The sequence below is a fragment of the Asparagus officinalis genome, chromosome 5, assembly GCF_001876935.1.
Source record: "Asparagus officinalis chromosome 5, Aspof.V1, whole genome shotgun sequence".
NCBI classification, from domain to species: Eukaryota; Viridiplantae; Streptophyta; class Magnoliopsida; order Asparagales; family Asparagaceae; genus Asparagus; species Asparagus officinalis.
In genome coordinates, this window is record NC_033798.1 from 98,217,801 (window position 1) to 98,271,134 (window position 53,334).

Here is a 53,334-nt window from a genome sequence, read left to right on the forward strand (position 1 = left end):
ATAACACATTTACTCCCACACGTAGACAATTTTGCAATTATTATTCTGGCTGTTAATGCCGATTATCAGAATTTCCAATAGTTCAGGGAGGTTTAGTACAAAGCCCCCGAAGTTCAGGAGTTTTGCGAAATTTACCACCTGAATCAACACAAAGTTCTGAAAGATAGTACCTGAACAAACTTGCCAAAGCTGCGACCTAGAGGAGAGCCGTGAAAGAGAGCCAAAGTAGAACCATTTAGAAAGCAAGAATACAACAAAATTGGGCCCATCACCCACCCCAGATTCGTAGGCCAGCAGGTAACATCTCCTGCTTGGATATCAATATGTGCCCATGAATCAGCTGCACATCTTATTGGAGAGAGCTGCGTCCAAGGAATAGCTTTCGGATCTCCTGTAACGAGCATAAAAATAGAGATGAATTTGTCAAACTATGTATGAGGCATTGAAGGTGAAAGTTTTTCCTACCTGTGGTTCCTGAAGAGAAGAGTATATTAGTCACAGCGTCCGTCTGTTGATAAACAGGAGAATAGTTGCATGGCCTGCCATCAGAAGCCTTTAAAGTTCATGTGTTTAGAATAACACTGTAAATTGATACTCTTAAACAAAATCCGTCCGAGAAAATGTACAGAATACAGGAAAAACTACAATATTAGTGGCTCTAGAACATAATATCTCATAAACAATCTAAAAGAATATTTTTTTTTTCCTTTAGGAAATAGGTGCATTCTGTTGGAACTTTATTCCAGGATTCGATCCTACATCCTTCCCTCCCCGTGTTTGACCTAGTTGCATGCAATAAAAGTTGTTTACAGTGTATGCCATTTGTGCCAGGACATATGTACAGTTACACTAAAATGGTATATGGCATAGATCAAAGTTAGTTGGTTGTCTTTCAGCTAATCAAGCTCCTAGTTTGAAAGAACATGCACCTGGAAACTTGAAGATGTTGGCACTTTACTCCACATTGAAAAGATAGTGGAATTGCAAAGATTCGTACATGGAAGTATTTGCAAAAATTTACATACGCAAATACTATTGTGGGGCCATTTGCTATGACGGTATCTACCCTTGTAAAATGTCAGATTTATTATAGCTGAGTTAAATTGCCATATTGACACTAAAGATTGAAGTGCCATATTGGCATACCTTGGAATGCCGTCTGCACATGATATGAAGTCTTTCCACGACATATCATGATTCCTTAGAGTAACTCCCACACTACTGCCCAGGACAGGAACAACAATAGCTTTGCACTGACATCCCTCTATAACTCGACTGCAATGAACAAATAATATAAGAAAAACATAAGACAATAAATGCAATGATTGGATTGCTTCCAATCCATATAAATGAACATAAATTTGAAATTATTATCAGGTAATTTGCAGCATTAGAAGAGGTGAACATTGTAAGCTGAGGATACCAAGACCACTGAGTATTCACAGATAGATGCATTTGTAAAGGTAAAAATAATCATCCTTGATTCTGGATGCATGCTGACCATCAGGAATTCCCCCATAAATTTGGTGTATAGTGCTTAACTGCTTAAACTAAATGATGATGATATGCATGCGAGCATCTTCATGTAGATTAGATATATATAGATGTGCACCATATGTCACTATATCTGAATTCTGAAAATTGTTCATTTTAAGCACCCGTTTTATTATGATGAAATAGAATGCAGAGAACTTAGAAGGCTAACTACTTGATATTAATTGATACGAGTCGCCGTGCGAGCACCCTTTGGTCGCGGAATTACCAAAAGGTGGGTTGAGAAGAGGATGACCAAAACACAAGAACAATTCAGTATAAGGCGAAGGAAAATACCTTCTCTAGATTATGAAGAACAAAAGATTACAATCTCTCCCTCACAATCTCAACTAGAATCGAGAACAACCTCTCAACTCTCTCTAAAACCCTAATACAATTATTAGAATTTCTCTTGATCACTTCTCTCTGAGATCTCATTGTTTAGAACCCTAAAACAATCCTATTTATAGATGTGCAAACGTGGATGGCAATCTTGTAAATAAACAAGCCCAAAAGAATCAGGAATCCCTGTCAAAACAGAATCCAAAACGAAACAGGAAACCCAGAAATCGCGATCCGGTCGACCGCCAGACTTGGTCCGGTCGACCGGCCAGAGAGTTTTCTCAAACCCTGCATCGTGCAGGTTTTCCGGTCGACCGGCATGTGTGCTGCGGTCGACCGGCCAGAGATCTGCCAGTTTACCCTGTTCTTTTACGTTTCGTTCCTGTTGACTTCTTTCACCGTCTTCTTTGGCTCCATCCATGCTCCTATTCCCAAGATATGAGAATCTCCTATCCTCAAGCTCCCATGAGGATCGCTAAGCTCCTGAAGAGAAGATACACCCGTATCATGGGTCCCCCCTTTAGGAACTTGAAGTCCCGTTCAAGTTAGAACTGAAACTGAGGGAACTCGCGAGCCCCTCCCCCTTTTCTGAACCACCTGGCCTTGCTAGGAATCTGATCTCGACGTCCGATCGGAAATAACTCATTCATCCCGCGTCTCGTCGTAGTCACTTCTCACTCCAAGTTGCAATCCTCAATCGATGGCTTTTCTGAAAGTCTAATGCACAGCGAGACAAATTTCTTGCTTGCATTCACTAACCTCTTCGCTCGCGTCACCGTTCCCAAGCTTGTCTCCCTCGGAAGAGATGCCGAACGAAATATGAACTTTTCACCACCCTTGGTGAATGTATATTTCTGAGCCCGCCTCTCGTAGATCGCATATCTATCTCATAAGTACGGATTGCCCAGTATAATCTGACAAACATCCAATGGAACTACGTCGCATGTGACATCGTCAATATACGACTCATGGAACGCAAATCTTACAGTGCATTGATCAACTACACTTAGCTTCTCCTCCTTCTGAATCCATCCTAATGGATAGGGCTTCGGATGCTTGACCATCTTCAGATCCAGCTTCTGAACCAAGGCTTCGGATATCAAATTCTTCTCGCTGCCCGGATCAACTATGGCATCAACCAAACTGGTCTTCACTTGCAACTTAAGAACAAAGAGCTGCTCTCTCGGGTCGTCGTCCTCTTTTGTGGCCTGTTTCCCCGTCATAAGATTGAGACTGCTATTAGGCTCTGTCATCCCCGGGACTTCTTTCGGACCTTGAGCTATCATGTATGCCTTTTTCTCCTTCTTCTTCTTTAACCCTCTTGACTTGAGATGAGGATACTTCTCCCAGCATCGATCAACTTCGTGTCCTGTCTTCTCGCAGTGACTACAAATCAGCCCTGCTTTTCCTGGATCACCCTTCTTCTTCTCCTCCTTAAACTGAGAACCACTAGACTTGCCTCCAACTTGCTTTGCATCCCCCTTTGCTTCGTTGCTCTTCTTTTGCTTGCCCTTAATGGCAATGGCCTTCACGCTCGCATCTGCAATAGTCTCGACCGTGAATAACCTCATCTCCTTTCGGATGTAATCGCTCAATCCCGTCATATACTTCATAAACACGGAATATTCCTCTGTCGCAATGTTAAGGACCATCGCCTGCTGCTGGAACTCCGTAATGTATTCTTGAACGGTTTGATTGACCCTTTGGCGCAAGCCATACCACTTATACCAACGCTCCTCAAGGAATCCCACCAGATAGAACTGTTTCCTAAGTAGCTCCTTGAACTTGTTCCACGACGCCGCTTTCTTCTCCTGTTTGCAATAGGATTTCCACCACGTCAACGCGTGTCCTGAAAGCTTCAAAGTCGCGAACACAATCTTCTCTTTTGACGAATAGCCATAAAGAGTAAAATACGTCTCCATCCGCTCGATCCAGTCATCAAGCCTCTCGACATCAACACTCCCATCATAAATAGGAATCTCCACTCTGAAATCAATCTTCAGATTCTGGTAAGAATTCTTACCCCCTTGATGCGGTGCAGCCTTGACGGTCTCGTCCTCCTCGTCGGAGCCTGAAAGCTCGCTCTCTCCACCGGACTCTATAGGTTTCTTCTTAGACCTAGAAGAAGATTCCCCCTTTTCGTTCCCTCCTTGGATGAGACCGACGAGTTTTGTGAGCGTCGACCCTATCGTCTCGATCTGCTTCTCTAATGCATCAATTCTCGCTGAATTATCTCCTTCAGCCATCTTCTCATTCCTTAAATCCTGGACTCCTTCCAATGAAACAAGGATCCCGCCAAGCTTCTTGTATGAGGAACGAATAAGGACCATACACAGGATGCCCCTTCACCGGATCTAGTGCTCTGATACCAACTTGATACGAGTCGCCGTGCGAGCACCCTTTGGTCGCGGAATTACCAAAAGGTGGGTTGAGAAGAGGATGACCAAAACACAAGAACAATTCAGTATAAGGCGAAGGAAAATACCTTCTCTAGATTATGAAGAACAAAAGATTACAATCTCTCCCTCACAATCTCACTAGAATCGAGAACAACCTCTCAACTCTCTCTCTAAAACCCTAATACTATTATTAGAATTTCTCTTGATCACTTCTCTCTGAGATCTCATTGTTTAGAACCCTAAAACAATCCTATTTATAGATGTGCGAACGTGGATGGCAATCTTGTAAATAAACAAGCCTAAAAGAATCAGGAATCTCTGTCAAAACAGAATCCAAAACGAAACAGGAAACCCAGAAATCGCGATCCGGTCGACCGTCAGACTTGGTCCGGTCGACCGGCCAGAGAGTTTTCTCAAACCCTGCATCGTGCAGATTTTCCGGTCGACCGGCATGTGTGCTGCGGTTGACCGGCCAGAGATCTGCCAGTTTACCCTGTTCTTTTGCGTTTCGCTCCTGTTGACTTCTTTCACCGTCTTCTTTGGCTCCATCCATGCTCCTATTCCCAAGATATGAGAATCTCCTATCCTCAAGCTCCCATGAGGATCGCTAAGCTCCTGAAGAGAAGATACACCCGTATCATTAATGCCTTGCTAGTTATATGATTATTCATGCTGAAGCTAGACCTTTACGATAGATGAATCATATGAATGGACAATGCTTAGCATTGTATTCGGTTTACATATAGAATCATGTAAAATAGATGATGTATATTCAAGTTCATATATATGTCATTTGAATAGTTTTTCATGAGGGAATGTTCTTTGGCAATGATTAGTCATTATTTGGTACATGTGCACTTTGAGCATGATAATTAGTCTAGTGAATCTTGGATGAAAGAACATACAAGCGTACAGTATCAAGGAATCTTACCTATACAAAGGAAACTTTCTCCCTCCTCTGCTAATAAAATCCTGAAGCATAAAACAAAATCTAATTACATCTGGACTTTTCTGGTAGGCATGAAATTGCATGAAGAATATTTGCATTTAGTTTCAGCCATATCTCTTGCATCATGGTTCCTGAATTCTGTGGTCTTTATTATATAACAGTTCTGTAGAATGTATTTCAAGTGCGATTTTCTTTCGGTAACATACAGTAAGATATTTGTCCTCTTGGCTAATAAAACAGTACTGGATAAATACCTAGATCCCAAAGAGTGGGAAGATCATGTATTTCCTCAATAGAATAGTTCTAATAATTAATTGCTGATTTTGTAGATACCACATAGTCTTGGAGATAATATATTTGCTCAGTCTACTGTATATTCTTACTGTACATAGAAAAACTTATATGATCTGTCTGCTCATCTTAACATTCTTCCTAACTATCTCACTTCTATTTCACATGACAGAGCCGTGTGCCATTAAATCTATATGAAATTTGTGCACCGAACGTGCACTATAAAAAAAAATCTTTATCAAATGATATTTCCAGGATTTTCCCGAGATGTAGATCCATTAGCTTAACGGATGCGTCTTTAGTCATTTTTTAGCAATAAGACTGTAGCAGAAGCATCATCTTCAATCCATATTTGACTAATAGAGGTTAAATACATTTGCATAAGGTTTTGAAGTGCTCTTATTTTTATTAGAATATCATAGCCTGAAGAGCCGTGTTTATTATTTTGCATCAAATAAGAAGATTTTCTGGAATTGTTTATCTTGTCCTATTTCCTACCCGCTCTTTATGCAATAACAAAAAGAAAATAAAATATGACCTGTGAGGAACATCACCTGAGTAAATATTCCTTTTGCATCAGATATTCTCATACGACTGGCAATTTCCTTTGCAGCAAAGCTGTCAGCTATTGAGACAACAACATATCCGGCAAGAATAAGGGCTAAGTATATGATAACTGCAGTATATGTCATCGGCATATCTATAGCAATTGCATCTCCCTTTGTAAATGTAGCATCAAGAGCATTTGCAACCATCCTGAGCAACATTTTAGAGGAAAGTCTTGGTTAGTCTTCAATAAAGAAATTATCTGCCATTTAGAAGGACAAAGCTTTCTGCGAGCATGTCACTGATTTATAGCATAAAATATATAGTTCCTAATATAAGTATGGAGAATAGGCAAAGCAATTGCAAAAGGCCACATACATCACTTGCTCACGGAGTTCCCTTAGTGTCAAATAGTTAACAGGGGAATCATCAAAACCTTCATCCCTCCAAACAATGGCGACGCTCTCATCAGTCCTTTTTGGTGAATGGCTCGGTAGCAGACAACACTCAGCTATATTCAGGACTGCTCCTGGAAACCAAGTTCCCCCGCTCTTAGATTCATCTGAAGTATCTAAAATAGTTTTTGGAGGATCATGAAATGTAACTGCGAGCTCTTTAACGACAATTGACCAATAGACCTGAAACCAGTAGCAAGTCTCAGTTTCAATGAACATGCATGCCATTTAAGTTTTAAGAAGATAGCGAGGCACCTCAGGATGCTGAACTGAGAATTTCTGGAAGAGAGCAAAGCTTTCAATGGGATCGTGATATAGTGATCCCAAAACCTTTGGACCATGAACTTCCATTATTCGCCCAAGATTTGTATCTTTGCAGTGCACCCTGGAAAACAAATTAGATTACTTTCGAGGAAAGATTTACAAAAGATAATTTGGCCTGCATTTATATTTTTCCAAAGGAGAAATTTTTAAAAGAGACCTTTTTTTCGATTTTATTGGGCAAAATCGACCCCATGAGAAAAAAAATCAGCAAAACCGACTGAAAAGGGTCGGTTTTGCAACCAACTCTATTATCGAGCTACACGGGACTACTAGTGCGCGTGCAGTTTGCTACCCCCGTGACTCATCTCCTTTCTTTCATTCGCTCTCGTGACCACCCCCGCAACTCCTCGTGACCACCCTCCCCGCAAAAAAACCTGTAGCCCCGCAAAAAAACCCTAGCCCCGTCCTCGCCTACCCAGCCCGCCGACCCCGTCGAGCCCACCATTTTGCAGTCGCCCCGACCCCGTCGACCCCCGCCGACGCTCTCGTGACCGAAGCCCCCCAAAAAAAAAACCCCTTTCCCTCCCTCGTGGTTACCACTGCCCTACCCCGCTGCCCCCCTAGCCCGCCGACCTCGTCGAGCCGCCGACCCTGTCGCCGCCGACCCCATCGATCCCCACCGACCCCACATCCTCAGGTGTGATTTTTTTTTAATTTTGCAGTTAATTTTTGAGAGGGATATTCATCAAATTTTGCTAGAATTTGGTGAATAATGTGATTTGGGAGTTAGGGTTTAGCAATTATTTACATATGAGAGGGTTTATCAATTATTTTTGAGAGGGATATTCATCAAATTTTGCTAGAATTGGGTGAATAATGTTTTGGCTGTTAATTTTGCTGTTAGTTTTGCTAGAATTGGGTAGGATTAGTTTTTATTTTGTGTAATAGGATGAATAATATGATTTGGGAGTTAGGATTTAGCAATTATTTACATATGATGAATAATAATTAGGGTTTAGCCATTATTTGGGATTGATTAAGGTAATAAATTTGATGAATAATATTTTCAGTTATTAATAGATTATTTGCGTATGATGGACGGTTGATTTTCAGTTTCGATGACGAACTCCATACCCATTATTTGTTTCTTCAATTGGAGTCTCGGCGTCGGAGTGAATAATTTGCCTATGTATGATGGAGGTTCTAGGAAAATGTTCATGCTATCTAAGTCGTGTAATTTTGATGGAATGACTAAGGAAATAGATGGAGGTTCTAGGAAAATGTTCATGCTATCTAAGTCGTGTAATTTTGATGGAATGACTAAGGAAATATACAGAGTTACTAAAATTAAGAAAGAAGAATATGCAATTAGGGTGTTCTTCAACTGTCCAATAAATGAGAGTAGAACTATTGTTGTGGAGATTACCGACGATGAGGAATTAAATGACATGAAACAATTAGTCGAGAAGCAAGCGTCAATTGAGTTGTTTATTGAGAAGTATCCGATTCAGGAATTTACCCAAGTTTTACGATCTCAAGGAGAGTTTTCTCGGATGCTTGACTTAGACAACGAGTCGAGTGGTTTTATGACATCTCCAAGTCAAGAGCCGTGGTTTCAACCATAATATTTAAGTGGGTATTCTATCGGTGGGACATCAACTAATATATTTAACGACGCTTTAGGTCATGTTACGGGTTACCCACCAGTCGGAGCAATTATAGAAGATGAAACAGATGATGATTCAGATCATATTGAAGAAGATAGCGTGTAAATTGATAGCATGCATGTGGCAGCTGGAATCGATGATGACGCCCGTTGGATGGAGCAATTTAATGTTAAACAATAATTATGTGGAAGCTGAAGATCCGTTGCCCGACGAGTTTCATAATGAGGATTGGATAAATACTTCTTAAGCTGGATTTGTTGATGTTGGTCCAAATTTACAACGATATGAGGATTTTACTTTTAAAAAAGGGGATCTATTTGAGAGTAAGGAGCTACTGATCTTTGCAATCCGAGAATGATCCATCAAGAATCGGGTCAAATTCAAGCCGGTAAAAACTAATACAACAAACTACAATGTGAAATGCTTCTTTAACGAGAAGATTGAAATAGAGAACGCAAATGAGTAAGATGACAGAAATAGAAAATGTCATTGGTTGCTAAATGCCGCCGTGAAGAAATCATCAAATGGGCAATTTGTAATATGTAATATCTAGATATTGCGGACTTCATACATGTTGTAACCCGTCGGTGGATGTCGATGATTATTCTGCATCTTCTTCTTATATATATAAGCTAATTATGCCTGAAGAACCCGTCGGTGGATGTCGATGATTATTCTGCATCTTCTTCTTATATATATAAGCTAATTATGCCTGAAGTTAGAGCTGAACTTGATCTGAATGCATTCTGCATCTTCTTCTTATATATATAAGCTAATTATGCCTGAAGTTAGAGCTGAACTTGATCTGAATGCATGTCAGATATTTCAGAGGGTATATGACATGCGGAGGATTAAGATATCTAAATATAAGGCATATGATGTAAGGAGAAAAGCGTTGTCTAAAATTTTTGGTGATTGGGAAAAATCATATGAATTACTTCCACAGTATCTTGAAGCTATCAAGCGAAATAATCCAGGTACTGAATACGAAATATTATCCGAAGAGATTGCACCGGGTATGAAGAGGTTCACTCAAGTGTTTTGGGCATTTGGTCCTGTTATTAAGGGCTTCACTTTTTGTTGTCCGCTATTGAGCATTGATGGTACACATTTATATGGAAAGTATAAAGGCGTGCTTCTTGTAGCGACCGGTGCAGATGCAAATGTCGGGTTATTTCCTCTAGCATTTTCAACTGTGGAGGTGGAGGATACGTCTAGTTGGAAGTGGTTTTTTAAACTTATATACAAGTGGATTCCAAGTGTCCGAGTGGTTTTTTAAACTTATATACAAGTGGATTCCAAGTGTCCGTGCGCCAAGAATAATTACTTTTATCTCGGATAGGATGAAAGGAATTATAAGGACGTTACATGAGGGTTTTAGTGCACCACATCACCATCGATATTGTTTAAGTCATATAAGAGATAATTTTAAGAAAAAACACAGTGAGATTAGTTTGCAAAATCTTGTGGCAAGCCGGGTGTGCAACCGACACATTAGTGTATGAACATTGCAGGAAGAAAATCAAGTCTTTGTCATTAGATTCACATAATTGGATTGAAAATAACTTGAAGCCTCAATGCGAGCATCGGTGGGCATTATGTAAGAATGAGGGTGTGCGGTTTTGCATGATGACGACTAATTGCTCTGAGAGCTTTAAGGACGTTCTTAAAGGAGCACGAGCTATGCCAATACAATCTTTGGTTGCGAGAACGTTCTATAGACTAAACACATACTTCAACAAAAGGCGTGGTGATGGCATAGACTGGACAACACGTTACACACCAAAAAATGAGTATTTTGCATAGAAGAATTGAGGCAACAAGATCATGTCAAATTACCGTATTCAACGACAACGAATGGCAGGTACAAGATTGTGACGGTATCTACACCGTTAAACTATTTGATGTTTCAACGACAACGAATGGCAGGTACAAGATTGTGACGGTATCTACACCGTTAAACTATTTGATGTTGATTCCGCCTGATGATAGTCGGTATTGGCCTGAATATAATGGACCACGTATAATTCCACCTTAGTACCGGAGACAAGCAGGTCGACCACGATCTGTGCTAATTAGGGGAACCATGGATCAAGGGCGAGAAGGAGTTGTCAAGCATAAAAAATATAGTCTTTGCAAATAACCAGGACATACTCGACCTCGTTGTCCATCTAGACACAATAGATAGTAACTAATTGGTAATTTATATACTTTTTTTTATTTTTATATACTTCAATAAAGAAACTTAATTACTATTTGATTGATTATTGACATGTGTATAATTGTATGTACAAAATACTAAGTTGTATGGAGAGCTAGAGTTCCTCTTATATGTTTGGAGATAGTAGAAATGCATGTACCGGACCGCGTGCTTCGACAATTTGGTCGTGCACAACATGTTCCGCAATTTGTTGAAAAGATAGAGAGGAAGGCAAAGAAAGGAGGCCAACAAATAAACTGGATGATCGTGCATCAAGCTTTTATACACAGATGGAATGATAGACATTTTTGTATTGTCAACCAAATTGAACCAACTCCTCGGGAATCAGATTACTACACTTGGTATTGGGGGATAACCCAAAAATGGATATTTCATTCGACCATAATACCGGTTGAGTCACAAAGAGGATATGTGTCCCGGGGTATAGATGAAAGAGAATTAGTAAGTATTTTTATATTTTGATTTAAGTCCATTTTTATTGGTATTGCTCAATATTGCTAATATGTGTTAAAAAATGGGCAGATATCAGCAATAGATGAAGTTTAAACTCTTGCAAACCGTGGCTTGGAATTGGCTCGAGCAGGTACGATAGAATTAAATCTCAAATTTACATTCTTTAATATCAAATTTAATATCAAATTTTGTTTTTGAACTATCTATCGTAGGTAGAAATCCCGAAGCACATGAACATGTATCAATATATCAGGCCATAATGTAGAGGCTTCACCAAGCCTTACACCGAACTCACGAAGATCGTCATGATGGACGGGAGGTAACACCATTCATATACACATGACAACAGCGACAAAGTCGAGGACGACACAGAAATGACGATGAAGCTGGACCTTCCCAATGTGTTGATGATGGAACTGGACCGTCACAACCACAAACGCAACCGGATCACGAACTCGTCGAAGGGCGGTATGGAGGACGACGAAGACAAAGGAGGAGGATGAGAGTTCTTGGATGTATGTAAACTACAGGCTATGTACATTACAAAACTATTTAGGGATGTGACATGGTTTTTGGATTTGTAGTCGATACTATGGTGTGATTTGTTGGATTTCTCAGTGGGTTTGTAGTGTTATTATGTTGGATTTGTTAGTGGGAGTTTGTGGTGTGATGTGATTTGTTTGATTTGAAATGAGTATGTGGTGAAATGAGTATGTAATTTGTTTGTGGGAGTTTGTGTGGATATATGCACAGGGACTACATGAAATGCAGTGGTGAAATGAGTATGTGATTTGTTAGAGGAAGTTTGTGTGGATGTATGCACAGGGACTACCTGAAATGCAGCTAAAAAGTGCACAAAAACGTGCACATGAAGTGCACGGGACTAGCAGTCCCGTGCATTTCGTGTTCAGTAAACGAAGTGTACGCTAGTCCCGACTTTTAGGCAGAGAGGGAGTGGGCTGTTGAAGACCAAGTGCACGGGACTAGCAGTCCCGTGCACTTCGTGTACTGAACACGAAATGCACGGGACTGCTAGTCCCGTGCACTTCGTAAAATCCCCTCCGCTGCATAACCGACCATTTTCTTCTGAAAAGGGTCGGTTTCGGTAATATTTTTTCGTATAGGTCGAATTTGCCCATTAAATTTAAAAAATGGTTGGTTTTAAAAATTTCTCCTTTTCCAAATAAAACGTGGAGTAAAGAATAAAGAATAAACTTTAACTCGATTCCATGGGGATTGGAAAAAAAGAAGTAAAATAAAAATTTAAAAGTATAGGAAGACTGGAAATTCCAAGTAATAATTTTTGGGATGTTATAGTAACCATAAGTTGAGTCAGGAAGGGAATTAAATTCACAGTTTATCAAGCAAATAATGGCATCATGAAATAGGAAATTTCGATCAATCATAAGCCAAAGAATTTCATGAGAGAATTTTTTGTGAAGTGTTCCACAGCAAACTGTCATTTTTCTTATTGTGAAGTAGACCCTAACATTAAAATTAAAAAAAAAAGATTTTTTTTTTACTTGGAAGGGAACCAATACGGAGGTGGGCCTCGAGCTGAGACATCCCATTTGGCGTACGCAGAGTAGTAAACCAGCTGATGAAGCTGGTGAGGGTGGCTAGGCTTCAGCAGCCCCCTCTCCACTACGCCCCTCCACATCTCAGCCTCCGATCCCTCTCTCTGGTGGGACCCGCATATCCGACGCAGCTCCTCGCAGAGCGCCGCGGCGTCCGCGGGCCCAGACTGCACCGCCCGCGGCGGCGATGTCTCGCCTCGACTTCCACAGCTGGCTCAATCTTGAAGCGGCAGGCCATCGGTGAAACTGACAACTGACAAGAGTACACGTAGCAGGAAGAGAGAGAGAGAGGGAGAGAGTTGAATGTTGGTTGGTTTTATATTCAGACCGAAGGCGACGAGGTAGTTGGCAGTTTGTGGATGTTTTGAGCACGAGTTAGGTAGCTGCAACGGTCGTGGCCTTTCCCCGTCGCTTTTCTTTTTCTAGACCTCATTTTATTTTATTTTTAGGAAAAGGACAGTCTAGTTTTAGGTTTTTATTTTTCTTGTTTGAGCAGAACATAGGAAAAATATTCTCCATTCAAGCCTTTCGTTTGGGCTTTTTCACTTGAAGATGTGCTGTCTGTGTTCAGAATTCAAACGCGATAAATTACTTTGGTCTGAATCCGATCTAGGTTTAGTAAAGTTCGGTATTTTAATTTTTGTTTAGACTAATTTTGATTTGATTTGATTAGTTGAGGCATTGCCTTCAATCTTGGATGTTGAAAATTTGTGCCGAAAGCATTGCCACAGAGGTGTAATTGTATGAAAGAACTTATCTTTAAATATAATTCTCCCGTTCCTTTGCGGTGAGCATATGCTTTGATAACGGTTAGAAGTTTCAAAAACGGTGATCTAAGAGGGTATTTGAGGCGGCTTATTTTTTGGTCAAACTAGTTTTTAAGCTAGTCTTCTCATTTGTTTGGTAAAATACGCAATAAGTTAGCTTATAAGTCACATTTTAAAAAAGCTAGTATACCTAGCTTTTGAAAAACTAACTTATAAGATCACCAAAATAAGCTAGGTTTGACCAAACAAATTACTATACTAACCAGACAACTTTTATAATATTTTTATCATAAAAGTAAAAAACGACTAAAAGCTAACATAACTAATAATAAGCTTCAAAAAGCATTTCCAAACACCATCTAAGTCCCATATTTGCCACGCAAAAACTTAAGAGCATGTTTGGCAAATGGTAAAAGTGGCTTATAATCCACAGATTATGATTCAATTTTGTCGCTTATAAGCCACTTTGACATGTTTCGCAAATGGACCAGTCCAGTTCAGAACAGAATGTTAGCCACCGTCGTGCATTCTTGCAAATTACGTTTTGAAACTGTAATATGAAGATCCAACACAAACACATAGGCTTTGTGACCAGTTTCAATAATTCCGCATCTTGTAGAATGTTTCGGAGCTTTCAGTCGATATTTGAACCCGCAGATTGCGAGCCAACATCCATCAGTCACTAGGTATTATCAACTAAACAAAATATGCTAATGCTAGTATCATAGTTACGGTGTTGTCTATGTTTTGCAGACCTCTTGAACACTACAGTGAGCAAAATTACATGTGATCTTGCAATGTGACATGAGATCGGATGAATTCAATCAACAGCCTCAGACCAATACTGTATATATATCAGTTGCAGTAATGAAAGTTTAGCCCAGATAAAAAATTTACAGATAAAGCTTAATAAAATGTCACAAAATTGATACTAGACTATAAAACTGATCCAAAAGGTTTATTATTATTATTATTATGGGCGTTAGTTCAGTAAAATCCCATAGAAGCACTCAGGTAGCATATCCCAACATTTTCACCAGTATATGATCTTCTGAGCGAAGAAATCCCACCAAAGATCTAAATGAAATTTACATTATACTAGATAATACCCAACTTGTATGCTGCTCTTTTATGGCTTCAATAGCCGGATCCCTGTTTTTTTCTTTGAATGCTTCGCCTTGATAAAATGGCTCAAAACTTTTACGTATCTACTCATCATTCCACCTCTTTTGACTCCGCCCTCTCCTTGTATTGGCACAAGAGCAAGACCGTTCTTATCCTCTGAAATTGCTGCTGTCATCTCACCACCAATTTCATCCCCTTGATTAGTTTCAGTATTGGCAACTTCCTCTCGTCCATTTCCATGATTCATCAACTCCTTCAGCGATGATCGTGGAATTCCATTGTCGTCCTTCTGCAGCTCATCATCTTGGTCGAGAGAGATTAGAGACAGTTGATGAAAGATGTTCTTTTCCTTGAGCAGGTCGTCTTCTTGATTCAGAGAGCTATCTGATGAGTTATTGATGCTGTTGCTTTCCTTGGGCAGCTCATCATCTCGATTCAGAGAGACTTTTGTAGCCAGTTGAGGTTTCCTTGTTCTCTTGGACATGCTTGGATCATAGTGCCGATGCTTGATAAGTTCAGGTTTGCTTGCCATGACTGTGATCTGACAAGAAAACAAGAACCATGAATGTATTTATGTATCCCAGTGGGTTCTTCTTTTGGTGAAAGACGGGTATAAGAGTGATGGTTGGAGTGTAAATTCAGCTTCTGGAAAGGGAGAGACAAGTCACTTAACAGGTGGTACGTCATTTGCAAAGTTAATTGAAAGATCAACTCTTTCTTTGATTTGCCTTTTGTTAGACCTGAAAGTGATGTTCCAACAAAAAGCATGTACATATGAGACTTTGTGATGAAGCACTGACTTGTGATGATTATTAAAAAGAAATAAAATAAAGAGTTTCTTCATATAATTTGAAGATGGCAATTCCCATTACGGTCATGCATGCTGATTTCCAATTTTTTCAATGAAACCAGCTCCTATGGTAGAGTGGACATTTAGAATGCAAATAAATGGTAAGCAGTAACCTTGATATAATCAGATAGTACCTGGACATTATTTGAAGAAAAGTGTGATCCTAGTGAACTTTTCAGCTAGCTTTCATATTCCTCAGTTTCTTTAAGCCATAAACCTGGGCCAGACATGGATCTAAAACCTGTTAACAGGATCCTGAGAAAGATCTCAACTCATGGCAATTATTTTGGTGATAATTATTCTGATACGGTAGATGTTACCTCTAAAAACCCTGAAGGGTTTTAAGACTTTCATATTTAGGAGCATACCACAGACAACCTATTATCAATCTCCATTCCTGCATCACAAAATTCACAATGAACACACCATAGACCCTCATTTTGTACCTTGCTCGGGAACTTGACTGGGATTGTGGCCTTCATCTTGCACCTGACATGTTGATTGGTTTCAGTATTGATAACATTCTACTGTCTAATGCTTTGCTTCATAATCCCTTCAGCAATGAGCAGGAAGCTGCTGCTGTCTTTCTGCAGCTCATTATCTCGAACAGGAGATTTTTGGATACAAGTGTACATACCGTTTCTCTTCTTAGCAGCTGACTCATGATTTAAAGAACCAATGGATGAAGGATAGCTTCTTTGACTTTCATGGCAACTCATTTTCTTCGCTTCACAGGTTGTCTGCCCACTTGAGGCTTTTTTTTGGTTGGAAATCCACGGATTAGAAGAATGTTTGATCAGTTCAGATTTCCTTGCCATGGTCGACAATTAAGAGGAAAGCTAGCACCAAGGCGGCTGAGGATAGCTTCTCCCTAATAAAATATTTTTAGAGTGCTGGTTTACAGGTTAAGTTAATTAAAAGATCAATTACCTCCATAGTTGCTTTTGGTTAGTGTCTGAGATAGACTGCTATAAAAAATACAAAAAACGTAACTTGGTGATGAAGCATTGAATATAGAAGTTTCATGTACTAAGTTCATTAGGGCAGACAGGAAGATGGTAGGTGGACACACTCCCGACACTTACTGATAAAAAAATAGAAGTTCCATGTACTTAAGTTCATCATAGTAGACAGGAAGATGGTAGCACACACCCTTTTTTCTCTTTGGCCTTCCTTCCTATCCTTCTTTTTAATTTCTTTTCAATATGATATCAACCAAAAACATGTATATACATCTAGGTGCCTACGCATATGATTATTGAACAAACCCCTGTGACCCACAACAAATTTGGTAATAGACAAGTTACCAAGTTGCCAGAAAACAGGTATCAATTCAGGCAACAACTATGCTGATTGTTCGGACTATAAGACATGAAAAAGCATCACAAATATCCAATGTGCTTTCCTTATTACTACAGGAAAGTTATGAATCTAGGAAAACACCTGCAGATTGATTAATTTATACAAATTCATAGGCTACATCTATTCACTAAATTTGAAATTTGACAAATTTATGTACACGGATGTCGTATTTCACACGCAAAATAGACACTACGCACAGTATTAGTACATCTTCAAATAAAATCTGAAATGCGAGTAGTGCAACAAGGGTGCAGCTCCCAGAAAAGGTTTTACATGCAGAACGAATATCTGAACTTCCATACCAGATCACAAACTAATACAAATCTCTAGTATCTGAAGGCCAAATGCTACCTGAGTGACAATCTAGTAGCTCACAGCTCAACGAGCAAAAAGCATAGTGAACTGTGAAGGTATCTCATGATGAGCTCTATCAGTCAAGTAAGCAATGCTTGAAACAAGTGGGTTATCTGCATAAAGGAGTCCGAATAAGCAGCGGCAAAAAATCTTGAAATAAGCCTCGCAAAAGGATAATTCAATAAAGAATTCCATGGAAAGACATGGTAGCTATGCACTTTCATGGATCAGGATTGATGAAGATGGCTTTGATAGCTATTAGCACTCTTGAAATTGTTAAGGTGGGACTCCAACTGTCCTTCAAGATGTCCAGGCTTAAATTGCAAGAAGAATAAACATTACAGTGATATATTCGAGTTCTAAATATCACCTGCAGTACAACAAGTACTGGCACTATAAAGATATAACAGCATTAGCAATAGTGGCATGATAGATGCTGGATATCGTGCAAATACTCAAACTATCACGCCCCAGGCCTGCGAGCTCGTTGACACGATGCATGCTATGAGATCCAAATGAGTGCAACACATGGTTTGGCTCAATCCACTGTCAAAGTTGACTAGTGGATAGTGCACTTGACTCCTTGGACATACATTATAAACCACTTAAACTTTCAATCAATATCCGATGTGGGACTATCTTTTGGGATACAATCACCCCACCTTATACAAGCGCATCCTCGCCGCGAAATAAGCACATCCCAATATCACCACTAGGCAATGTAAACTCTAGAGATAGCTTCTACGGGTTCTAGAGGTGGCTCCCATCATGCTCACACGAGGTAACACATAGTCCTATATAACACTTAGCTTCACACTTCCGGTTGGCTAAATGCTATAATATCATTTGTCACGCCCCAGCCGCGAGCCCGTTGACGCGATGTAAGCATTGGAGCCACTGAGTGCAACACATGGTTTGACTCAATCAATTGCGAAAATTGACTAGTTAATGTTGCACTTGACTCCTTGGACTTACATTGTAAACCATTCAAACTCTCAAATCAATATCCGATGTGGGACTATGTTTTGGGGTATTACAAAATTAATGACATCAGTACTTGAGCAGTTGGATTCTTTTTTTCTTCGTTCTTTCTTGGAAATTTATTGAAATGAGATCATTTCACTTCATCTGAATAATTGGACCATTGAAAAGAATTCTAATGTGCTCAGAGTCTCTTAAGCATATGTAATAACCAAATCTATAATCAAAATCTTGTGGTATATCTTTTGTCAAAAAAACAAAGATAAAACAATAGTCTATAACAATCTACTACATTGAAGATTCTCCAAACCTAAAACCCAATGCCACATCACTATATATTACAGTCTTAAAAGGCTAAACTTCACTTAAACACCTTATATTTTCACTCACTATGCACTTATATAACCTCGATTGTTTTTGTCGCATTTATATACTCTTAAAGTTGTTTAAAACTAGCACGTTAGTATCCTCTATTATGAAAAAATGAAATTTTCTCCCAAATGTTCCAATATAACATTCACTTGTTAATTCTAGAGCTTTCTAACCATTAATATTTGTTAAGTTTACTGTTAACACTATCTAATCTAATTCAAACGTTTCTCAGTTCTATTTTAAAAATAGAATTTGGATAGGTTTAACACTAAATTCAACAAACATTAACAGTTACAAAGCTACAAAATTAGCATATGAGTGTTATATGAGAACATTCTGATGAAGATTTTTCATGTTTGCATAATCGAAAGTACTATTTTTAAAAATGTCCACCTTCTGTTCCCATTTTCCCTTGATTTGGTTGGATCCAAGGTGGACATTTTCAGTTAAATAAATCTAGATGCAAGTCTCAGAAAAACAGGTTTGCTTGCAATAAAAGATGATACAGCATGAAGAATATTATATCTAATAATCATTTCAAGTCTAGATGATCATGGATAATGCTAAATGTGAATCGCGTGATGATGATGTTACTACATAATGCCAAGGAAAAATATGCCACCTTAATATGGTGATCCTACAAATAGAAGAAGGGAAAAAAAAGTAAAGTAAAAGAAAACCAGTCAACATACCTGCTGCTTTCAACTACTAGTATTCGACTGTTTTCATGGATAACACCAAAACAAATCAACACAAGTATGGATGTGGCTTATGGCTTAACCTTCGGAACATGAATGAACAAGAACTCATAGTTTATTTTGACCTCACAAGAAGATAAGAAACCGATACCACCATCTCCTTGGGAAAAGAAAACCAGGATTGCAAAAGGATGGGTCAGGCATATTACACATATGATAACATCAATTTAACGAATGAGCTTTGCTACAGTGACCCAAAATATGAGACCAACATGGGGGACAAGTGAGGTATCCCCTCCTATTGCATAATGAGTTAGTCATCAAGGACAGTTGAGATGTCCCCCTCCTATTACATAATGAGCTGGCCATCAATTATAAGGTGTCCCCCTCCTATTGCATAATGAGCTGATCATCAATTATGCAATAAAAGGGGGCCAGCTCATTATGCAATAGGAGGGGGACACCTCAACTGTCCATCTTGTTGGTCCCACATTTTGGGTCATTGGAAAATTTTTCTTAACGAATCCGTATCTAGTTGCGATAGCAGACGAAGATTGCTCGTAAAGAACATCCATGTGTTCATTTGTAATAGTCACCCTTCTATAATCAACCCCAAGTATCATATACTAAATTCTAGGCTGCAAACACGATTACCACAAAATATCGACACCACCCAAGCTTTTCTAGGATAATCATCCACCTGAACAATACCTCAAGATTCTCCAGCCTACTACCTTACTTTCTCATCGCAGGAATGAGGAAACGATTAGACAATACCTACCTGCTTACAATTTAGCAAACTACCTTACTTTCTCATCGCAGGAATGAGGAAACGATTAGACAATACCTACCTGCTTACAATTTAGCAAACATCAAATATAAGAGTACAGTTTTTTTTGGAAACGATTAGACAATACCTACCTGCTTACAATTTAGCAAACATCAAATATAAGAGTACAGTTTTTTTTGCGCAAATATTCAAACCCTAGAGCCATTTCAATCACTCTTATCCAAAGAAATGGAATTTATGGCTAGGATTAGAGAAGGACGGCAAGATCGAGGCTCTAATCTGTTGATACCTTGAGGGCCGATGATGGAAGAGACACAATTGTAGAGGTCGTCGCCTTTGGGCCCCGCAGAGCTCTGCCATCCCCTTCGGTATCCTCTCGCTCGACGCCGACGCCGACGAGACGCCGAAGACCACGAACGGACTCACTCTGCCTTTTTAGGCTAAATAAGTAGGATGCACAATGGGATAGAAATTTAAGGTGTTTATTCAATCAGAACCGGTACCACTGTAATAATTATAAACAATTATCCCGTTGTTTATCCATCCTCCATAGAAAATTATCCTAATTTTCAGAGTGGAGCTAATCTAGAATAATTTTGTTCTCTTATATGTTACAAAGCTATGCTTATTTATAATTATTTGTTAAACGCATGCTTATTTTTAGTTTTTACTAATCTTTAATTTAAATCTAGACGACATAAATTGTATTACTGTATGAACTATTGAACTAGCGACGTAGTGGATGTGATTTTTAATGTGATCACACATCAACATGCTTTCTCAATTTTCTCTACATAGTAATGCGCTTCTTACGTTCCCATACTATATCCTTCAGACTTGAGTTTGTTAGTCTTTCTTTTTTGTGAATAAGAAATAGATAAATTAAGGTATTATATCACAAAAAAATAGATTACAACATTTTATTTCTATCAATTTATCCCAAGTTTATCCCGCCTTAAATCATTATCCCGCAAAAATATCTCACTTTCATAGCCCACTTCAAAAACTATTCTAACTCTATTTGAAAAGTCCCAATTGACTAACGTCCCAGAAAAGGTTTTACATGCAGAACGAATATCTGAACTTCCATACCAGATCACAAACTAATACAAATCTCTAGTATCTGAAGGCCAAATGCTACCTGAGTGACAATCTAGTAGCTCACAGCTCAACGAGCAAAAAGCATAGTGAACTGTGAAGGTATCTCATGATGAGCTCTATCAGTCAAGTATAAGTAAGCAATGCTTGAAACAAGTGGGTTATCTGCATAAAGCAGTCCGAATAAGCAGCGGCAAAAAATCTTGAAATAAGCCTTGCAAAAGGAGAATTCAATAAAGAATTCCATGGAAAGACATGGTAGCTATGCACTTTCATGGATCAGGATTGATGAAGATGGCTTTGATAGCTATTAGCACTCTTGAAATTGTTAAGGTGGGACTCCAACTGTCCTTCAAGATGTCCAGGCTTAAATTGCAAGAAGAATAAACATTACAGTGATATATTCGAGTTCTAAATATCACCTGCAGTACAACAAGTACTGGCACTATAAAGATATAACAACATTAGCAATAGTGGCATGATAGATGCTGGATATTGTGCAAATACTCAAACTATCACGCCCCAGGCCTGCGAGCTCGTTGACACGATGCACGCTATGAGATCCAAATGAGTGCAACACATGGTTTGGCTCAATCCACTGTCAAAGTTGACTAGTCGATAATGCACTTGACTCCTTGGACTAACATTATAAACCACTTAAACTTTCAATCAATATCCGATGTGGGGCTATCTTTTGTGATACAATCACCTCACCTTATACAAGCGCATCCTCGCCACGAAATAAGCACATCCCAATATCACCACTAGGCAATATAGACTCTAGAGATAGCTTCTACGGGTTCTAGAGGTGGCTTCCATCATGCTCACACGAGGTAACTCGTAGTCCTACATAACACTTAGCTTTACACTTCCGGTTGGCTAAATGCTCTAATATCATTTGTCACGCCCCAGCCACGAGCCCGTTGACGCGATGTAAGCATTAGAGCCACTGAGTGCAACACATGGTTTGACTCAAATCAATTGCGAAAATTGACTAGTTAATGTTGTACTTGACTCTTTGGACTTACATTGTAAACCATTCAAACTCTCAAATTAATATCCGATGTGGGACTATGTTTTGGGGTATTACAAAATTAATGACATCAGTACTTGAGCAGTTGAATTCTTTTTTTCTTCGTTCTTTCTTGGAAATTTATTGAAATGAGATCATTTCACTTCATCTGAATAATTGGACCATTGAAAAGAATTCTAATGTGCTCAGAGTCTCTTAAGCATATGTAATAACCAAATCTATAATCAAAATCTTGTGGTATATCTTTTGTCAAAAAACAAAGATACAACAATAGTCTATAACAATCTACTACATTGAAGATTCTCCAAACCTAAAACCCAACGCCACATCACTATATATTACGGTTTTAAAAGGCTAAATTTTACTTAAACACCTTATATTTTCACTCACTATGCACTTATATAGCCTCGATTGTTTTTTTATCGCATTTATATACTCTTAAAGTTGTTTAAAACTAGCACGTTAGTATCCTCTATTATGAAAAAATGAAATTTTCTCCCAAATGTTCCAATATAACATTCACATGTTAATTCTAGAGCTTTCTAACCATTAATATTTGTTAAGTTTACTGTTAACGCTATCTAATCTAATTCAGACGTTTCTCAGTTCTATTTTAAAAATAGAATTTGGATAGGTTTAACACTAAATTCAACAAACATTAACAGTTACAAAGCTACAAAATTAGCATATGAGTGTTATATGAGAACATCCTGATGAAGATTTTTCATGTTTGCATAATAGAAAGTATTATTGTTACAATTTAAAAATTTTAAGGTATATAAATTCTATGAAAAACAATTGAGGGTATATAAGTGCAAAGTGAGTGAAACTATAAGGTATCTAAGTGCTATTTAGCCATTAAAAAGCAGATAGGATTTTTTTCTGGTCAACACATAATGCCACATGACTATCACGGTGTTAAAAGATTTTTGAAGGCTGAAGCCCGCAAAAATATTAGTTCAGAGTATAATCACCAACGTCAGTCAACAAAAAATGACAGCCATCGCCTAGCTTTTGTCCAGGGTCTCCAGACACTCCTAGACTACACGTCATGAATTGACAATCGAACATGTATATCTCTAAGCACCTAGCGGCTTGTGTTTACATATTGTTGAATGGACAACTATGGCATCACAAAAGGGAAAATGGGAACATAAGGTGGGCATTTTCAGTTATATAAATCTAGATACAAGTTTTAGAAAAACAGGTTTACTGCAATAAAAGATGATACAGCATGAAGAATATTATATCTAATAATCATTTCAAGTCTAGATGGTCATGGATAATGCTAAATGTGAATCGCGTGATGATGATGTTACTACATAATGTCACGGAAAAATATGCCACCTTCATATGGTGATCCTACAAATAGAAGAAGGAAAAAAAAAGTAAAGTAAAAGGAAACCAGTCAACATACCTGCTGCTTGCGACTACTAGTATTTGACTGTTTTCATGGATAACACCGAAACAAATCAACACAAGTATGGATGTGGCTTATGGCTTAACCTTCGAAACATGAATGAACAAGAACTCATAGTTTATTTTGACCTCACAAGAAGATAAGAAACCGATACCACCATCTCCTTCGGAAAAGAAAACCAGGATTGCAAAAGGATGGGTCAGGCATATTGCACATATGATAACATCAATTTAACGAATGAGCTTTGCTACATGGACCCAAAATATGGGACCAACATGAGGGACATGTGAGGTGTCCCCCTCCTATTGCATAATGAGCTGGCCATCAAGGACAGTTGAGGTGTCCCCCTCCTATTGCATAATGAGCTAGTCATCAATTGTGAGGTGTCCCCCTCCTATTGCATAATGAGCTGGCCATCAAGATGGACAGCTCATTATGCAATAGGAGGGGGACACCTCAATTGTCCACCCTGGTCCCATATTTTGAGAATTTTTCTTAACGAATTTGTATCTAGTTGCGACAGCAGACGAAGATTGCTCGTAAAGAACATCCATGTGTTCATTTGTAATAGTCACCCTTCTATAATCAACCCAAAGTATCATATACCAAATTCTAGACTGCAAACACGATTACCACAGAATATCGACACCACCCAAGCTTTTCTAGGATAATCATACACCTGAACAATACCTCAAGATCCTCCAGCCTGCTACCTTACTTTCTCATCGCAGGAATGAGGAAACGATTAGACAATACCTACCTGCTTACAATTTAGCAAACTACCTTACTTTCTCATCGCAGGAATGAGGAAACGATTAGACAATACCTACCTGCTTACAATTTAGCAAACATCAAATATAAGAGTACAGTTTTTTTTTGAAACGATTAGACAATACCTACCTGCTTACAATTTAGCAAACATCAAATATAAGAGTACAGTTTTTTTTTTTTTTTGGGTGCAAATATTCAAACCCTAGAACCATTTCAATCACGCTTATCCAAAGAAATGAAATTTATGGCAGGGATTAGAGAAGGACGGCAAGATCGAGGCTCTAATCTGTCGATACCTTGAGGGCCGATGATGGAAGAGACACAATTGTAGAGGTTGTCGCCTTTGGGGCCCGCAGAGCTCTGCCATCTCCTTCGGTATCCTCTCGCTCGACGACGACGACGACGCCGACGAGACACCGAAGACCACGGACCCTTTTAGGCTAATAAGTAGGATGCAAACTGGGATAGAAATTTAAGGTGTTTACTCAAACAGAACCGGTACCATTGTAATAATTATAAACAAAGACAAATTTTCAAAACCAACCCATTTGGGTTTTTAATTGCAAAAAACGACCTATTTTAATTTTAATTATAAAAACCGACCCAGTTGGTTGAAACTGGGTCGGTTTTTAAAAATTTTTTTCCCAAACTTCACGGGAGTTCAACTCCCGTGAAGTTTTGTTATGAGAAAAAACTTCACGTTCCCAAACTTCACGGGAGTTCAACTCCCGTGAAGTTTTGTTATGAGAAAAAACTTCACGGGAGTTCAATTCCCGTGAAGTTTCCCGAAAAAATTTAAAAAAACCGACCTGTTTTCAGCCCCTCGCTGAAAACAGGTTGGTTTTTGTAAATATTTTCAAAACCGGTCGTTTTTTGCAATTAAAAACCCAAATGGGTCGGTTTTGAAAATTTGTCCTTATAAACAATTATCCCGTTGTTTGTTTATCCATCCTCCATAGAAAATTATCCTAATTTTCAGAGTGGAGCTAATCTAGAATAATTTTGTTCTCTTGTGTGTTACAAAGCTATGCTTATTTATAATTATTTGTTAAACGCGTGTTTATTTTTAGATTTTACTAATCTTTAATTTAAATCTAAACGACATAAATTACATTTTCTGTATGAACTATTGAACTAGCGACGCAGTGGATGTGATTTTTAACGGATCACACACCAACATGCTTTCTCAATTTTCTCTACATAGTAATGCACTTCTTACGTTCCCATACTATATCCTTCAGACTTGAGTTTGTTAGTCTTTCTTTTTTGTGAATAAAAAAATAGATAAATTAAGGTATTATATCACAAAATAAATAGATTATAACATTTTATTTCTATCAATTTATCCTAAGTTTATCCCGCCTTAAAACATTATCCTGCAAAAATATCTCACTTTCATAGCCCACTTCAATCACTATATTCTAACTCTATTTGAAAAGTCCCAATTGACTAACATCCCGAAAGATTTCTTTTGCTTGTTATAGCTACTAAATGAAAAACAAAAGTAGTTTGGCTCTAAAATTCTCCCCGAAATGAAAATTTTGGAATAGTGATGTAACTACGAGTTGAATAGGAAGTTAACATGAGCACTGTATACTTCGTGATTTATTAATTTCCTTATGCATCATGCTTGGTGTAGAGCGGCGAATGATGACATGAATATCGATCGCATTAACTCAAATACTTTTCATACGGATTAAACTTAGATGGTAAACAAAAATTACTAGAAATAATGTTTAACTATATATCTTCACATGCAAACATGTGAAAAGTTCCATGTGGAGTGAACCTACCAACTATACATTTAATTTCCTAAGATATACTTGGAGCTCGAAAGCTTTTTGCTAGATTCCCAAAACTTCGATGAAGTATGAAGAAAAGGCTAGTGCTGCTGTAATCTCAAGCAAAGGCTGACGGCCCAGTGAAGTCTCCAGTTGGTCTTGATTATTATACAAAAGTTTGCTCTCTTATATTTTCATCAAAGGTTAGGTTTAGATTTTAAATCTCTGCATAAGAGCTAAATATTATTTACGTGCTTATACATTGAATGTGGTGAAAACTATAACTTGGGGAGGTAATGACTCATTTAGACGAGTATTATACGTGCGGTTGCGTAGGTATGGAGGATACTCAATATGTAGTCCTAGTATTGGGCCTGAGGGATAAATCGGAATCACGCTAAACGAACTCTTACGACTTTGGGCTTTATGGAATTGAGGTCCATTGAGCTTATCTGCAGTTAGGGGGTAACAATATTCTTTTTCTTTCCAATATTCAAAAGGCCGGCCCATCATATTCCAACAAACATTCTTTATAGAGTCTTATAAAACAAAAATATACGAGATCCAGCGAGAACAGTGTCATTATCGTATAAATCCCCTCAAGCCCATAAGTAACATCCGCAGAAATATCTCTTATGCTAATCCAGATAAACAACTTACTAGCATTTGCATGATATCAAGACCCTGATTAATAGAAGGGAAAAATGCTTTCAGCCCCCAGAAACCAAGTGAACATGCTTCCCACCCCCAAGACTTGGTCAATGGGTGTTTTACCCCTAAAAATAAAGATTGTGTTCTCTGAGCCCCCAAAACACAAAACCCAAGACATTAAAACATGTGAAGACCATAATACCCTTCTCTCTCTCTTTCTTTTTTTATTAAAATATGATGATGATTATTTTATTATTATTTTTCTATCTCTCTTTATCATGATGTACCAAGAGGATAGTTGAAATGATTGATGATGATTATTTTATTATTTTCGTTTTTTATTATTTTCGTTGTTTGTATTGGGAGGTTGTTAAAGTTACGGGTTGATTGTTAAGGTTACGGGTTGGTTGTTAAGGTTAAGGGTTTGTTGTTAAGGTTATGAATTCTCTCTCTCTCTCTTTCTTTTTTTATTAAAATATGATGGAGGATTATTTTATTATTTTTGTTTTTTCTCTCTCTTTATCATGATGTACCAAGAGGATAGTTGAAATGATTGATGATGATTATTTTATTATTTTCGTTTTTTATTATTTTGGTTGTTTGTATTGGGAGGTTGTTAAAGTTACGGGTTGATTGTTAAGGTTACGGGTTGGTTGTTAAGGTTAAGGGTTTGTTGTTAAGGTTGTGAATCCTCTCTCTCTCTATTTCTCTTTTTATTAAAATATGATGGGGATTATTTTATTATTTTTGTTTTCTCTCTCTCTCTTTATCATGATGTACCAAGAGGATAGTTGAAATGATTGATGAGGATTATTTTATTATTTTTGTTTTTTATTATTTTGGTTGTTTGTATTGGGAGGTTGTTAAAGTTACGGGTTGATTGTTAAGGTTACGGGTTGGTTGTTAAGGTTAAGGGTTTGTTGTTAAGGTTATGAATCCTCTCTCTCTCTCTTTCTTTTTTTATTAAAATATGATGGGGATTATTTTATTATTTTTGTTTTCTCTCTCTCTTTATCATGATGTACCAAGAGGATAGTTGAAATGATTGATGAGGATTATTTTATTATTTTTGTTTTTTATTATTTTGGTTGTTTGTATTGGGAGGTTGTTAAAGTTACGGGTTGATTGTTAAGGTTACGGGTTGGTTGTTAAGGTTAAGGGTTTGTTGTTAAGGTTATGAATCCTCAGTTTAATTGTTAAGGTTAATAAAAAACAAAAATAATAAAATAATCATCATCAATCATTTCAACTATCCTCTTGGTACATCATGATAAAGAGAGAGAGAAAACAAAAATAATAAAATAATCCCCATCATATTTTAATAAAAAAAGAGAGAGAGAGAGAGAGAGAGAGAGAGAGAGGATTCATAACCTTAACAACAAACCCTTAACCTTAACAACCAACCCGTTGTAGGCGTATAAAACTGCTTATAGGTCCCTTAACACAGCTCGGCATGGTAATTCAACAAACCAACGAACCATCGGGCGACATATCCAAACACGAGCGTCAGTCCACAACGCCGAAGCCAAGTGACACGCAACGAAGCGGATTAACGAGGCGACGAGGTTAACGAATCGCACGCGAGCAACGGAATGCATCCATTCGCGTGCGGAATCAAGCCAATGGTTCGGGGAGTCAACGAGTCATCCAACCATAGAACAGATTCGAACTCGAACACCGAAGCGGATTTACTGCCAAATCAGGATTCAGATCAACAAATCGGAGTCCAAATCAACAGCAAAACCGGAAGACGACAAAACGACAAACACCTGAAGGGCTCGGTCAAAACCGAGCCACTCCCAGGTGGCTCGGCCAAATAAGGAAAGTTGTAATTTTCATTTTTTTTTTGATCTCATTGTAACCGGATCTTATAAAAAGACCGAATCTTTGTGTAATCGATAAACAATTGCCAAAGAGCATAATGACATCAATGAAAGCTACGATTTTTCCCGCGAACAATCTGGTGACCACAGTGGGAGCCACCGATCTCGCTGCCGAGATCGTTGCGTCGCAGCCGTGGATCTCAATCCCGGTCGAGGAGGAGGTCGAGTATGAATTCGACCAACAAAAGTTCAAGGAATATCTGTCATCCTCGTCCGGATCCACCTCCCCCCGCAAGTCCAAGAAGTTCTCCTCCAGGAGAAAAGTCCGTTGGTATGAAGAAGTTAAGAATACCAACGAAGATCCCACCCCAACTGATGCCATGGTTGCATCAGGTGAGGCTCCACCAACCTCCAACCAGGTTAAGCCTGTTCCCGCCAATTCCTCCGTTACTCTTTCCAAGAGAGCCCATCAGAGGCGACGCCAACGTTTGGCCAAAGAACTCGCGAAGGCAATGGAGTCCACTGACGGAATCCGCTATAACGCGGATCTGAAGAACAGGAGAGGCAAACAGCCTCAACAACCAATGAATGGTAGCTCCTCCAAGCCGCCAACGAACGAATGGATCCGTGTCACACGGAATCGTTTGACACTTGAGGAGCACATTCGCAAGCGCCGCGCACTGTCAGCGCAGGCACGGGTTCGAGTCCAAGAAGCCCGCAGAAGGCTACAGAAGGAAGTGGCCAAAAAGCCGCCACCAACCCGCCAAGTATGGAAGCCGAAGTCTGAAGCGGCGATTCAGGCTAAGGCACAATCATTGCAGTCTTCGAAGCAAGTTTAACCTCCGGCGAACCAACCAAAATTGCCGGCAATTCCAATAGCTACTCCGGGAGATCCCGCGGAATCATCCCGAAAAAGAAAGTCCGTTTTGGAGCGCCTCGGTCCACTACCCGATGACCGATGCAAAGCTCCAGTTCAAAAACATTTGGGCCCGATGAAGAAGCCCCGAACAACTCAACATGCTGGGGGTCGCCGCCACCCTCAACATGACAAAGAGATCAGGGCAACTAGGCGCACCAATTTGCGCATTGAAGTCCAGGAGCCCGCTGAGAACTCACACCCGCAAAGGCATGTTTCGAGGCGCGTGACTTTTGAAAGCCCAAAGAAGGCAGTTCGTCCTCAGAAGGAAACATGATCGTCTGATGACGATAACGTTATACCTGAGAAGTCGTGCCAACACACGATAGGTTACTCCGATCTTCAAGCAGACGAGTTGTACTATCGTGCTAGGGGTACGAGTAAAACCATCAAAAGGAGTCCTCGAGAACAAGAAACTCAATGCCCCTGTTCCAAACTCATTCGGGCAGTATTGTCTGAGTGTAACTGCATCAAGACAGTTCCTGAAAGAGTTTCGGTTTTCGAAAGACTCAGTACCGAAACACCAAAACCAAGGCCTAGGCATTTCCGACGAAGACGAACGGTGGTTGAAGACGGAGAATTTCTGAGGGTCACCAAGCGGTGGTTGAAGATGGGGAATTTCCGAGGGTCACCACTAATATGACCAGCAAAGGGACATCGACACAGGATAATCCCGAGTCGATTCCGGAAGTACCCCGACGGATGACCCGTCTGCAGTCCGGAACCATCATACGAGGAACTTATGGTAGGGTTCGAACAAGATTACCGTCAGAAGATGAAGAATCGGATGCCTGCTCTGTGGTCGCATCGGATAATACAGTATCCAGCGAGGGACAACCCCGCGAGTCGCTGATGATAAGCGCGGAACAAGTAGCCAAAATGCTCGAAGAAGCCATGGCTAAGCAACAAGAGAGCTTCAAGCTCGAAATGCAGATGGCCATGCAGAATATGAGAGAAATACATGACCAACAAATCCGAGCGCTGACAAACCAGCAAGGCGAGCCAAGTCGTCGTAACCAGATTGATCTGGAAAATGAGGACACATGTGCGAATGAAACTCACAATGCCAATAATCCTTCCATCAATACAGGGGGTGGTAACGAGAATGCCAACGAAGACTCAGGTGAAACCTTGAAGATTAAAAACCTCGAGAGCAAAATCAATACGTTGATTTCTGCTCAAGAGATGAAGAAGACGGGCATTCCTTGTCCATACCCAAGAGAATGGGAATCAATCCCCTATCCGGCGAAGTTCAGTCTAATTAACTTCACGCCGTTTGATGGGAAGGGTTCACCCACTCAGCATTTGATTTGCTTCAAATCGCACCTAGGAGTCATCTCCGGTAATGAGCCTCTGATGGTACGGTCCTTCGTTAGCACTCTTCGTGGAGCCGCCTTCGATTGGTATCGCCGCCTCAAGCCAGGAAGCGTGAATAGCTGGGACGACATGGAAACTAAGTTCCTTGCTAATTTCTTCGACGACGACACCGAGATATCCATCGGAACGTTGCTCGATAAGAAACAAAAAGACGGGGAATTGGTCGACACCTTCGTCAAAAGGTTCCGGAACAAGGCGATGAACTGTCGGGACCCGATCACTGAGGAGTTTATTCTACAGACTTGCCACAACAACCTCGCATTGGACGTGTTGGAGGCATTGGGAGTGGCACCGTCTAACACTTGGAAGGACTTAAAGGTACGCGGTGAACAAGCCGAACGCTTCCTCCGAAGGAAGAAGGCCGAGAGGAACCTACCGACAGCTAATCATCTGAACTTAAACTTCGCCTCTCGTGGTAAGGGCAAAGCACCTGCAGCTACTGGTGGTGCTAATCAAACGTCACAACAGCAATCCCGAAGATAGCAAAAGACTTCGGACCCGAGACTCCAAAAAGAGTATTCCTTCAAGGACGAAGACGTTCCAGTCATCTTCGAATCCCTCCTTGAAAATAATAAGATCAAGCTACCACCTATCGTAAATCAGGAGGAAGCTGACAATATTGCGGATCCGAAGTACTGTGCATACCACAGGAGGGTCCTTCCTCCCACCAAGGATTGCTTCGCTCTCAAGAATAGCATCCAAACCTTGGTTGAAGCCGACGTCATAACGCTGAGATAAGCCAAATAAGAACGGAAACACTCTGAAGAGTATAAGAGTATAAACTGCTTCATAATCATCCAATAGGTGCATGAGGTTAAACTGCTCCCTGCACACTCCGAAGAGTATACGAGTATAAACTGCTTCTCAATCCTCCAATAGGTGCATGAGGTTAAACTGCTCCCTGCAGAGTCCGAAGAGTATACGAGTATAAACTGCTTCTCAATCCTCCGACCGGTATAAGAGGTTAAACTGCTCCCTGATACTCTACTGGAGAATATTACGCTAATATTCTTAAGGATAACCAGGTTAGGTAACTGAGAATAATGTCCGAACCAGTTCCGCAGAGGAAGCTGGGGGTGGATGATTTATGTAACGGGAAGTTCCTAGAGAATCATATATCCTTAAGGATAACCTGAACACGCGATTAAGGATAACGTACTCCTCGTTACACCCAGTTTTGCAAGAAAGCTGGGGCTGGATAATTCGTGTAACGGGAAGTTCCCAAAAGAATGTTAATATTCTTAGGGATAACCCGATCGATATGAACAAAGTGATGAACACTAAATCTCTCACCGATCAGACTAATTGACGGTAGGACCACCAAATTCGATCAAGTTTAATCCAATCAAACTTACGCTATGTTCGTGCACTCAACACTTTCATAGTTAGAGTCCGGATATAATAAATCTTGATCTGTCACCTGGTCAAACCTTTCTACAGTTAGGACCACAACCAAAATCCCCCTCTCGATTCCTCCAATGAACGAGAGGTCCACAGATCGAGCGATCAAACCTTCCTACAGTTAGGATCGTCTCAAACCTCCCAATTGGTCAAACCTTCTTACAGTTAGGACCACAGTCATAATCCCCTCTCGATTCCTCCAATGAACGAGAGGTCCACTTTCAAATCAAGTGATCGACCTTCCTACAGTTAGGGTCACCTCAAACTCCCATTTGGCCAAACCTTCCTACAGTTAGGGTTAAAACCATAATTTACTCTCGATAAACGAAAAATTCATCTTTAGTTCGGTAATCAAACCTTCTGACAGTTAGGATTATCCGAATCTTTCGATTCTCGGAATGGAGGTCCCACTCCTAGTTTCACCGTTCCGGATTCTGGGGGTGGAGATCCCACCTCAAGTCTCATTTCCAACTGGAAATAGAATATAAAATTCTTCCTTTCCAGAATCAGAGAATAGAATATAAAATTCTTCCTTCCTTGTGTTCGGGTTTGCCTTCACCCTAAAAGAAGACCGGGAAATAGAATATAAAATTCTTCCTTTCCCACGTCAACCGTTTCTAAGAATTTGTCAATTTAGGATTCATCCTAGGAAGTTTATCCCGAATCCTAAGCAGGGATAAGTCTGCGCCTAACACGCGCTGCCGGTTTAGTCTTTTTCCGTAGAAAAAGACACCAGAGTTCGATTCTGGGGTATTCTATCCCGAATCCTAAGCAGGGATAAGTCTGCGCCTAACACGCGCTGCCGGTTTAGTCTTTTTCCATAGAAAAAGACACCAGAGTTCGATTCTGGGGTATTCTATCCTGAAACCTAAGCAAGGATAAGTCTGCGCTTAACCCGCGCTGCCGGTTAGTTCTTAACCGTTAAAAAGAACACCCGTCCACATATTCAACGTTGTGGCAGGTTGTTATTAATAACACCAAAATCCATGCCTTACACGTATGGGGAATTTCACCCTGAATCCTAAGAAAGGATATGCCGACGCCTAACACACGTCGCCGGTTTAGTCTTTCTCCGTAGAAAAAAACACCAGAGTTTGATTCTGGGGTATTTTATCCCGAAGCCTAAGTAGGGATAAGTCAGCGTCTAATACGCGTTGCTGGATAGCCTATTCCTATAACAATGGCGAAGCCTATGTATTCGACATCATAGCACAAAGTCTCGGAGAATTCACTCTCTTAGCACAACGTTACATGCGGAACGGATTTAGACAATCCACATGCTAGCCCGACTCAAACGGTAGTCGGTAAAGGCTTATCAAACCCGTTAAAGGCTGGGGGTTAGCCAAAAATCCTAAAATCAACACCTAACACGCGTTGCCGGGTAACCTGTTCTTGTAACAATGGCGAAGTCTACGTATTCAATATCGTAGCACTAAAAGGGTTAACTCTTTTAGCATAACGTCACATGCGGAACGGACTTAAACAATCCGCATGCTATCCCGACTCAAATGGTAGTCGGTAAAGGCGCATCAAACCCGTTGATGGCTGAGGGTTTGCCAAAAATCCTATATATGCGAAAGTCACTGACGCACCAGCCCTATTAGTTGGTCTCGTGACTTAGACATCCAACAAATTCGGGATAAGATCCACATGCGCAAATAAATCAGCTTTAATAGTTGGTCCTGCAGCCTAATATTTAGGACCGCCGTGCTCCAATACCTCAAGAGCTTAAACTGTGTAGACCCAAGGTTAATGCGTGGTAATGAAGGTCAACGCGTACCCCTAGGTCAACGCCAGTCAACGCGTTGCGATCAAACAGTCAACGTACGACGTTCGAAACCCTAGGGTCAACGCCGCGAAACCCTAGGGTCAACATCGGTCAACGCGTAACCCAGAATCAATACTCCGAAAAGTATACGAGTATAAACTGCTTCTTAATACTCCAATAAGGTATACGAGTATAAACTATTTCCTATTTTTGGTTGAGAAGTTTCTGGAGAATATTTTTTTAAAAAATATTCTTAAGGATAACTCAACAACACTACGCCGGACAGCGCGTCGCAAATAAAGACTCAACGCCAACAATCGAGGGTCAGTTCTATGTTGAACCAACAAACACGAGCTAAAGATCAGAAAATCAGGAATCGACTTCAAGTTCAAAATTCCAACAACGGTCAGACAATAAATGCAGCACCGGAACTCTTACAGACATTCGACAAAGCAGCACGGTGATTCAACAAACCAACGAACCATCGGGCGACATATCCAAACACGAGCATCAGTCCACAACGCCGAAGCCAAGTGACACGCAACGAAGCGGATTAACGCGGCGACGAGGTTAACGAATCGCACACGAGCAACGGAATGCATCCATTCGCGTGCGGAATCAAGCCAACGGTTCGGGGAGTCAACGAGTCATCCAACCATAGAACGGATTTGAACTCAAACACCGAGGCGGATTTACTGCCAAATCAGGATTCAGATCAACAAATCGGAGTCCAAATCAACAGCGAAACCGGAAGACGGCAAAACGACAAACACCTGGAGGGCTCGGTCAAAACCGAGCCACTCCCAGGTGGCTCGGCCAAAGCCAAGCCACCTAGGAGTGGCTCGGTGGCCGAGCCACCACCTGGTGGCTCGGTGCCTCGGCCACCTGTGCCAAGGCACAGTTTTGAGTGCCTATAAATAGGCTTTAGAGAAGCCTATAAATAGACCCCTATGGCTCATTTGTCAAGGGTTGGAACTTTTGGAGCCGAAACTCTGCTGGATTGAGAACTCACCCTCGGATTTTCAACTTAGAAGACTCGGACTCTCAGATCTGGTTCTTGGCGATCATCCAAGCTAAATAAGGCAGGAGTTCGAAAGAGATCAGATCTGAGATCTACACGGTTTCCCTCCGGATTAAAGCTTGGCCTTTGATCCCGAGAAGAGTCTTGATTTCGCTTGGTCGATTTCGATAACTACGGGCTATTATTTCCTTGGTGAAATAATCCCCTCGGCTGTTATTTTCTTCGTGAGATAACATCTACTATACCGTGTAGATCCGACCGGATCTAGATCGCGCGGTGGTCCACGGATTAACCCCGGCGCAGGCGAAGAACCCACAAAAGTGAGTGACCGCAAAAACAGGAGCTCGCGATTCGTTCGACAAATAAGGAAAGTTGTAATTTTCATTTTCTTTTGATCTCGTTATAACCGGATCTTATAAAAAGACCGGATCTTTGTGTAATCGATAAACAATTGCCAAAGAGCATAATGACATCAATGAAAGCTACGATTTTTCCCGCGAACAAGTTCAAGAGTCAAAATACAAATTGTTTCGATTCACCAGACTTACAACAAAAGTCAAATAAGATTCACCTTCAACTGCGACGCTAGGTTCCTGCACATCATCAATCATTTCAACTATCCTCTTGGTACATCATGATAAAGAGAGAGAGAAAACAAAAATAATAAAATAATCCCCATCATATTTTAATAAAAAAAGAAAGAGAGAGAGAGAGGATTCATAACCTTAACAACAAACCCTTAACCTTAACAACCAACCCGTAACCTTAACAATCAACCCGTAACTTTAACAACCTCCCAATACAAACAACCAAAATAATAAAAAACGAAAATAATAAAATAATCCTCATCAATCATTTCAACTATCCTCTTGGTACATCATGATAAAGAGAGAGAGAAAACAAAAATAATAAAATAATCCCCATCATATTTTAATAAAAAAAGAAAGAGAGAGAGAGAGGATTCATAACCTTAACAACAAACCCTTAACCTTAACAACCAACCCGTAACCTTAACAATCAACCCGTAACTTTAACAACCTCTCAATACAAACAACCAAAATAATAAAAAACAAAAATAATAAAATAATCTGCATCAATCATTTCAACTATCCTCTTGGTACATCATGATAAAGAGAGAGAGAAAATAAAAATAATAAAATAATCCCCATCATATTTTAATAAAAAAAGAAAGAGAGAGAGAAGGGTATTATGGTCTTCACATGTTTTAATATCTTGGGTTTTGTGTTTTGGGGGCTCAGAGAACAGATTCTTTATTTTTAGGGGTAAAACGCCCATTGACCAAGTCTTAGGGGTGGGAAGCATGGTCACTTGGCTTTTGGGGGCTGGAAGCATTTTTCTCTTAATAGAATATCCTTATTATATAATATTGGCCACAAGTACTGATATTGATCATTTTAGAATAATCTTAGATTATTTTGAACTATTCGTATTGAGCATTTATAAGGGCCTATAACAAATTAACACTAATTTAAGGAGTAAAATTATGCAGAAATATATGAATATATGTTGGTCATACAGTTGCATTTATTAATTTAGATTCTTAGATTAATGGATTTAAGGTTATTTTTTATGATAAGAAAAATCTAGTCCTAGCTTTTTCGAATATAATTTCAGATATGATGAATATATTGTTTCGCGTCGAAAATTGATGTATTCATTACGGTATTCATTATCACTTCAGTCGTTACAATAAAAACAAAAAAATAGTCTTTTTATAAGACTCTTACACAATGAAAGAAATAAAAGATTACAACTTTCGTCAAACAAACGCAGGGAGATCGTTTATCGATCTTCTGCTTGCGTGGGATCTTTGCCTGCGCCGGGGTTTATCCGTAGACGACCGTTGATTAGATTCGGTTGTTAAAAATTCGTCAGAGCTTCGCCTTCGCCGAGGAAGTATTTGATTTGAAGCGCTGAGATCGACCAAGCAAAATCAGTAGCTCTTCTCGAGATCAAGACCAAGCCTGATCTTAAGGAAATGGGGGAAACGGGCGTCGGATCTCTCGAACTCTCCTTCTTTATGCCGAAGAATTCGTCAAGATCTATCAACCCTCACTGAAATTCGTGCTCCTTTGACTCCTCAATCCGGCAGCACCTCCTCCTCTTGATAATTAATCCGCCCTTTGAAATAAGCCCCTGAGCCCGTATTTATAGGCTTTGGTTGGGGGGTTTTGGATCAGAATGAGTGATTTGGCCTTATCTTTAGTTAATAACGACCTAACCACGTTTGTAGGCAGTTAGGAACCTCTGGAACAGAAGAAACCGATCGAAACAGCCTAAAAACATGTTTTGGAGGTTACAGGCAGTTCTGAGCGTGAGACGGACTGATGTGACCCGCGTGGGCGCAGGTCGGATGGATCCGACCCGTCGCCGCGCGGGTCGGACCGATCCGACCCGCCGCTAGGATGGATCCGACCCGTCGCCGCGCGGGTCGGACCGATCCGACCCGCCGCTACGCGGGTCAGTTTGAAATATTTTTGGTATTTTGGCCTTAACTCTTTCGTACGACCTCCGATTAAGTTGATTCAAGATGCGTTAGAAAGCTGACGAAGAGATCTACAACTTTTATGTTTTGAGATTTTTCAAATTCAAATCACAAAATAGTCAAAACTTCACTTTTTTGTACAGGTCAGATCACTATAGCGCGGGTCGGATTACTGTAGCACGGGTTGGAACTGTAGCACGTTGGAACTGTAGCGGGTCGGAACTATAGCGGGTCGGAACTATAGCGTGTCGGAACTGTAGCGGGTCAGACTGTAGCGGGTCGGAACTGTAGCGCCTCGGACTGTAACGGGTCGGAACTGTAGCGGGTCGGAACTGTAGCGCGTCGGACTGTAGCGCGGGTCGGGTTGTAGCGCGGGTCGGATTTGAGATATATTTGGTATTTTGGCCTTAACTCTTTCGTATAACCTCTGATTAAGCTGATTCAAGATGTGTTGGAAAGCTGACGATGAGATCTACAACTTTGATGTTTTGAACTTTTTTTAGATTCAAATCGTAGCATGGTCTAAATGCCTCTTCATTTTACGGTCCACTTTGAGGTGTTCGACACTTTCTGACTTCTCTGAACTTGTATTGCGTATTTCGTCATTCCGGTGACTTGTACACTCCAATGAATCACTTTGTATATTCGTTAGCTTTCATGGGGCCAGATAATCCTTTCCTGACTTGGATGATAACGCTTATCATCTGTATTTCGTCCCGAGCTGTGTGTAGGAACCTATAGGCATTTTTATATGCCTACAGATACCCCCTCCAAAGTATTTCAGACTCATTCTTTTATAGAGGAGTCTGAAATGCTTTGGATAAGATATGCCTTTTCCTCAATCTCGTAGAGGGACCTGTGAACTGCTTCAATTCTTAACTTCTTCAGCCTTCAGTCTATTCGGTGTTTTGTCGAATAGATAAAGTTCTTCCGGTGCTGCGTTTATCATATGACCGTTGTCGAAATCTTGGATTACAGTTGATGCGTAAGTTTCCGAATTTAGCTCGTGTCATTGAGTTGACTTTGAACTGATCATCTTCATCAGAAATTCACATCTGAATGCGATTAAACTCCCTGGAATCATCCTTTGCCTTATTTTGGCAAAATTATTGATGTGTCGACCAGCATCGACCTTCACTGTAACGTGTTGTCCGATGTTGACTTTAGTTGTAACGCGTTGACCGGTGTTAACACAGTTTATACTCGTATGTTTCCTAGAGTCTACACAGTTTAAGCTCTTAAGGCATTGGAGCGTGACGGTCCCAAGTTCTGGGCTGCAGGACCAACTATTAAAGTTGTTTTGTCTGCAGATATGGATCTTATCCCGAAGTCGTTGGATGCTCAAGTCACGAGACCAACTAATGAAGTTGATGCGTCAATGCCCCGCATTTATAGAATTTTTGACAAATTCTCAGCCATCAACGGGTTTGATTAACCTTTACTGACTACCGTTTGAGTCGGGCTAGCATGCAGATTGTTTAAATCCGTTCTGCACATAACGTTGTGCTAAAAGACTTAACTCTTTTAGTGCTACGATGTTGAATATGTAGACTTCGTCTTTCTCCTGTGAAAAGACTAAACAACGACGTGTGTTAGACATAGACTTAGGATTTTTGGCAAATCCTCAGCCATTAACGGATTTGACATGCCTTTACCGACTACCGTTTGAATCGGGCTAACATGTGAATTGTTTAAACCCGTTTTCACATGTAACGTTGTGCTAAGAGAGTTAACTCTCTTAGTGCTACGATATTGAATACGTAGACTTCGTCTTTCTTACGGGAATAGACTACCCGACAACGCGTGTTAGGCGCTAACTTATCCCTACTTAAGTTTCGGGATAAAATTCCCCGTGCGTGTGAAGCACGGATTTTAACGTTATGAATAACAACCTACCACAATGTCGAATATGTAGGTTTTTTTTACGGTTAAGAACTAAACGGTAACGCGTATTAGGCATTGACTTATCCCTGCTCAGGATTCGGGATAAAATTCCCCATGCATAAAAGGTATGGATTTTTATTGTTACGATACTAAATACATAGACTCGGTCATTTTTACGAGAACGAACCACCCAGCAACACGGGTTAAGCACTGACTTATCCCTACTTAGGCTTCGGGATAAAATGCCTCAGACTGGATTCTGGTGTCTTTTTCAATCGGTGAAAGACTAAACTGGCAACATGTGTTAGGCGTTGACTTATCCCTGCTTAGGATTCGGGATAAATTTCTCCATGCGTGTGAGGCACGGATTTAAGGAGTTTGAAAAAACTGAGTCTTCTCTTAGGACAAAGACGAACCCGATACGGGAGAGGAAGAATTTTATATTCTATCTCCCAAAGCTGAAGAGAAAGAATTTTATATTCTATCTCCAGTTGCAAAAGAAAACTCAAAGTGGGATCTCCACTTTAAGAATCCGGGAAGGTGAAACTAAGAGTGGGATCTCTACTCCAAGAATCAAAAAGATTCGGATAACTCTAACTGTCGGAAGGTTTGATTACCGAACAAAAGATGGATTTCTCATTTATCGAGAGTGAAATGTGATTTTGGTCCTTACTGTAGGAAGGTTTGACCAAGCGGGAGTTTGAGATGACCCTAACTATAAGAATATTTGATCACTCGATTTGAAAGTGGACCTCTCGTTCATTGGAGGAATCGAGAGGGGATTTTGGTTTTAGCCCTAACTGTAGGAAGGTTTGACCATGTGAGAGGTTTGAGACGATACTAACTATAGGAATGTTTGATCGCTCGATTTGTGGACCTTTCGTTCATTGGAGGAATCGAGAGGGGGATTTTGGCTTTGGTCCTAACTGTAGGAAGGTTTGACCAAGTGGAAGGTTTGAGACAATCCTAACTGTAGGAAGTTTTGATCGCTCGATCTGAAAATGGACCTCTCATTCATTGAAAGAATCGAGAGAGGATTTTGGTTGTGGTCCTAACTGTAAGAAGGTTTGACCAGGTAAACAGTGGGAGTGTGAGATGACCCTAACTTTTATAGGTTTGATCACTCGATTTGTGGACCTCTCGTTCATTGAAGGAATCGAGAGGGGATTTTGATTGTGGTCCTAACTGTAGGAAGGTTTGACCAAATAGACAGTGAGAGTGGGAGTACAAATCACAGTGGGAGTGTTGACTTGTATAAATCACTCAATAGGGGTTCTTAGTGTCAAGTGATAAGGACTTAACACGAAGGGGTTTAACAATTCGTCAAAGATTGACAGATTAAAATTTTAAGCATTATATCCGGACTCTAACCATGAAAGTGTTGAGTGCACGAACATAGCGAAAGTTTGAATGAGTTAAACCGGAAAGAATTTCGGTCATCTCACCGTCAATTAGTCTGATCGGTGGGGGATTTTTGTGATGGAATATTGTGAGTCATTAACAAAAGAGTGTTCGGAAATCACAGTGGGAGTTTAGTATTTATCACTTTATTCATAATGATCGGGTTATCCCTAAGAATATTACATTTAACATTCTTCCGGGAACTTCCCGTTACATGAATTATCCACCCCCAGCTTTTTTTGCAAAACTGGGTCCAATGAGGAGTACTTTGTCCTCAGTTGTATGTTCGGGTTATCCTTAAGAATATAAGATTCTCTAGGAACTTCCCGAGAAAGAAAGGAAACTGTTTAGACTCATATACCTGTTGGAGTATTGAGAAGCAGTTTATACTCATATACTCTTCGGAGTGTTGCCATTCTCATTTGGCTTATCCCAGCGTTATGACGCCGGCTTCGACCAAGGTTTGGATGCTATTTTTGGGAGCAAAGCAATCCTTGGTGGGATGAAGGATCCTCCTGTGGTACGCACGGTATTTCGGATCCGCAGTGTTGTCAGCTTCCTCCTGATTTGTGATAGGTGGTAGTTTGATCTTGTTGTTTTCAAGGAGGGATTCGAAGATGACTGGAACGTCTTCATCCTTGAAAGAGTAATCTTTTTGGAGTCTGTAGGCTGTCTAAAAATCACAATAGATAGTTGATCCCCCATCAAACACCGATGATGGAAGTTACAATCTGACGACTTCCAGAAGGCTACAATTTGAGGACTTTCACGTAGAAGGCTACAATCTGACGACCTTCACGACAACTGATGAAAGCTCTAATTCAACAACATTCATAATCAACATCGGGAGTTACAATCTGACGACTCTCATATTCGCAAGGAGCCAAGACGAAGATTACAAGAGGGCGATCTGTGCAAAGCTCTGGCAAAAGAGACTACAAATTGACGGTCTCTTCATATTAGAATGCAAATATCTCTCAAACCGTGAGGAATTTGGCGAAATGGAGGAAGCGATCCGAAGCCTTCGGCTAGGTTCGGATGGCCCCGTCTCGTTGAGATAGCCGATTTTCATATATAATTCGTCCAATTCCGACTTACGGTTTGAAAGTTATGACCTGTTCTTCGTAGCAAGTTATGTTCTGAGGTCCGTCTGCAAGACTGGACTTCGTCAGAACATTGGACTTAGCCTGAAGCTACAGGCCCAACTCTGCGTTTTCAGCCTAAAACGCAGAGTTCATCTTTTAAAACAGCACGATCTGTGCGTTTTCAGCCTTTAAACAGGCCCAACTCTGCGTTTTTAGCCTAAAACGCAGAGTTAATCTCCAAAACAGCACGAACTGTGCGTTTTCAGCCTTTAAACAGGCACAACTCTGCGTTTTCAGCCTAAAACGCAGAGTTCATCTCTAAAACAGCACAAACTGTGCGTTTTCAGCCTAGAACAGGCTTAACTCTGCGTTTTCAACATCAAAACGCAGAGTTAATCTCTAAAACAGCACGAACTGTGCGTTTTCAGCCTAGAACAGGTTTAACTCTGCGTTTTCAATATCAAAACACAGAGTTAATCTCTTAAACAGGCCCAACTGTGCGTTCAGCCACCAAAATAGGCTCAACTCTGCGTTTTTAGTCTAAAAACGCAGAGTTCGGACCCTGAACGCTATTTTTTTAGCGTTTGACTCGTTCAAAGCACGCAATGAACAGTTCCAGGAACTGTTTTTCCTCACGATTTGAGGGATTTTCGCCCCACTTAAGAGCGGATTAAGGGGGTAGTTACCACCCTTAATCCCCTATAAATACCAGAAACTCAATTGAGTTGAGGGATCGAATTTTTTCTCATCAACAAAGGGAGATTCGGTCAAAAGGCTGGTATTTATTTTTGGATCTGGGACTTGGCAGCAACAGAGAGCTTTGGAGATCAACGACTTGAGGGAGCTCTTGAATCATTTTGGAAGGCTTTTAATTGAAGCCTTTGAAATTATTCGGCCTTGGCTTATAACCGACTTTCGGTTCAAATCAACTTTTTTTCAAGAGTTCAAACTCGTTCAGAGTTATCAACTCGATCAGAGTTCAAAACTTGCTCTGCAAGTTCTTCTAAAACTCGTTCAGAGTTATCAACTCGTTAAGAGTTATATTCAAAACTTGCTCTGCAAGTTCTTCTAAAACTCGTTCAGAGTTATCAACTCGTTAAGAGTTATATTCAAACTTGCCACGCAAGTTCTCCACAGCGTCAAATCGTGAGGAGAAGACATCGTTCCAGTGAATCAAGACGTTCGGATCGTCAACGAGAAGCAAACTCGACGCGAGCATTCGAGGGAGGCACTCCATCGCCACCGTGAAGAACCCAGAATTAAACAAAGGGGAGAATCAAATTCATTCTCCTCTCTTTTGTAATCGGAATCCAAATTATAATTGATTTTGAGAGGAATACAAGTCAAATTTTTCTTTCATTGTCTTTTTACTGCAAATTTCCAACAAACAGAGTCTCGGACCCAAAGTATTTTGCTGTCTTTGGGGTTGCTGTTGCGACGTCTGGTTAGCGTCAACAGCTGTTGCAGGTGCTTTCCCTTTACCACGGGAGGCGAAATTTGAATTCGGAAGATTCACCGTCGGTTGGCTCTTCTCGACCTTCTTCCTTCGGAGGAAGCGTTCGGCCCGCTCTCCGCGTATCTTCAGCTTATACCAGGTATTGGAGGGTGCTACTCTCATAACTTCCAACACTTCCAAGGAGAGGTTGTTGCGAAAGGTTTAAAGGATGAAGTCCTCTGTGATCGGATCTCGGCAATTCATTGCCTTATTCCAAAAGCGTTTGACAAAGTCGTCGACCGTCTCGTCGTCTTCTTGCTTCTTATCGAAGAGTGTCCTGATTGACACCTCGGCGTTATCATCAAAGAAGTGAGCGAGGAACAGATTCTCCAGGTCTTCCCAGTTATTAATACTTCTGGACTTAAGACGGCGGTACCAATCGAAAACGGGCCAGTGAAGGGTGCCAACGAATGACCGAACCATCAAGGCTTTATTGTCGGAGATCATACCCAAGTGGGACTTGAAGTAGATCAGATGTTGTGTAGGGGAGCCCTTCCCGTCAAACGGCGTGAAGTTAATCAAGTTGAACTTCGCCGGGTATGCTATTGAATCCCACTCTCTTGGATAGGGATATGGAATGCCAGTCATTTTCACCTCTCGAGCAGACATTAGAGCGTTGATTTTGCTCTCGAGATCTTTTATTTTCTCATCCTCGCTCGTATCGGGCTTTTGACGATTCTTAAGAGGAATAACGGGGCCACCCCTAGTGTTGTCGCTTTCAGTAAGACCACCCCCAGCATTCTGGTCAACGGGAGGGTTATCAGCATTAAGGTGTTCATCCTCATCTGAATCGCTACATGTTTGGTCAGCAAGATTACGACGGCTGGATTCACCGGATCGATTGGACAGAGCCCGAATTTGTTGGTTATGATCTTCTCTCATCCGTATTATAGTCATTTTCATTTCAATCTTGAATGCCTCTTTCTGCTTGGTTAGGGTATCCTCAAGAATTTTGGCGATTTGCTCGGTGTTTATCATGAACACTTCGTAGGATTGTCCCGGACTGGATACCGTATTATCAGAAGTGACTGTAGAGTTAGCATCTGATGCTTCGCCATCCGAGTATAATCCTCTCTATATTCTACGATAATCTCTTTGTCTAATAGTTCCCGATCGCAACCGGGTTAGACGGTGCGATATAAGCGGGTCAGAGCTTCCCGATCGCAACCGGGTTAGACGGTGCGATATAAGCGGGTCAGAGCTAGAAGGTCGAATCGACTTTCTCTTATCAGCCATATTTATTGTGACTTCCGGGAGTTCGTCACCTTAAATAGTAGATCGCTTTTTACGGGGACGCTTTGGTCTGGACTTTGCCATTTCGTTAGAGATCCTCTCGAATACCAAGACCCTTTGTGGAGTGGTCTTGGGGTAGCTACACGCTAATAATACCACCCTGATCATCTTAGCGCACGGGCAGTGAGACTCCGATTCTTGGGTATTTCTCTTCCCAGACTTGCTCGTACCCTCAGCTCGATAGGACAACTCATCGGTCAGATGACCGGAGCAACCTATCGTGTGTTGACATGACTCCCCTGGTATAACGTTATCATCGTCAGATGAATACGTTTCTTTCAGGGGATTTGCCACTTTATTAGCATTCTCAAGAGTCACATGTTTAGAACTACGCTTTTGGGAGCATAGGATCTCAACAGGCTTCTGGTTTTGGATATACACCCCCAGGCGGGTGGGAACCAGAGTTTTTCTTTTATGAGAAGGCTCGAAATTATTGCGAGGGCGTGTGCGACCCCCAGCTCGACGAGTCGCTCAGGGTTCAATCACCGGACCCGAGCGTTCTTTGATAAGAACTTTGTCTCGATCCTCATGCAAAGGACCCAGGCGATCGACCATCCTCACTTTGAATCAGGACAAATCCACGCTGTCGCGGGGCTCCACCGGAGGTGCGAAACTCGAAGGGATCGATGAAACCGGTGCAGAAAGTCTTCTGTCTTGACCCTGTCGCAGGTCAGACTTGGGCGACCCGCAGGTTGGAGGGTCGGATTTGGGTGACCCGGCAAAGTAGAGGGTCGGCTTTGAGTGACCCGTAGAGTGAAGGGTCGGATCCAAGTGATCCGTGATTTGGAGGGTCGGATCCAAGTAACCCGCGAAGTGGAGGGTCGGCTCCAAGTGACCCGTGATTTGGAGGGTCGGATCCAAGTGACCCACGAAGTGGAGGGTCGGATCCAAGTGACCCGCGAAGTGGAGGGTCGGATTCAAGTGACCCGCGATTTGGAGAGTCGGATCCAAGTGACCCGCGATTTGGAGGGTCGGATTTGAGTGACCCGCTTTTCTCAATCTTTTCGGCCGCCGTCTTGGACTTTGGCCTCCAAACTTGGTGTAGTTTTTGTGGCTTTTTTTTACTTCTTCCCTCTATAACCTTTTGGCCTCTTGCACAAGAATTCGCGCGTGCGCAAGCAGTGCACGGCGCTTTTTGATCCGCTCTTCAAGAGTTGAACGGTTTTTTTTACTTGTACCCATTCACTTTTTCGTGATTTGGAGAAGAGGGCATTTGTCCGCTATTGGGGTGTTTGGCATTGCCTAATTTTTAGATCCGCCTCGTAACGGATCCCGTCAATTGATTCCAAATCCCTAACGAGTTGGCTCGCAATGCGTTGACTCTGCCTTTGGCAAGCTCTCTTCGATAAAGTGGACGCACCTTCTGTACTCAACTCCTTGATTGAGGAGGAGTACAGATATGTAGATCCGGACTCGTTGGAGGCCGGAAGGGCATTGCAATGTTCAGCTACCGCAACAACGGGGGCGTTGATCTTCCTGTACTTGCAAGCAGCGGAGGATCTGGAGGAGGAGGACGAGAGGTATTCTTCGTACTTCTGTTGGTCGAACTCGTATTCGACCACCTCTTCAACCGGGATCTTAATCATCGGTTGCGACACGACGGCCTCGGCAGCGAGACCGTTGGCTCCCACTGTGGTCGTCAATTTGTTTGCGTCGAAAATTAATGTATTTATTACGGTATTCATTATAACTTCAGTCATTACAATGAAAACAAAAAAATAGTCTTTTTATAAGACTCTTACACAATAAAAGAAATAAAAGATTACAACTTTCGTCAAACAAACGCAGGGAGATCGTTAATCGATCTTCTGCTTGCGTGGGATCTTTGCCTGTGCCAGGGTTTATCCGTGGACGACCGTCGATTAGATCCGATTATTGAAAATTCGGTAGAGCTTCGCCTTTGCCGAGGAAGTATTTGATTTGAAGCGCTGAGATCGACCAAGCGAAATCAGTAGCTCTTCTCGAGATCAAGACCAAGCCTGATCTTAAGGAAATGGGGGAAATGGGCGTCGGATCTCTCGAACTCTCCTTCTTTATGCCGAAGAATTCGCCAAGATCTGTCAATCCTCGCTGAAATTCGTGATCCTTTGACTCCTTAATCCGGCAGCACCTCCTCCTCTTAATAATTAATCCGCCCTTTGAAATGAGCCTCTGAGCCCGTATTTATAGGCTTCGGTTGGGGGGATTTTGGATCAGAATGAGTGATTTGGCCTTATCTTTAGTTAATAACGGCCTAACCACGTTTGTAGATGATATCTAGGAAGTTAGGAACCTTTAGAACTGAAGAAACTGATCGAAACAGCCTAAAAACACGTTTTGGAGGTTACGGGCAGTTCTGGGCGCGAGACGGACTGATGTGACCCGCGTGGGCGCGGGTCGGACTGATCCGACCCGTCGCTGCGCGGGTCAGTTTGAGATATCTTCGGTAGCCGCCGCGCGGGTCGGACCGATCCGACCCGCCGCTGCGCGGGTCAGTTTGAGATATCTTCGGTATTTTGATCTTAACTCTTTCGTACGACCTCCGATTAAACTGATTCAAGATGCGTTGGAAAGCTGACGAAGAGATCTACAATTTTTATATTTTGAGATTTTTCAGATTCAAATCACAGCATAGTCAAAATTTCACTTCTTTGTGCGGATCAGATCACTGTAGCGCGGGTCGGATTACTATAGCGTGGGTCGAAACTATAGCGGGTCGGAACTGTAGCGCGTTGGAACTGTAGTGGGTCGAAACTATAGCGGGTCAGAACTGTAGCGCGTCGGACTGTAGCGGGTCGGAACTGTAGCGCGTCGGACTGTAGCGGGTCGGAACTGTAGTGGGTCAGACTATAGCGTGTCGAAACTGTAGCACGTCAGACTGTAGCGGGTCGGAAGTGTAGCGCGGGTCGGACTATAGCGCGGGTCGGATTTGAGACATCTTTGGTATTTTGGCCTTAACTCTTTCGTACGACCTCCGATTAAGCTGGTTCAAGATGCGTTGAAAAGCTGATGAAGAGATCTACAACTTTAATGTTTTGAACTTTTTCAGATTCAAATCGTAACATGGTCTAAATACCTCTTCATTTTACGGTCCACTTTGAGGTGTTCGACACTTTCTGATTTCTCCGAACTTGTATTGCGTATTTCGTTATTCCGGTGACTTGTACACTCTAATGACTCACTTTGTATATTCGTTAGCTTTCACTGGGCCAGATAATCCTTTCCTGATTTGGATGATGACGCTTATCGTCTGCATTCCGTCCCGAGCTGTGTGTAGGAACCTATATGTATTTTTATACGCCTACATATATTAGTGAACTTTCTTGTACCATAAGAACTATACTTTTTTTTCCAGATTTTCTCTTATCTATTTTGTGTCTGCATTTATTTTTTAGCGGATATGGATATAAGTTTTTCTTGTTAAAGCATATATATATATATAGTAAGACTCCTATCAACTTAAGTTGATGTCCACTAAACTTCCTAGCCACTCATTTATTAATATAAAAAACCTATATATATATATATATATATATATCTCGAGAGAGAGAGAGAGGGGGAAATGAGTATATTTCGTGTCAAACATAAGTTTTTGTGTTTGATAGTGAGGTGACATATTCCCCTCCACTCATTGAAATCGGGGCCCACATTCACATGGGTTGGAGAGAAGTTGGGAATTAGAATGAGTGGATGAGAATATGACACCTCACTACCAATCATAAAATTTATGCTTGGTACCAAGCATACCCTTTTTTTATGATTTGTGCTTGGTACCAAGCATACCTATATATATATACACTAGAGATTAGGAATTGGAGGGTTTCTATAAAGTTGGATTCTATTTTTTCATGTAATGAAACAAACATAGAATGCAAAAAAAAAAAAAAAAAATTCCATGAAACTACAAACTTATCTTAATATTTTTTTTATGGAATAGGTAGGAATCCATAAAAAACCGGATTCCTGATGGGAAAGAAAAAAAAACTTACAAAGAAGAAGAAATAATCAAATGATTTATTCATTTATTTATTTTAACTCACACGTAAACCGAGGATCCCTGAGCGAACCCATATGAAATGGGACCAGGGGAAGACATTAACTATTACACTGTTATTATTATCATCATCATCTTCGTGTTGACTAGACTGGTCTTCAAGTAGTCCAGTGCACCGACACCCGAAGATTAAAACTGAAAACAAGTCTCTTTTACAATCAATAAATACATAAATAAAACAAAGATATGACAAAAGTGGATGAAGAGTCAAAGAAAGATGGTTGACTCCGCCCCCATCGAATCCTGTCCTAGCGCTTGCAGGGTGGCAGTGGAGCTCCGCAGAGCCCCGGGTTCCCTTTGAATCCGCCAGCACTAAGGCTCGCATTGTGCGCCGGGATCATCCCACGCAATCTGTTATATGACACGTCGAACACTGCAAGCGACGGTATGTTCAGCACTCCCGCAGGTATCGTACCCGTCAGCCCGTCCCCGGCCATTCTCACCACTGCCAGGTTTTGCAGGTTGCCCATGGACTTTGGTATCTTCCCGCCTAATAAGGGATTGTAAGACACATCGAATGCGGTGAGTGAGTCCATTGCTGGCAGCCCTCCCATGTCTCCGTCGATGCCCCCGGTGAACATGTTCTTCGAGAGGTCTATGGAGTCGTAATGGCCTAGCGGATCGCTGGTCTTTTTGGCTAGCACCGGTCTGATGGGGCCCGTGAATTTGTTGGCGTGCAGATCCACGGTGAGGAGCAGAGTCAAATTCATGAACTCTTCTGGGATCGCTGATTCGAGCGCGTTGTTGGATAGATTTAAGTTGGAGAGGTTGGTCATGTTGCCGATCCAAGTGGGCATCTTACCGTCGAGTTTGTTGCTAGAGAGGTCAAGGGTCGAGATGGAGGTAGATGCGAGCCAGCGAGGGAGCACGCCCACGAGCCCGGTGTCAGCCAGGCCGAGCTGGAAGAGATTTATTTTGCCAAGAAATCTTGGCGGACTGCGCAGGTTAAGTGCGGGGTTGAATGAAAGGTGGAGATCCTGGAGGTTTGTGAGCTGAGATATCTGGACCGGGATGGGGCCGTCCAGATGGTTGCTGGACAGGTCTAGGGCCTGCAGGCTGGACATGCGGCCAATGGCCGTGGGGATTTTCCCGGACAAGCGGTTGTTATCGAGGTAGAAATCAGTGGCGTTGACCAGCTGTCCGATTGAACTGGGGATCTCTCCTGAGATGTGGTTGTCGCTCAGGTAGAAGCGCTGGAGGCTGCGCATGCTACCAATTGAGTCTGGTAAGCTTCCGGATAACTTGTTATCGGACAAGCGGAAGAATTGGAGGGAGGTCATGCCCCGTATTGAAGACGGGATGCTCCCGGAGAGTTGGTTTTGGTTGAGATAGCAGAGGTTGAGGCCGGTGAGACAATGGAGCTAGGGATGCTGCCAGAGAGCTGATTAGCCGAGAAGTCGAGGTACGTCAGCTGAGTGAGCATCCCGACATCGGAAGGTATGCTGCCGCTGAGTTTGTTGGTGTTGAGATCAAGACGTTGCAGCCTTTTAAGCCGCCCGATTGAGGAGGGGATGGAACCGGAGAGCCCGTTACCGGACAGGCCCAGTTCGACTAAAGAAGTGAGCGAGAAGATGGAAGTAGGGATAGGGCCGGAGAGCTGGTTGGGGCCGAGGTAGAGCTTCCGAAGACGAACAAGGTTGCCGAGAGCAGGAGGAACAGGGCCGGTGAGGTTGTTGGTGTCGAGGAGGAGAACGGTGAGGCTGGTGAGGCGGGAGAGGGAAGAAGGGATGGGGCCAGTGAGCTCCTTGAGGTTGCTGAGATCAAGAACGCGGAGGTGGGTAAGGTTGCCGATAGAAATATTTTATATAATATATATATATATATATATATATATATATATATATATATATATATATATATATATATATATATATATATATATATATATATATATATATATATATATATATATATATATATATATATATATATATATATATATATATATATATATATATATATATATATATATGGAGAGGTTCAAATAAAAACCTCACTATCCTAAAAACTAAAAACCAATCCTCCCCATTGGATCTAGATTCATCCAATGGCTGAGATTAAAGCTGCATAAGGGTAATTAGGTAAAATAAACAGCCCACTAAAGAGAGGTAATTAATGCTTCCATGTTGAGTTCTCCATTTCCCCATGCAACTCTCTCTCTCTCCAAAATCACTGCAACTCTCTCTCTGTCTTCAACATCTCCCTATCCACGGTCTTCTTCAACCTTCGTCTTCTTCAACCTTCGTCTTCAACCTTCATCTTCAACCATCGTCTTCAACCTTTATCATCGTTAAATTATTTTGATGTTTTAATGGTAGGTTTATGAAATTTGTTTGATTTTCGTCTAAAAGTTTTAGTTTTAACCTTAAAGATCATAGATTTTTGTTGAAAAAGGTGAAAATTTTCACCTTTTAGTCTAAAAAGTTTCATGTTTTTTGAAGAAACCAGTTGAAAAACGAAGACACGCATGAGTGAATCTAGATTCACTGCAGTGAATCCAGATTTAGTTATGTGAGATGTTTGTTTTTTACCTTAAAAATCGTAACTTTTTGCTGTAAAAGGTGAAATCTTTTCATGATTTAAAATTTTATAGCTTGATATTAGGAAGTTTGTTGAATCAAAAACTTTTGTTGTCATGTTTTATGCACTCTTGAATTAAATTGGAAATCACAGATTTAGTTATTTTTTGCAGGGAGTTGATAAACCTATGTGACTAGACATTGGAACAATGAATACGATGGGATGAATCTGATTTCACTTTATTGAATCTCGATTCACTGAAATGAATCTACTTCAGTGAATCTAGATTGACATCATTGAATCGTGATTCACTGTAGTGAATCTCCGTGCATCCATGCCATCCACGTGCAAACGCAAGTCTTCTGAAGTCTATGAAGAGAACCTATCCTATTGAATCCATTGTTTCACTTAAGATTCATTGTACATTAATTTTATTGAATATCGATTTATATTGTTTATCTGTAACTCTAAAATAGTTGATTTATGTTTGCCCACTATCTGGATTTATCTGTACAGATGTAACATTATAATATTCAATCTAGAATAAATCTCAATTTAGTTTGTAGTTTTTCATTTCCCCATGTGATTTCACGGCTCTGGCAACCCCAAAAAATCTTTTTTCACTAGAGTGAATCTGGATTCACTCCAGTGAATCGAGATTCATTGTAATCGAGATTCACTTCAGTTGTTTTTCTTCATCTCGAGCGTTATCGTTTTTGGGAATTATTGCTAATTAATTGCTAATTAATTACAATGTGTTTCGTGAAATAGAGTGTTTGACTGGATAATTAATTCTGCCATTTTCAATATGTATTTATTAAATGGAATTGAAATGGAGTATTTAATATGTATTGAAATGGAGTATTTAATATGTATTATTTTCAATTCTGTTATTTTTAATTCTGCCATTTTTAATTCACTACAGTGGATGAATCTCGATTCACTATAATGAATCTAGATTCACTATAATGAATCGAGATTCACTAAAGTAGTGAATCGAGATTCACTTCACTTCAAATAGTCACTGATGCGAAAGAAACTTCATCCCTTCGTATTTATTGTTTCACATGCATGTCTCTTCATAAAATAAGGGCAACAAACAACCAATGAATCCAGATTCACTGGTGAACAACAATAAAATAAGGGCAACAAACTTCATCCCTTCGTATTCATTGTTTCACAGCACAGCAGCAGTAACACAGCACAACAAGACCACCAACTTATGAACAACAATTAAATAAATTTTAATTCCAACTTATGAATAATAATTAAATAAATATTAACTATATATGGCTCTCGATTCACCCCAATGAATCCAGATTCACTAGAGTGAATCAAGATTTACTTAATTGAATCCAGATTCACTGGACTAAAACTCGTTATCAAACAATAGCAAGTCTGCAAAAATAAAAAATAAAAAGAATTAAAAACATCGTGAACAAAAATAAATTAACAAACAAGACAGGAATTTTTTTTTAAAAGAGAAGGTTTTGAGGGCGAGGGGCTTCGGCGTCGGCGACGGCTAGCTGGTCGAGGGGGCTTCGGCATCAGCGAGCTCGTCGAGGGTCTTTGGTGGTCGAGGGGCTTCGTCGACGATGTCGAGGGGCTTCGACCGGCTCGAAGCTGGTCGAGAACGACGTCGAGGGGCTTCGGCGTCGGCGTGGGCTCGTCGATGGTCTTCGACGGCGAGCTCGTCGAGGGACGTCGGCGTGAGCTGGAGCGTTGGCGTGAGCTGGAGCACAGGGGAAGAGAATGAAATAGGGAAGTGAAAGGTCGTTTTTAGAGAAATGTGTTTTTCATTATCTCCAGTTTCCAATGTTGCCAGCCACCATTGTATTAAATCATTCCAATTTTACCCTTTTCACATTAATTTTTACAGCTGATGTGTATTAGATTTGTCTATATTTTTAATTCTGCCATCGAAATATAGGCCATTGGATTAGATAGATTGGATGGTTAGGATAGGTTTTTAGTTCTCTAGGTTTTTATTAGAACCTCTCCCTATATATATATGTATATATATCGGCTCTATATACATGATAATAGAATCCCATACTATGA

General features: G+C 40.8%; 2 protein-coding genes and 1 pseudogene across 14 annotated transcripts in view; all 3 read right to left on the reverse strand.

Annotated features, from left to right (window-relative positions):
* Nucleotides 1-13,079, reverse strand: part of LOC109840328 (probable acyl-activating enzyme 18, peroxisomal) — a 15,290-nt gene extending 2,211 nt beyond the window's left edge. Inside the window, exons 1-8 of one of the 2 annotated variants that reach the window (XM_020408919.1) lie at nt 12,644-13,066; nt 6,771-6,900; nt 6,439-6,698; nt 6,069-6,270; nt 5,206-5,246; nt 1,147-1,275; nt 466-539; nt 171-391 (exon numbers count right to left, since the gene is read on the reverse strand). In XM_020408919.1, coding sequence (XP_020264508.1) covers nt 171-391; nt 466-539; nt 1,147-1,275; nt 5,206-5,246; nt 6,069-6,270; nt 6,439-6,698; nt 6,771-6,900; nt 12,644-12,780 — 1,194 coding nt within the window. In that variant the 5' untranslated portion in view covers nt 12,781-13,066. Of the gene's footprint in view, nt 1-170; nt 392-465; nt 540-1,146; nt 1,276-5,205; nt 5,247-6,068; nt 6,271-6,438; nt 6,699-6,770; nt 6,901-12,643 lie in introns of both variants that reach the window. The other variant, XM_020408920.1, reaches the window with a different exon arrangement.
* On the reverse strand, nt 14,404-24,785 carry LOC109840330. 12 transcript variants are annotated; one of them, XM_020408931.1, is made up of 5 exons: nt 24,615-24,785; nt 15,760-16,310; nt 15,574-15,656; nt 15,263-15,329; nt 14,404-15,130 (listed from the first exon to the last, which is right to left on the reverse strand). In XM_020408931.1, the coding sequence occupies exons 3-5, from the start codon at nt 15,579-15,581 to the stop codon at nt 14,594-14,596; spliced, it is 612 nt and encodes a 203-aa protein (XP_020264520.1). In that variant the 5' UTR covers nt 15,582-15,656; nt 15,760-16,310; nt 24,615-24,785; the 3' UTR covers nt 14,404-14,593. The 12 variants fall into 12 exon arrangements, 11 of the variants coding, with proteins under 11 accessions (XP_020264520.1, XP_020264516.1, XP_020264519.1 ...); XM_020408927.1 differs by having other exon boundaries at nt 15,760-17,268; XM_020408930.1 differs by lacking the exon at nt 24,615-24,785 and adding an exon at nt 20,286-21,064.
* On the reverse strand, nt 48,698-50,545 carry LOC109842228 (annotated as a pseudogene).

What these genes read in the sequence shown, in the direction of transcription:
- LOC109840330 (XM_020408922.1), bottom strand. Translation starts at nt 15,433, where the DNA reads ATGAAGAAACTCTTTATTTTATTTCTTTTTAATAATCATCACAAGTCA. An exon ending in TTGCAAATGACGTACCACCT is followed by an intron (nt 15,131 to 15,262) that starts GTTAAGTGACTT and finishes TTTTCTTGTCAG; the next exon opens with ATCACAGTCATGGCAAGCAA.